This window comes from Procambarus clarkii, chromosome 51 (genome assembly GCF_040958095.1).
Source record: "Procambarus clarkii isolate CNS0578487 chromosome 51, FALCON_Pclarkii_2.0, whole genome shotgun sequence".
NCBI lineage: Eukaryota > Metazoa > Arthropoda > Malacostraca > Decapoda > Cambaridae > Procambarus > Procambarus clarkii.
In genome coordinates, this window is record NC_091200.1 from 22,002,098 (window position 1) to 22,074,186 (window position 72,089).

Sequence of the window (72,089 nt, forward strand, 5' to 3'; positions counted from 1 at the left end):
TCCTCCCATTACCGGTTCCCACGTCCTCCTACTCGAATTCCTTCCTTTCTGTCTCTCTTGTTCCTACTGACCCGGACAACTTTTGCTCACATTTTTTTCCATCTTTCTCTTTCTTTCGTAACCCTTGCCTGTTGTTAGGTCTTTCATTTTCCTTCTGCTACTAGTCTTTCACAGCGCCACTCCAGCTGCCAGTCTGCCCTCTCGGCTCGCTCATCCTGTGGCCACCTAGCATAGTATAACATTATTTGACCAAGACCAACCAAGCATAACCAAGTGATCCAGTCTGTTAGCGTATCCTACTACACTCTTCCGCTTGTCTTTTTCCCCTACTTTTTTCTTCCGATGCAAATCTCTCCCGCCTCTACTTCCCTCTCCTACCAGTCTTTCCTCTCCTGCTCGCCTTTCTCGTTTCTTATTCCTGCTGCCACTCATTTCCTCTCCTCCCTCCTCCCACAACCAGTCTCTCCCGCAGCGCTTCCTGGCCGCGGGAGGGGCCTGGGGCCGGACCAACTGCGCCTCCCACCGAGAATATTTCTAGGCCAGCGAGGGAGCCACCGTCTGGCAGCCTGTTGACAAGTGGTCACCTCAAAGTTTCACCGTGTTGGATAACCTGTAGGTCTGACGGTCACTTTTATCTCCGGGTATTTTTATCGTGCAGACGCAAATGCGTTGCTTAGATATAGCTGTTAACAAAATAGAATTTAAGTATCTGACAAATGTGAAAAAAATGATGATATATGTGTGTCGGTTTCAAATTTAGCAATGAAAATGTAAGATTTATTAATTAGGGTTGCAATTAAATAAGGTTAATGCAGTCGATGGTTTTGTGGCGAGACATTATGTTGAGTTAATATAATGGGGAGAGTGGGGGGGGGGGGGGGGGGGGGGGGGGGAGGATGGTGGGTATACGAGGCTCCCGTCCCGCGTCCTGGCACAGTGTTGTAACCGCTCACAACACAACTCAACACCTCATTGGGGCGCATCCGATCCCACGATCGTCGTGACCCCTAAATCAACACAACAACACCTCATTGACAGGTGTTGTTATATAGTCAATAACAATAACGCCTGTTCAAGCGAAGCGATTGAACCTCGCTTGAGGGTTCAATCGCTTAATTGTTCAAGCGAACAATTTGGTTCAAGCGAGGCGCTTGAACCAAATTGTAAACTGCAATATTTTACTGTTATGGTCGAAAGATCAGACCATACTTAGAACATCTATACTCAATTATCCATGCACATAATACATAGTCTCAAATTTAGTCTCTGATCTCAACGTACAGTGAGATCCGAGACTAAAATTTGTTACCATTCCATTAACAAGGGATACTTGTACTTCAGAAAAGACTTTGTTGAATAGCTTTCCAAGTAAATTTATTGGTCGAGGGAAACATCTGTGTAAACTTGCTGAAGTATCCAAGCAATTGGCAGGAATTTAACAAAAATTGAACCATGTATATAGTTAACAATAACGTTGTAATATTAAAAGTACATTACACCAGTTAAGAGAACACGCTCGCCACACCTGGCAAAATGATTTCAGACAGGTTTGAGCCCTGGGCAGGGAGGGTCTGTTGGCCATCGATCGGAAATTGTTCGCCCAGCAGTAATTCGGGACCTGATTGTAAAACGAGTGTCGGGTCGTGTTCCAGGGAAATTTAGTTGAGTAACAATGGTAGGCCTGCGTCCATCCCTCTGTTTGTCTGCTTGCTCTACAGGTCTTAGGTTCTTTGTTCTCGATTCCCAGTAAACCAGTCAGCGCTGCTTAGAGCTCAGTCTGCTGAGAGAGAGAGAGAGAGAGAGAGAGAGAGAGAGAGAGAGAGAGAGAGAGAGAGAGAGAGAGAGAGAGAGAGAGAGAGAGAGAGAGAGAGAGAGAGAGAGAGAGAAAGAGTGAGAGAGAGAGAGAGAGAGAGGTGGGGGTGGGGGGAATGAGGAACTGAGGATATACACACAGTTGTACCCCGCTCATCGGTAAACTCATACTTGTGAGTTTACTTTAGTCTTGGGCTATGTTCAGGACCCAACTATTCTTGGTTGTTGGTCAGTAAGCTATTGTGGGGGCCTTAATAACCCTCCAGAGATTTTGGAGGGTTATTCAGGCCTTATTGGGTTTGATAGGCCTTAAACCCAATACCGAACAAAGAGAAGCTATGATGACCAAACCACACGTCAGAAAATGGTGAAACGACGACGTTTCGGTCCGTCCTGGACCACTATCAAGTCGTGCGATGGTCGACATGATAATGGTCCCAGGACGGACCGAAACAACGTTGTTTCTTTTCTGTGTGGTTTGGTCATCCCATCTTCAGCCAGGTTACTGTGACTCACCATTACTGCGACACACCGTTACTCCATAGTTACCTAATCTCTCTCTCTCTCTCTCTCTCTCTATATATATATATATATATATATATATATATATATATATATATATATATATATATATATATATATATATATATATATAGAGAGAGAGTGCCATATATATATATATATATATATATATATATATATATATATATATATATATATATATATATATATATGGCACAACTCTCCTAAACACGAGAGTTAAGTATACAACTTTAGAACACTTTCCCACCAGGAGACTCGAACCCTAGCCAGCACAGAAGCCTTCCAGCAACTGGCATAACAGTTAGGAGAGTTGTGCCTTAAGCAGAGACACTGTGTCTTCCCATATTAACAGGGACTTGATGAAATTAACGTATAAATGACCCCTCACTTGCTCTGGTGCTCTTGGGAGGTGTTGATCTTTGGGGTATTTAAATACTCCGAAATTACCATCTCTTTTAAGGGTCTGAGCGGGTGGTGGAGCGGGTTAAGGCGTACCTGTTATGCCAGTTGCTGGAAGGCTTCTGTGCTGGCTAGGGTTCGAGTCTCCTGGTGGGAAAGTGTTCTAAAGTTGTATACTTAACTCTCGTGTTTAGGAGAGTTGTGCCTTAAGCAGAGACACTGTGTCTTCCCATATTAACAGGGACTTGATGAAATTAACGTATAAATGACCCCTCACTTGCTCTGGTGCTCTTGGGAGGTGTTGATCTTTGGGGTATTTAAATACTCCGAAATTACCATCTCTTTTAAGGGTCTGAGCGGGTGGTGGAGCGGGTTAAGGCGTACCTGTTATGCCAGTTGCTGGAAGGCTTCTGTGCTGGCTAGGGTTCGAGTCTCCTGGTGGGAAAGTGTTCTAAAGTTGTATACTTAACTCTCGTGTTTAGGAGAGTTGTGCCTTAAGCAGAGACACTGTGTCTTCTCATATTAACAGGGACTTGATGAAATTAACGTATAAATGACCCCCCTGGAAACACAAACCGAAACTGTCTCTATTTTCCGCTTGTTACAACTTGTAATAAAGTTGTTACATCTTGGCTTAACGTGTTTATGACGTATTAGAACGTTGTTACAACTTGCTATATTGGTTGTTATAACTTGTTAGGAGGTGGTAAACCTTGTTCGAACGTTGTACCAACGTCGTAGTTTCGGTGTGTGTTTGGCGGGCCCTCACTTGCTCTGGTGCTCTTGGGAGGTGTTGATCTTTGGGGTATTTAAATACTCCGAAATTACCATCTCTTTTAAGGGTCTGAGCGGGTGGTGGAGCGGGTTAAGGCGTACCTTTTATGCCAGTTGCTGGAAGGCTTCTGTGCTGGCTAGGGTTCGAGTCTCCTGGTGGGAAAGTGTTCTAAAGTTGTATATATATATATATTATATATATATATATATATATAATATATATATCCAGGCGAAAGACGCGTATTTCTAAAAGGGTAATGAGTCCTTTAACTGTTAAGAAACAGCTGAAAGTCGCTCAGTGCGGGCTTGAGGCTACAAGACTGAGTGATGCCTAATGTTGTCCTCTGGTCTGAAAAAGACACACAATGTGTAATATTGTCACACTGTTGAGGAAGCTGGTTCCCTGTTTACGAGCTGGATCCTATTGTTTACGTATGTATTTCCGGCCTGGTGAAATTATACAATATATATATATTTTTTAGTTATGTATTGTTGCCTGTGTGTGTTGATGTGGTTAAGGCCATGAAAGAGGTGGTTGACTTGATGAAAGGTGGAGAACAAGTCTCTCTCATGTTCAGAACTTTGATTATACCTGTTAAATATCACAATCTTTTAAGTAAAGACTGGTCACATTTAAGCAATTTCAATTTCTCAATTTCTGTATGTATTATGCACCCCATACCCATCCCGTGGGCGGTGGTGTAAAGGATTACAGAGGCACATAATCGGTTCAGGAACTGAACTCTCTAGTTCGTTTAGCTAAACAAATAACAATCTTTTGACGCTAGTTACAAAATTATTTGGGCTCATTTGGATTTTAATTTTTTTCCCCATGTCCCGTGTCTCTCATTGTATCACTCTCACTGTCTTACTCTCACTCTCGTGCGCAGGTCGTTGGAAGAGGTGCGGAGTGCAAGAGTCGTGATCTGCAGCTGTGGGAATAATTTATGGTAAGTGCACTTGGGAATAGCGCTAATTTAGGCCGGGTTGTGGGGAGTAAATGTCTGTTGAGCACTGGCCGTGTCGGTTGTTTGAAAGGCTGTCAGCTGTACAACGGCCGTGCCCATTGTGTGGAAAGTTTCCAGCTGTACACCGGTCGTGCCCATTGTGTGGAAAGTTTCCAGCTGTACACCGGCCGTGCCCGCTGTATAATGGGCGTGCCTACTGTCTGGATTCCAGCTTAACTCTGTAATATGTACTGGGGTATGGGATGAACATAGGGTGGCCACTTCCCTCCTTGGTCCTTCCCTTCGTCATCCCCTCCCCCTGGTCGCCCCTTCCCCCACTCCCCCCTTTCATCAGACAATATATTAAGAAGCACTGAAACTTAGTGCTTATGGGCCTCTTACCCCTCCCTTCTTTCGTGCTCCACCTCTCCACCATCCCCTTGGTCCTCCCTAATTCTCCTTTCCCCAATTCACCTCCGCCGTTCCCTTGTACCCATTCCCTAATCCCCCTCTCCACTTCGCCTCTCTTCCCCTTTCTCGCAGAAAATATATTTTTAGAAATTAATGAAACTACTGTATGGGTCTCAGAATTTTTGAGTAATGATGATAAACTCTTGGGCAATCATAACCAATATTTCACACTTGACTGCACTTGACTCCATGAAAATCTGATGACCGGGTGTCAATAATTACTAATATTTCTTAAATCTTTTAACTTAGGCCTACCCCGACTAGCCTCTGTCCGTCCTGTATCCAAGACCATTTATCTTACAAATTTGGGTGAGGCTAGCCCCTAGCGTTTGGCCTCCAGCTTTGGACGCACACAAACACAGAGCAATAGACATTCTCTTAGAGTAGAGATCGATGACTAAGAGCCAATAATTACTAGCTCGGTAGGGATGCAAGTATTAAATGTGTCGATCCTTGGCTCATTTGGTCTATATATGGACCAGTTGCAAGGTTCTACCCATTGTTTTCCTCAATGGCCTCTAATGTTATTTTGTATGTACTCAACTAGCTGGTCTTACTGGGGGCTGGGCATCTGCTCTTTAATCCCGCCACTTGACCTTCAATTGACTTGTGTATAGGTTTACGAGCAAGCCTATTGGGCTCGGTATATCTACATTCGTGTGATTTAGGTTCATACAGTTTTTCCTCGTAACTCAGACCTCTCAGCTCTGGGAGTGGGTGGGGGGTATATGCCTCGGGTCTTGGAACAGGAAATGACATTTTTTCTGGATTTTCTCTGGTTTCGTTTTATGTTTAATGAAAGAAGGACTGGACGTTGGCGTGGGATGTTCTAAATTTCATCTGATGTGTTCGACCGGGTTCCGAACTAATGCCTGTTCAAGTTTCTGAGAGCAGCCAGTATGTTCCGATCTTCTTGTGTACTCGCCTACTTGTACTCATCTAGTTGTCCTTGCAAGGGTTGAGCATTTGATCTTAAGCCACATGTTTGGACTATCAGATCAGTGCTGCGACTATTCACTCGTTTTATACTTATACAATTGTGTATCGAATTGGTTTTGGTAACTACTTCATTTGGTTCCTTCCACTCATTTATGCCTCTGAAAAAATCTTTGATATCTGTGAGCCATCTGTGTTCGCAGTTTCCACTTATTGCCTCTCGTTCGTTCTTTGAGCATTGCTTCCATATTAACTTTGTCTCTCCCCTTAGTATCTTGTGTTCATGTCTGCCCTGTTCCTTCATTCCTCCAGTGTAATAAGGTTCAGTTCCCTCGGTCTTTCTTCATAGCTCAAGGACGAGCCTTGTCCCATATATTTGGACTTTTCCTAGTCTTGTTTTGTTTCTTTAGGTAGGGGTTCCATGCCTCAGCATGGACCCTTTACCTAAACATCACCTTAGGATAGTCTGCAAATAGTTAAATTGAAAATAATTCACTGGTGTAGGTCGTTTATACTAGTCTGGAACACAGGTGGTCCTTGCGGGACCCCGCTCGTCATCTCTCGCCATTCTGATTGTGCATCATTCATCATATTTTGCTTTCGTCCCGCCATGTAGTTTCATATGCAGCTTAATGCTTTTCCTGTCACGTCTGCCTCTTTCCCATCTTCTTTACCAACATTATGTAGGTGACGAAACAATCCACTCGTCACCATTTTTTTTTTTAATTTTGGTAACGTACATAAAAATCGAACCTTATTAGGCACGATTTTCCTTTCCGAAGTCCGTAGGTACTCGCCTAGTTCTGGTTGCGTGGGTTGAACTTCAGTTCTCGGGCCGCGCGCGCCTGTGTGTGGAAGGGGGGGGGGAGCAGGGATGATCAGAAGAGCCACTGAGAGAGTTGGGTAAAGCCTTACAAAATACGGAAGGTGAAAGCAGCCAGCCAGCCAGCCTGTGCGGAAGAAGCTGTCAGAGAAATTAGGTGTTACACACTCGCTTCGTACGTGCGGCTGTCAGCCAGATAAATGCCTGCCGAAAATGATGATGTTTATGGCGGCTGGGGGTTCAAGACGAGCATGTGTATGATGCTGGGGGTTCAAGACTAGCTTATGTATGATGCTGGGGGTTCAAGACTAGCTTATGTATGATGCTGGGGGTTCAAGACTAGCTTATGTATGATGCTGGGGGTTCAAGACTAGCTTATGTATGATGGGTTTGACCTGGCTGGTCAAAATTTGTGTATATGGCAGTTAGTCAAACAGTATTTTACATCGGAGGCCGGGTGGATTTAAATGGATGGGTAGATAGATGGATGGGTTTGAATGGGTGAGTTGGGTGGGTAGAGTTATAAGGATGGGTGAGCCCCTAGAGGAAACAAAGAACAAACTAGAGGGTAAGGATTTATCAGTCTCATAAATACAATGACTTAGCAGGGTTCATATATCTCCAGGACTGTTATTTATAGCATAGTAAACCTTATTCTTTTAAGCGCAGGTATGGAAGCCTAGCCGGTCGGCATAGGCTTTTAAGACCCAAAAAGCCTAGCCAATCATAGTCTGCGTTACTTGATGTCGAGAGCTTGACAGCCAATCATCCGCCGGATTTCTCAACGTTTCCAAACTGCTTCTGTTGCTCAAGCGCTTTTAAATGTTGCATGCAAATAGCACTTCTAAATGATGCATGCAAATAACCTGCATTTCGGCGAGTTGCTGGAGCGTTTCCGACGGCCTGGGTTGGCCTAATTATAGGTAGCCTAGTCGTAGCTGTGACCTGAGCTCACTTTCCGTAGCTTCTCTGTTCCGCTATACGTAACACATTACCAACATCGAGCCCTCGATGGCGGGAAACACCTTCCGGAGAGAGATTTTCACTGGTTTCGTTGAATACCGAAGCCGCCTCCCTTTCTCGCAATTCATGCCGCTTTCCTCGCAATTTGCGACGATTCTCTCGATGCCAAAGAAGTTAAATGCGACCAAAGAAACGTATAGCATGTAGAATTAAAGTTTTGGTATATTGCAGCGGCGTTATTACCATTGAGTCCTCGTGCCTTATGAAGTCAGTTTGACATTTCTTCAAAACTTTGAATAAATATAGTGCCAAAATAATTTAATTTAAGAAGGTGATAATTTAACCACAATTTGTGTTTCTTCGTCTAAAATGAGTGTGAAATAACAAAAGATGTTGCATAAAGGGGTTCAGTGGTGTGCTGGTTTTTGCTGACAATGAACAAAGAAGATTCCTGCAGGTATTGTTAATTATAATGAGATTTGTTGTTGTTCGCGCCAAGAGCAAAGAGCGTAAACTTTGTCTTAGTGTAGAGGAAATGGCATAAAAAAGCGCAGCTCATTATATGATACTGTCTGGATCGCGCTTCGGGATTTAACAGCTTTTGCCTTGTAGTTTCGTTAAGACCACCGGCACCATTCCTCACCATACCCAGACTTAGTCTGATATAAAGACATGGAGAGAGTCAGATATCACGGGAGACATCTCCCGTCGCAGGGTGCAGTCGCACCTCCACAGATCTCCAGTATCATCTATTGACACTGGTGATGGCTCAAAAGGGCCACCACTTACGGGCTATTCATGCCCGTGCCACCTTTTGGGTGGCTTCATCTTCATCTTAACACATTCACAAGGGAGACATCTCCCGTCACGCAGGGTGCAATCGCACCTCCACAGATCTCCAGTATCAGCTCTTGATACTGGTAATGGCTCAAAAGGGCCACCACTTACGGGCTATTCATGCCCGTGCCACCTTTTGGGTGGCTTAATCTTCATCAATCAATCAATCAGTCAGATATCAGTTACAGCCCCGCTCCTGTGCCAGGTAAGTCCACTACGGGTTCACCATAGCCCGTGCTACTTTGGAACTTTTGTTCCCAGTAGCTGAATCTAAAACAACAACAACAACAAGTCAGACACACAACATTTCAAGCGCTCATTGAAGCGTATCATTCACCAGACCCATTCATGGGAAAAGCGTGAATGGTGAAGATAATCCACACTCGTCCCAGAATGCTTTTATTTTTTTATTTACCAGGAAGCGAAGATGTGTTATATAAAGAACATGTCTCCGCCCCAGAACATGAACAGCACTGAGAACTATCACCTCACACGCCACCCGAGCCGCGTCTCGGATCATCCAGGTTGTAGCATTTCCCCAGAGCATAAGTTCTAGAGAACATTTTGCTCATCAAAATTTCTTCCGAAACATCTCTATAGAACACGATCCTAGAGGATCTAGGGAAGGAAACTATGAGGAGAGAGCACTAAGCCAGGATAACTGTATATACCTTGGAAGGTATGTGAGGACAGGAAGATGGGATAGGGGAACGGAATGAAGGAACGGTGTCTGTAACCACTTGGACCATTGGGGATCGAACGCCGACCCAACAGAAAGCGAGGCCTTCGCTCTACTGACCATTCCAAGTAGATAGACTACAGATGTTTGAAAACTTTTATCTCAATAATTCGCCACAATAGACTAATTAGAGCGCGCGCCCACGCTCATCACCTTGGCTACAGTTCACGGCCCAAATAATCATAAAATTTTTAGCGAATCAGTTTTGTTCCGTTCATATTTACTATTATAGAAGCTGAGCAGCCCAGGTGGTCCTTAGCGCTCCTTAGCTGCTCCCACGCCATGTCACATCTATCTATCTATCCATTGTGTCTGTCAGAAGCCTGCCCCTACCCGGAGCCTGCGCCTACCCGAAGCCTGCACCTACCCGAAGCCTGCCCCTACCCGAAGCCTGCGCCTACCCGAAGCCTGCGCCTACCCGAAGCCTCGCCTACCCGAAGCCTGCCCCTACCCAAAACCTGCGCCTACCCGAAGCCTGCCCCTACCCGAAGGCTCTGCCTGTATGTAGAGAGCATTTGCTTATCGTAAATTACCAAGGCTGTGTATGTTGATAGACTGATATGTTACATACAATCCAATATCGCATCGTGAGAATCGCTGGTGCCATCTAGTTTCGATTTCTTAATTGCCAGTTCGTACACAATACCGGAAAGGTCGCTTGCCGCAGGGCTGTGAAACTTGCCTGGATATCGTCTCACGCTGGTGTTGCTCGCACGTCCCATGGCTTGAAATTCCCTTCACGAGTTCGTTATACAATCACTTACCTTCCTACCACGCTCACTGGCGCTGAATGGCGGTAATACCTTTAACCTTCCGCGTGCAGGGAGTTAAACGACCGCTTGCGGCAAGTGAGGGGGCAATTATCCCAAGCTCACAACTATCATCCGAGGCTTGCAACATAGTGCTAAAGGGGTTGAGCATCTATCAATATGCGGTTTATACGGTTTTCTCTCACACTAATTTGTCGTTATGTTGACCAGACCACACACTAGAAGTTGAAGGGACGACGACGTTTCGGTCCGTCCTGGACCATTCTCAAGTCGATTGAGAATGACCATTCTCAATCGAAGAATGAGGACGGAGAATGACCATTCGCCGTCCTGGACCATTCTCAAGTTTGTCGTTATGTTTGCAAATAAAAAACAAACCTTCTGTTTGATATTTTAGTTTCTTAATATAATTTAAAGAAAATTACGATTTCTGTGGTGCCCTACAAGGCTTTATTTTGGGATCTATCTTCTTTGTAATATATAAAACGACGCTGATGAAAAGTCTCTACCACCATTCTTAATCTGAGGATGATACAAAGAATGTGTGTCCTATGTGTGAATGTGTGTCATCAACTAAAAGACAGCACGCTAACAGTAGCCTCTCTACAAACGGTGAAAGGACTGGTAACACTAATTTTTTTTTCCTTCCTGGGAAGTGTTGTTTTCTGATTGCTTTTGCTGTCAACGTATAGAACATTGATATTATGTCCTTAAATAGAACATGGTTATTATTTCGCTTTGGGCTATGCCTGAGACAAGCTTAGGGAAGACTTTTTGATGATACCTGAAGGGTGTCGACTTATGGAACACTGTACCATAGGTTCAGATTAGGAGTCGGCAGCCATATATACTTTATATAGTATAAAGTATATTATACTTTAACGTTTACTACCCAGGAAAAATATACATTGTTTAATTACTTCTCGACATAGACAAATGCAAGACTTTCCACGCGAGGCCCAACAATCCACCACCCAGGTATTCACCTGAAAATTCGGCTCTAGAGAAAAAAAAACACTGCTCAGAATTACACCAGCGCCACCTATGTCAACACGACATAGGACACGCCACGCTTCGCACAAGTCACGGACACTACAGTATAATAGAACAACCCAGTATCATCAAAGACTTCAGTGACATCTTCAAGATATCGAGTGATATCCAAACGAGAGACTGCAGCATCAGCCTTGCTGATTCATCTAGGCAGCAGGATGTAAGTCTTATTCAGAATAATGAACCTGTGTGTGTGTGCTCGCTCAAGCCGTTCAACAACGAACTTACTCGACTCTCAAGTTCAACTGACGTAACTCATCAGACAAAACGGGACGACCTTTCAACGTCGTGGGATCCATTAGCTATTCAAGCCAGTAACATCTTGTTCGACTCATCACTGACGACTCTCCATATTTAAGACTTTATGACTGCTCGAGGTCATCCTTGCCAGCGACTGGTCGTTCCTCTGGATACAGCTCTCAACACTTGATTAGCTTCCTGAGGATGTGTGTGTGCGTGTGTTAGAGAAATATATGTAGTTGACATAATAAGAGGACAAATAAACTGAGCTAATAGCTCGATTCTGCAGATACAAATAGTAAATACACACACACACACACACACACACACACACACACACACACACACACACACACACACACACACACACACACACACACACACACACACACACACACACGGGTTAACGAGATGTTCGTCAAGGAACTGCGGTCAGTCAAACATGTTTGCAAACTGAAGCGGCAGGATTGGTGTCAGAGATGCACCGCCGGTGTCGTGTCGGGCGCTCCCTACCGTAGGGAGCGCCCTACACGACACTGTCGGTGCACCTCTCCGTAGGGACCCTTCGGTGGGGACGAGATGACTCGCTCCGGGCGACCCTGCCAGGGTAAAAACAAGCGTGGCGCCGGCTGAGTGCCGCGCCGTTCAGCGTGTTGGTCTCGTCGACGCCGCAAGAACTGGCTTCACTTCTTCTCTTGTAAGGCCACACTTCACGCTCTCGCCCACCTAGAGCTTATGGTTGCCCCACCTAATGGTAGCCTTCCTCGTTCACTCGGCTACTGGTGACCTTCAGCCACCTACAGCTACTCAGAGTGGCCACCTACCTACGTGGCTCCCACTTTCACCCACCTACAGTGGCTCATGGTGGGCGCCCACCTCAGCTGCGACACACCCATCATGTTGGGTCATCTAGGCCGCGTGTCACAGCCTTGCATCACCTGCCTGGAGGGAAGCGTGAGGCTGGCATCCCGCGCCCCCTAACACGGACACGCTCCCACAGCTGTGCGTGCGCGCGTGTGCCTCATTTCCATCACATTCTCCACGAGATTTCCCCTCCCATGATCTAGTGGCTCCGTCCTCCACCTTGCTCGCTATTACATCTTAGTATTATACCATCGGCTACATTTACCAGTCACCATCTTTGGTGGCTTCGATGAGACATGAAGCCGTCGGCTAGTCAGTGGTGCCTTGTTTTTTAATAATTACTTGTCAAATACGCTTCAATGACCTATGCTCACAGCAAGAGAAAAGTTGCCTACTATTAGTGCTGGAACCGGAAGAGTTCCAGAGGAGTAATCCATAAGAGTAATCCATTCATAGGTGAGATTTAAAGATGCAGCTTCCTGCTCTGACTTTATGCAAGTGATGGAGGTGGGTTTTGAGGATTTGCAGCACCCCTCTCCAAATGAAGCAGAAGCGACCACAATATGAAGCTGATATCTACTTTCTCGGCCACGAACTAACATAGGAATACTAGACCGCCGGCTCGAGACTGTAACGTCAAATAATAATTTGAATGTAATATGGGTAACCAATTTATTGTAGCCGATTTGTTTAGTTCGCTAAAATTCCATTTATTATAATTTAATCAGAAAAGGCAGAAGAAAAATATTAACGGAAAAGCACTACAAATAACAGACGAGTATAAAGAACTGGGAATATTGCCTCTCCTCAAGTACCAATATAGCATAATAGTTGACTCTCGGTTTGCTTATTTAGCTTGTTTTGACTGCTGTGTTTGCTGTGTGAAACTGAGTTTGCCTTTCCAGCATCTGCAACAGTCCACACACACACACACACACACACACACACACACACACACACACACACACACACACACACACACAGGGCCGGTGGCTGACTGGACAGCACGCTGGACGCGTGATCCTGTGGTCCCGGGTTCGATTCCCGGCGCCGGCGAGAAACAATGGGCAGAGTTTCTTTCACCCTGAATGCCCCTGTTACCTAGCAGTAAATAGGTACCTGGGAGTTAGTCAGCTGTCACGGGCTGCTTCCTGGGGTATGTGTGTGTGGTATGGAAAAAAAATAGTAGTAACAGTTGATTGACAGCTGAGAGGCGGACCAAAAGAGCAGAGCTCAACCCCCACAAGCACAACTAGGTGAATACACACATACAGCTGCAACAACCCACACACAATACACACACACACACACACATACACACACCTGCAACAGCCCATACACACCACACACACACCTGCAACAGCCCACACACAACACACACACACCTGCAACAGTCCACACACGAAAGTTGGTTCAGTGGCCGCTGTGGTATTACGCAGGTTATCAGAGTAGAACTGCAGTAAGTGAAGACGCAAATTTCCCTGACCTTGAGCGGGAAAGAGTGCGAGACTGGATCGCATCGCGCAGGAACCGTGAGGAAGTTACTGGACTTCGCGTGATCTTCGGTGTCATGCTTCGCCTGTTCTTGACCACCGTGCCTCAAGTGGCTCTACTTAATCTTACCAGAGTGATCAAATACACGTATAGCAGTATGGAAGACCCCGACGGCGGAGGCTGACAATAACTGGCTATATAACACCTCACAGAACATTAATTTATTTTGAAACAAAGATCAAGTGGTCATGGTAGTGTGTATAAGCCTTTACGGATTTCCATGACATATGCCAGCGCTTGAAAGTGAGAAGAGCGATGACATCCGCTGCCCAGCGAGCAGTCAACTGAGCGTCCGTGTTCTATAGATAGTCACCAGCCAAAACAAGCGAGAGTAGAAAATTTCCTTCCATGGGAAAATCAGGGAGAAGGTGCTTGGAACCCGAGGTGTGATGAGTTGAGACTTCCGGACGTACACAACGATACGGTGGACTGTTGGAGGAGGGAGGTGGAGGGGGGATTACAGGTGAAAACTAGCTACAGAGGCGTAAGTATGTGGCAGTAACAAGCGGGTACAGGTTGGGGTGTTGGAGACAAGGTCATTGCAGCACACCGGCCAGACAATGATGAATATATTAAGAAGATAAGGATTTGTGTCAATCTTTGAGCAGGATGGAGAAAAAGATTGTCGGTAAAAAGAAAAATAGAAGCTGTACTTGAAACAATAGACTTTAAAGAATTAATTTTTCATGGCCGTGATAATATTTTTTCCATTTACCAGTGGTGGCTCAGTACAGGTATGATCTTCAGCCGTCTAAGTTCTAAATTTGCTTTTGATGTTCAAACTATATCTGAGAGAATTTCTTTAATGCCACATTAAATATTGCGGTCATGTCATCCACACCTGACCACAGTGTTGATCAAATTGGCGGATCAATTATTAAAGACTTTGGTACGCAACATTTATTTAATATATTTGTATAATTTTGCAACTAGCAAGATGCGACACCTTTCCCTGGCGAGTGGTTTCTTGAGCAACAACGGACTCGAGGACAACATTCCGCCGTGGAAGAGCGAAAATGTCAAGTGAAGCGCAGTTTTGCGACACCTCTGGTGACGACGTTTGTGAAACCCCTTACCTCACCGGGTGATGGTTCGACGCCTCGTAACTACATTACATCATCTCCAGTGGTCATTTCCGAACTGAGACTTACGAAGTTGAACACCTGCGCGTTGAACCTTAACATATCTGGGCGTGGAATATGCTTTATGCTATTTAGAGCGAGTCTTGTTGTCTCGGGAGTGCTGATGGACTAGGTTTTGGCGGAGCAGCTGCCATTCTAGGGAGGCTAGACCGCAGGAGGAGGATTTCACTTTGGAATTAGGTGCTAAATGTTGATGCGGATAGAGTTAGCAGCGAAAAAACTCTTCAGCAATAGGATACATGATATGGACTAAGACAAACCTGAACTGATAAAGGGTGAAGTCATAGTAAACTAACTCTAAAGCAATAGCGGAAACAGTATTAACAACACAGTTGTTCAATGGAACTCCCACAACAAAAATACGACGAAGCGCACAAACTGGCCCACATCAAAAGGTTATCATCAGCTGCATATGCTAGGTTAGCCAACTTAAGAACCGTCTTTAGAAACTTGTGTAAGGAATCGTTCAGGACCCTGTATACCACTTATGTCAGACCAATCCTGGAATATGCAGCTCATGCCTGGAGTCCATATCTAGTTAAACACAAGACAAAGTTAGAGAAGATTCAGCGGTATGCCACCAGACTTGTCCCGGAACTGAGAGGCATGAGCTTCGAGGAAAGGCTGAAGGAGCTGAACCTCACGTCCCTGGAAAACAGAAGAGAAAGGGGAGACATGATAATCACCTACAAAATTCTCAGGGGAATTGACAGAGTGGACAAAGACAAACTCTTCAGCACGGGAGGAACACGAACAAGGGGACACAGATGGAAACTTAGTACCCCAAATGAACCACAGAGACATTAGAAAGAATTTTTTCAGTGTCAGAGTAGTTAATAAATGGAATGCACTAGGAAGTGATGTGGTGGAGGCTGACTCCATACACAGTTTCAAATGTAGATACGATAGAGCCCAGTAGGCTCGGGAATCTGTGCACCAGTTGATTGACAGTTGAGAGGCGGGACCAAAGAGACAAGGCTCAACCCCCGCAAGCACAAATAGGTGAGTACACACACACCAACAAAGCACCAGGCGGGACCTCGGGTAATATCGAAGTCGAAGTTACACCACATTTGGTGTACTTGACTAATATTGATTATATAATTTATTAAGTACTTGAAGACGTACCTGGGTCTGAATGTCACCCCATCCCCCCCCCTCTCTCTCTTTCTCTCTTTCTCTCTTTCTCTCTTTCTCTCTCTCTCTCTCTCTCTCCTTTTATACAAAGAATAGGGTTCAATATGACTGTCAATTGAGGAACCTGGTGAAACTGTAAGCAAGAGCTGTTATCCTACCTCAGAAGATCTGAGATAGGATAACTGTGCACCATTAGGAAAAAAGCTTTATTTAAATCTAAGTAATAATCATATAAAGAGCAGGATGAGGCAGTAGCTAAGTGATCTCAGTAGCTCAGTGGTTGGTGCAATCGGCTCACAACCTGTTGATACCGAGTTCGATTCTCAGGCAGGGGCGAAACGTTCAGGCAAATTTTCCCACACTCGATACGTATGTTCAGATAACAGTAAAATAGATATCTGGGAGTTAGGCGATTATTGAGGGTTAAAAATAGCTGAAAGGCGGAACCCAGGAACTGAAACTCTTTCCTCTCTCTGTGTATTTACTATTTGGGTCTGGAAGCTCGAACTGTTAGCTCTTGGACCTCACTCTTCTAACAGTCGGCTGTCTAATGTACTGACTCCTGACCTATTTCCCTCTATCATATCTACTACTACTACTACACTATTGACCTCATTGCTGAATGATTCGGACAGCGCTCAGGGGTCTTTGTGCTAAGGGTCTGGTTTCGATTCCCGGCCGAGGCAGAAACATAGGGATATAGTTTAGTTCACCCTGATCCTCCTGTTCATCTAATAGCAAATAGCCGAATAAATTATTCCAACGGTATTTTCCTGTACCCTGCCAGAGACTACTTTTTTCCAATTTTAATCTCTCTATTTCCATCCAAGAGATCTTGTAAATCTGAGACAAAGTGAAATGTACATTAGTAATTCCATCTGCCATTGTACTATCAGGCAAGAAGATGCACACATCCGTCGATCATTAATTGCAATCAGCAGACTCCTAGATGCTGCAACTATTCGGCTTAGATTGTCATAAGTATCTCTAGAATCGTGGCATTACCTGCTGATGTAGACTTGACCAAATGTAAACTGCGTCAGCAAAAATTATTCGCACACTCTCCGTCACCATGTGATGGAGTGCGAAAAGATACGTGAATTAAGAGAGACAGTATAACGAATGTTCAAGAAATATGTAAATATTTCGTTCCAAATTACCTACTACCAGAAATTTTACCGAAATATTCCCAATTTGCTAACTGTAGGTAGTAAATGTAGGTGACTGTAGTAAATGTAGGTGACTGTAGTAAATGTGGGAAACTATAGTAAATATGGGAAACTGTAGTAAATATGGGTAACTGCTGTAAATATGGGTAACTGTAGTAAATATGGGTAACTGTAGTAAATGTGGGTGACTGTAACCTTTCCACAGCTGCCCAGTGGATGGGGCAGCCTAACTAATTGTGGGTGACTGTATAATATAATTATTGTCGTTATTGTTATAACAATATATATTAAATTTTGTAGCTAACTTATGAAGACTAAAGCTTGCTTAGGTAGACGACTTTTGGGGTTCAGTCCCTGAGCCCAATATATGCCTCTGTAACCCTTTCCACCACCGCCCACAGGATGGGTATGGGGTGCATAATAAATGACCTAAACTAGACTGACGGCAGTATGACCTGGCGACCTTGAGATTGAAATTGAATTGAAATTAAAATAAGTTTATTGAGGTAAAATACACACAAAGGGATGAGGTAGCTCAAGCTATTCTCACCCCGTTCAGTACATCGTGTTAATACATACATAGACACACATCACAAGCAATAAACGTATTACCAAACATTCTGAGAGATAAACATATACATTTCCTCCTTTACACAATTATTCCTTAAGATGTTTCCTTGTGTGGCGTAAGCCACGTCCCGCTTACGAAGCTGTCATTCCTGTATCACTCAGTATGTTTGGTACGCGAGTTTGTTTAGTTCTGGGATGGTTTTTCTCGTCAACGAATACGCGAACGAATGAATAATTGAAAATATTAAGTAAGAATTAAGTAAGACCACGGAATTGATAGCCTATCCGCCGCAGCTGTGCAAAAGCAGTGCTGTTTAAAATTCAATGGAAAAAATTCTCAGGAATAATGGAGAGGACATTTGAGAAGCCGCCGGCTCTCTGTCCCCATCGAGATCACTAAAGATGATGCATGGTCCTCAGGTAAATTGAGGTAAAGTAATAAGTTTTAAACTAGAGACAAAAAAAAAAAGCGTCGGTGAACTGTATACTATAGTCTACCAAATTACATCAACTCCTGGTAACGTTTTCTGTGAACTTGGATACGGACGTAGTTAATTTTCTTCAATACTTGGGTAACTAATATATAAGTTCATTGAGAGGTTTAACATAAAACATAAACATTTTATTTAGGCAAAAGTACATACATATAAAGGATGTAAGTAGATTGTTGGATTCGTGGGTAGGCAGGTACCTCGCCTTAATCGTTTCAGGCATAATGTGGGGGAAAACTTCAAACTAATTGAGATAAAAAATGACTTCAACTAAATGAGATCCAAATAAAAATGAAATAGAGATAAATAATATAACAATTATTACAATTTTGCTGTTCCATCAATAATGTAACAGCAACAGATAGTAATTTGACAATAAACAGAAGACATTGTATTTTTTTTACACGGCAGATAGCTGCAGCAGCAAAAACAAGTTCAAATTAATGTTCAATAACAGCAAAACATAGTTTGCCATTTAGGAAGTAAGGTAGGTTACATACACACAGAAATCACAATTGCGTGGTGCATCAAATGATGCAACGATTAAGGCAGCGTCTGGGATGCTCTCAGACGCAGGTTCGAATCCTCGTCACGGCCCTTGTGGATTTGTTCGTAGGTTACGTAGTCTATTAGGTATCTCTTAGTTTCTCTTTTAAACTGGTTGAGAGAAGGACAGTCATTGATGTGATTAGGGAGGCCATTTCTTATTTTGGGGCCCTTGGATTTGAAGAGCATTTCTGCTTTGGTTAAGTCGCACTCTTGAAATATGAATAATTCATTATTAGATATTTGATATACTAGATATACTAGATAATTCATTTTAAATAGATATTTGTTTCTAGTAAGGTGCTCATGGGTTCTTCGACAGCCTTCTCGGAAGGATTTAAGGTCAGGATTAGCATTGTAGTTCAGTGAACAAATCCACCAGGGCCGTGACGAAGATTCGAACCTACGTCCGAGATCATCCCAGACGCTGCCTTAGTCGACTGAAATACGACATGGTCAAAAACCATGTCGAAAGTTGAAACCAGAAGTTGGATCTAACTTTCTTGGATCCTGCAGCCTCTCCGAGACACAAACCAGGGTTTTACACAACTCCCCCATGCACTCGAGCTATGTCTATAGACCGTTCTACCTCTTCGCCCTTACTTCATTACACACAGAAATCACAATAGCGTGATGCATCAAATGAACAAATTTGGTCATTTGATGCATCACGCTATTGCGATTTTTGGGTGTAATTGTAGTTCATTGTTGTATATAGAGTACACTTGAGAGGATATGTAGTGACTTAATATCTAACATATTCAAAGATTTAAGTAAGCTGGCCGAGTGCTTGTTATTCTTCTAATTGCTGGTTTGTGCTGAGCAATTGGAGGTTGTAGATAATATTGGGTAGTAGAACATCAGCCACAGGTGCCACAGGTGCGATAAGGATAGATGAGCGAGCAATAAAGCCTTACAAGGGGGAAGGGGAACTATCAGGGGGAAGTGCCAAGCCATTACGACTATATAGCACTTGGAAGGGGTCAGGATAAGGATTTGGGATGGGACGGGGGGAAAGGAATGGTGTTCAACCACTTGGACGGGCTGGGGATTTAGTTTTTTTTGCTATATTTAATATGCTCAGTATATAGCACTGGAAATTCAACTTATAAATGAGAACAACTTGGAATTCACCATCTACTGTTACTAATGTGGATATTGTAAATTCTCAGGTTAATTTGATCAGTGGATTTAATAATTAACAGAATATAGAAGGTTTTATCAATGTTGTGTGTGAGTTTGTTAGCATTTAGCTAAAGATGGATTTTATTTTTAGTTCAGTATTCACCGTTTCTCATAATAAGAGGTAAGGACTGGAGAAGATGAATAATTATAATAATAACAGTTATTTAATTATGCAATATAATTGAATTAATTGTGTTGGGGGACAGGCAGCCAGAGTGTATTTATACACATTAGGATTTTATCGAGACCCCAACCCCTCCTTGATGTCAAATTACTGACCCCGCCCAGGATGCAACCCCACAACATGCTGACTAACTCCTGGGTACCCACTTACTGCTAGGTGAACAGGTACATTAGGTGATGCGCCCAACCATTTCTGTCCCGCCCGGGATTCGAACCAGAGATTCCCAACTGAGAGTCGAGAACGAAACTGTACGACCGAGACCCAATAACATGTTGCTATGCAATGCCAAAGACAAACTTGAGATCTAGGAAGGTGGTACATGATTTTTTAGTGTGCAGGGTGAGAAATGTGGTCATGCAACGATGCACACCAGCATGAAGTCATGTGTCTGGGGGAAGTCATGTGTCTGGGGGAAGTCATGTGTCTGGGGGAAGTCATGTGTCTGGGGGAAGGGGGGGGAGAACATGGTTCTTATTCTGTGGAGGAGACGATTTATGACAATTCTTTCGAATGGTTTACGAAGGCAGATAGTAAGGGAAACTGGGCGGAAAGCATTCACTTGGTTAGACTTGGAAATCGTAATTAGTTTTAATAGCTAAAAGCAATGGACAATTCAATGGTAACACTACAGCATTCAGTACCTTTCAATGGCAGGGGCAGGAATGTCTGACCAAGGGCTTAGCTATGGTACACTATGGTACACTAAGCGAGATAAGGGAGTGCCTTGATTAAGCGGGGTTAGAGCATCGTTGGTGCTCCTTCGGGGTCTGAGGCAAAAATTGCTAATAACAGAACCATGAGTTATGGGATGGGAAAGTTCTCCGCCTGCTAAGAGGAGTCAGCTGTCGTGTGTTCCTGTACTACGCACCTCTGTAAACAAAACCCCCGCATGTCAGGGGCCTCCTCGGCGTGTGGAGGATGGTTACTGGTCTCTACTTGTTTTGTTACTCACAACATGATCTACTTTTTTAGTAGTACCGTTACCCCTCGGAGGTCTTCCATGGTGTTGGCTCCCGCTCACACACACACCAGTACTTTCCTAAATTAGGAATAACTGAGATTAGTTTTCTGCTTTGAGGACAAGATATAGAACTGGTATAGTTGCCTGCAACATTTACATTGGCTTGTATTTAACACATTCTACGTGGAGTTGTTCCTATTGTCGAAGAAATTACTAAATTCAGGGATTGTTCATGTGAGTGATAGTATGGATATATGGTCTTCAGGAAGTTCTATTGCTTCATTAGTAAAGTTTATCATTTTTGGAGAATTAAATGTAGTGTGTTTAGTATAAAAAATCAATACAAATCCATAGGTAATAGTTTGGTTAGCCTGGGACAGTGTGTGTTACAGAGGCTGTGTCTTCCCTCAGGAATGTATATATATCTACATAGACGTTTTAAACGCTACGTAGTTCATTGTCACAGATTGTTTCTGATGAAAGCTCTTTACTTTCACCTACCTCCCAGCAGGTGAAGGTGACACCCACAGTACTCAACCACTTCCCCCTCAGCAGGTGAAGGTGGCACCAGCAGCACTCAACCCCTCTCCCCCCAGCAGGTGAAGGTGGCACCAGCAGCGCCCCCTCTCCCCCCAGCAGGTGAAGGTGGCACCAGCAGCGCCCCCTCTCCCCCCAGCAGGTGAAGGTGGCACCAGCAGCGCCCCTTCTCCCCCCAGCAGGTGAAGGTGGCATTACCTGCCCTTGACCCAATAACTGGCTGCCTGCCCCAGTATCATCTTCGTCAACACGTTGCGCTCACAAGACTAACTCCTCTTTTACCAGATGTCCCAATATTGTCTTATTCCCTTTTACTGTAGACACTTCCTTATTTTTAGCACGATTAAGCTCCTTGAAGTTAATGGCAGAGGGGCTGGCGTTTCAATGTTACCTACTTGATCGCGTTGTTAATATTTGTTCCTGCAAGCCAGGGCTCGGGAGGCAGTGAAGCATGCGTGGAGGTCTCAGCATGCCATAAAGACTCCTCTTGAAGGGGTTTATGCTCGAAATGTAACTTTTGCGACGGAAGGAAAAAAAATATGTAAATATTATTTTAGAACGAGAAAGCCGCTGCATCTGTTTGATATTTGTGGCCCGGGGTGTGGAGTGGCCTGGGGTGTGGAGTGGCCTGGGGTGTGGAGTGGCCCGGGGTGTGGAGTGGCCCGGGGTGTGGAGTGGCCCGGGATGTGGAGTGGCCTGGGGTGTGGAGTGGCCCGGGGTGTGGAGTGGCCTGGGGTGTGGAGTGGCCCGGGGTGTGGAGTGGCCCGGGATGTGGAGTGGCCCGGGATGTGGAGTGGCCTGGGGTGTGGAGTGGCCCGGGGTGTGGAGTGGCCCGGGGTGTGGAGTGGCCCGGGGTGTGGAGTGGCCCGGGGTGTGGAGTGGCCCGGGGTGTGGAGTGGCCCGGGGTGTGGAGTGGCCCGGGGTGTGGAGTGGCCCGGGGTGTGGAGTGGCCCGGGGTGTGGAGTGGCCCGGGGTGTGGAGTGGCCCGGGGTGTGGAGTGGCCCGGGGTGTGGAGTGGCCCGGGGTGTGGAGTGGCCCTCTCACCACCACACTGGTCCAGCTCTCCACAGGAAGTCCAACCACAACACTCCGCTTTCCCTCTGATAATTCCCTCCCTCCTTCCACCCACACAGTTCCCCGCTACGGTCAAAATAACTCATCCCAGTTATCATGAGCGGCTAAAAAGTTATTTGGGAAGGCGACTAGAGCGACAGATGGCTAGGGAGAGCGCGCGTGCCAGAGAATGAGCAACAGCGCGTGCGCAGTAACCCGGGGAAACTTCTAAAGGATTAGTGGAACGTTGCACGAATTTTATGGCAGCGGTTGTGATGTCAACCCTCACTTACAACTTACTGTATTTGTTCCGTCTAACACTGTCAAGAAAGCAGTGCTGGAGTAACTGGCGATGGCTGGGATAGTGTACGACGGCCCGTAGGCTTGGCGCGCCTCCCGCCTCGCTATACTTCAGTATCCCCCTTCAAGGTGGCTTTTGTTTGGGTACGGGTGAGCCCTCTTCCGCCACTCGGCTCCTTCAGTACTTTCTGGCTGCGTAACTATGCCAAGAAAAGGTAGTTACATGTTATGCTTTTCCAGCTGCTTGACAACTGTCCAGAGGGAGGGAGAGTCATCCGGATTTGAACATGGTATGTGGATTAGAAAAGTGTTTAACATTCCACGAGTAAAGATCTACTAGCAATCTCCCACCATACCACGCCCACTCCCCACCATGCCACGCCCACTCCCCACCCTGCCACGCCCACTCCCCACCATGCCACGCCCACTCCCCACCATGCCACGCCCACTCCCACCATGCCACGCCCACTCCCCACAATGCCACGCCTACTCCCCACCATGCCACGCCCACTCCCTACCATGCTACGCCCACTGCCCACCATGCCACGCCCACTCCCCACCATACCACACCCACTCCCCACCATACCACGCCCACTGCCCACCATGCCACGCCCACTACCCACCATGCCACGCCCAAGACTCGTGAACCAAATAAATTAATTTCTAATGTGCCTTATTTTCTCTCTTGTTGCAGAGTCCGAGACATTGCACCAACTCTCAAGGCAACTTCCAGACTCCAGCGGTGGGCAGGGCGTTTACTGCACTCCAGACTTTTGCTTTATCTTGAATACAAGATCCTGTTCCAGTTTGTGACTCTCGTGGAACAATTATCCATTAAAATTATCAGTCTAAGGTCACTTGTTTAGACATTTGGATAAGAAATAATTGTTCTTCCCGGCATTCTCTAAAATTTGTCCGAAAATCTTCCTTCCCTGACACTTGGTCTTGGCACTGTAAGGCCTTCCCTTTCTGCCTCTGCTGAAGCCAGTTCAACCAGCCTTAGTGAAAGATTTGGTACATCCAAAATATTAACACAAATAGTGAATGAAATGAGCCTAGGAGTTTGACCGTCCCTTGATCGGTGTTAAAGATAATGCCAACAATATATTATTATAAAACAGTTTGATGTACACAGCACTTGCGTCAAAATGTCGCATGTGACTGTGGTAGAGGTGAATGAATCTCTTATTAAGAACTTTGTTGAGGAGGCTGCCTTAAGATTAGGCGTCGAAGATCTGAAGACAACAACCAAGCATAAACAAGAATGCATATTTTGCCAGCGGAGATTCTCACGGGGTAACGTCACCCAAGACAGACTATGCCAGTGCACAGTGTCTAAGACGAACCCAAAGTCCGAAGATTTATATGCGAACTTCAATGAATTACAACAACGTGTCTATGGAATGACAACAGACACACCTTCAACCTTTCCGGCTGAAAGACGTGATCTGCCAAACATTCATACATCGAGGGGACTAGTTAGAAAATGTAGCATTATCGACCAGAATGTTGGGGTGACTGGGGCGGTGTTCATGGTGTCTGACCCTGGCTGCCAACAGCAGCTGGATACTTCCGACGATGAGTCAGATTCTTCACTCACCTCTTCTGTCTCGTCATTATCAGAATCTGATTCGGGCTTGAGCAACATAATTGAGGTAGAAGGGAGGCCTGTGTCTCACCATGCCACCACCATCGCTATCGGTGAGAACAAACTACACAACCGGCTCCTGCTACACATCCCTGGGGCGACTGAGGACGATAAGAGTAGTGAGTCTCGGGAGCATGGCACCGAGGGAGTCCTCCGGGAAGTTTCCTCATTACAGACTAACGAGGTAAAAGTCACTGATGACTCTACAGACACAACGATGACTCTTGAGTGGCGAGTCATTCCTCCCTCGTCACCCATACTCCAACAACCTGCGCACCTTGAGCTAGAGGGCGATCGAGGCTCCACACCTACTTCCTTCTCCAGCGCCTACACGGTGACGGAGCTGGAGAACGAGAGCACCAGCGAGGACTCTGAAGCTCCACGCCACAACTGGTTAGGCCAAGATTCAGACGAAGAGCTGCAAGGGAATCCAAGAATTCCAAACCGTCACAACCTTGAAGGTGCCTTGCTGTCCATCAGCGAAGATAATTCACTGCCCTGGGGAGACGACAATCAGCACTTGTCGGATACTAATGAGAGTGACTCTGTCGGCAGAATTACTTCCGCCCGTCACATTGTCCTAGATATTACAGGAAATACAATCAAATCTGTGTTGTCTAGAGCGGAAGGCGCTTCCCTAGGGTGCAAGCTCCGCGAGGAGCTATATCGGCTGCGTCATACCTCAGACAGCAGCAGTTGCGGTGGTGATAGTATCGTTTATAGCTACATTCCCTGCCGTGATCAACGGGAAAAGGAGGACGAAGAACTGTGGGTAGCCAACGAAGCTGCAGACCCCGAAGGTAGCCAGATCTTCCATGGAGTAGCACCTCCCCTCTTGCTTCCCCCGTGGGGCTGGGGCGACTCACTCGGAGGTGGGTCTGGCAAGCCAGAGCCAACAAAGCGCGGACCAGTCTGGGCTGAGCAGCTGCGGGCGCCGCACGTTTGTGTGACTGCTCCTTCGTGTGTGTCATCGCTCATGTGTACCCTGGCGCCTTCCCTCGCCGCCCCCGTTCCGGTGGGCACAGAAACCACTCAGCGCAAACACTACTCCACAAGACAGAGAGTAGTCGAACCTCAGATAATTACAGTCGTGGACGAGGAACCAAAGTACAAACAAAACTGGAACAAGCTCAACAATGGTGACACAGAAACCCAGAGTGAAAACCTCCAAACGTCCGGCACGACCAACATGCCCACCAAAAGATTTTCCTTCCTCATCAGGAGCAACAGCGTGAAAAAAGAGAGCGTCACCGATCCCAACTCGGTGCCCGCAGTCCGACAGCCAGTGACCCCTAGTGACCAAGCCATCCTCGACAAGCTGGCCACCCTCAACATAGAGGCGCCAGATATTGTGTTCAAACCCAGGACACGGTGCTCACTCTTCGAACCTCCCTGTGTTCGATGCGGAGAGCCCGTCTACCTTCAGGAGCGCACAGAGCCCACCCTTAGGCTCGTCTACCACAGTTCCTGCTTCAAGTGCCATAGATGTGGGGTTAGGCTCACGCTGAAGACGTTCTTTAGGAGCCCACTAGACTCTAAGGACAGCCGGGTGTTCTGTAAGAGTCACGTACCCTCGTTAGACCCAGGCCGGCTGGACCCAGGCCGACTGGACCCAGGCCGCCCCGACACATCTTCAGGCAAGAGCTCCCCTGACGGCACCAGACCAGACACTCACAGCGACACCTGCAGGGTAAGCCCAACAGCGCCATTTGTAATTATAATAATTCTTTGTTTAAGTGCTATTGGATGCTAGAACTAAAAGATAATGTTTACACTTTCAGTTCACAAGTACAGCACATTGTTGTAAATGTTACGCGGATAATTGGCGGTAAGGTTTCCAGAGTGCGCATGGCCTCGACCCCTGGTAATGCACATTAAAGAATAATAATAGATTTATTAAAAATGGGAACGGTACATTGTATGACTTTTCGTATTTATATTTCTTAAAAAGCCAGTAATTAGTTGTAGAAACAATCGTCATATTCACTCAAGTTTTATATATAGGCCAACTACTGGAAATCTAATTGCTTAGCCCAATTGACCTAACCTAATACCGCGCATTAAACCGGAAATAAGATACCTGCAAGGCTGGCATTGACCGCTACGATCACCGACGGAAGAATACCTGCAGGCAGATGAAACTGCACCTTATTTTCATATCTTAAAAGCATGACTTGCTTCACACACTGTGTGTATATATATCAAGAAGATTGTGCCAAGAGCTGGAACTGTAAACAGGTGGTGCACGGGTGAGTGTAGGTGTTGTGAAGATGGGTTCCGTGTCTCGCTGACTCATCCAGTTCATCAGGCCGTTAAAGCAGTCACAACAATGACACCAGCAGCCAGCAGCGAGCTTCCCGGTTACCTCCTCCCCCGTGACTGACCTTCCTTGGTATTCGTGCCGGACAGACCAACCCCCACACAAACAAAATTGATACATTTTTATAAATAGTGCTGTTCGATGTCACACTAACCTATTCGATGTAAAAACGTGGGCTTGCCTCTGGAACCTTTGGGCGTGTTGTGCAGCAAGTAAAAACAGCAAAATGATGTGAACTTTGAGAGTTCCTCGCGTATTTTTTTTTCGGAGGTGCATTATTTGTCGAACCTGTTTCCTTAGGTAACATTGACCGCCTTTTATTCCCTATCCTCCTCCTTCACTCAACCTTCCTCAGAGAGCCTAATAACAGATGCACTTCGTTTTATGCGACGGAAATAGCTTGCCTTCACCAGAAAACTTTCATATCGACGCAGAGCTTTTTATTATTTTTCTCAACGTCCGAATCTTAGGCCGTTCACATATGCGACCATTCGAACACGGTGAGGTGGGGGGAAGGGGGGGTTACAGGAACAGCGTTGCCAAGGTCACCGGATCATACGTGTGGTGTGTAGGTTAATAACTCACTTATGTATGAGATATTAAGAGGCTTGTTTAGGCAGTTAAGTGTTTCGGTACACGGAGACAATTCCTTTAATGAGAGTTTCTTAGTCACACATTTTCTTGGAAGGTTTTGGTATTCGATAAGTCGATAGAAAATTAATTATATATATATAATTTCAGGATAAAAAACTTACTTCAAAACGTGGAAGTAATCTGGTCATTAATTTAGTTCAGTTCCTGCAGTGACATCACTCGGAATATTATTAACGCAATATATATGCGGAAGAATGTACGGAGTGTGTAAACTCGGTCATTACAGTGTTGAACACGGCCAAGAGGCTTGGTGCTCTGGTCTATTGTTCCCAGTCTGGATGGTTACTATTGTGGCGTGCTCCCCCTCCGCACGCACGCACGCACGCACGCACGCACGCACGCATATGGAGGGAGGGAATTATCAGGGGAAAACATCTTGTTGTTGTTGTTTTAGATTCAGCTACTCGGAACATAAGTTCCAAGTAACACTGGCTATGGTGAGCCCGTAGTGGACTTACCTGGCACAGGAGCGGGGCAGGTAGCACGGGCTATGGTGAGCCTCGTCTCTGGCGGGGAAAACATTGATTGATGATTGATGAAGATTAAGCCACCCAAGAGGTGGCACGGGCATGAATAGCCCGTAAGTGGTGGCCCTTTCGAGCCATTACCAGTATCAAAAGATGATACTGGAGATCTGTGGAGGCGCAACTGCACCCTGCGTGACGGGAGATGTCTCCCGGACCAAGCGGTGACCAAATGGTGGGGAAAACATCAAGCCATTGCGACTATATAGCACTGGTCAGGATAAGGATTTGGGATGGGACGGGGGAATGGAATGGTGCCCATCCATTTGAATGGTCGGGGATTGAACGCCGACCTGCATGAAGCGAGACCGTCGCTCTACCGTCTGGCTCAAGTGGTTGGGCGTCACGCATATGGAATGTGTTGGAGGTATGACCAAGTCAGTGGCCCTGCCTCTACCATGGCATCATCTGGTCAGTGGTGGTGATACAGTGGTAGAGTAATAAGTTGGTAATACCTTGGCGGAGGGTTCGAGTCGCCTCACAGCCCCAGTGGACCTTCTCATTGATGTATTTCACATTAGTGTGATTTTCTGTGTGTACGTGGTGGAGGAAGTTGAAACTAATACCATAATAGGTTTAAATGCAACGTAAATATGATAACAATGTAGATGTGCAGATATCATTGGATTAGATGACCAACCAGCCCGTCTTCAAATGTTGTCACAAAGATGAATAATTACTCGAACCGAACCAAACAGGTTCAGACAAATTAATAACACCGTCCACGAATGAAAACATGACAGTTGAGTTATTTATTGTGGACCCCACAATAAATAACTATATATATAGTTACTCGCTATATTGTGAGTAACTAACTCACAATATGGTGAGGCCGCTCCAGACCGACAACCAGAGCGCAACTCCATAGTCTCCCGAGACTGATGGATGCCTACTACTACTACATACTCACCCCGTGGGCGGTGGTGAATTGATGCAGAAAGCGTGATTATGGGAGACTTCAGCTCCAGGGTTACGACTTGGGCAGTGAGGGAGGCAGGAGGCTGATGCATAAACAGCCGGGACAACAGACTCGTTGTTCATGTGTCAACATGTGAAGTAGATACCAGAGGCCAGATTCACGAAGCAGTTACGCAAGCACTTACGAACCTGTACATCTTTTCTCAATCTTTGGCGGCTTTGTTTACAATTATTAAACAGCTAATGAGCTCCGAAGCGCCGGGAGGCTGTTTATAACAATAACAACAGTTGATTAAGAAGTTTTCCTGCTTGTAAACTATTTAACACATGTAACCAAAGCCGTCAAAGATTGAGGAAAGATGTACACGTTCGTAAGTGCTTGCGTAACTGCTTCGTGAATCTGGCCCCAGATCGTGAAAAAAAAAATCGTCGATTACACTATGTAACACAATGCCTTGGTGGCATTTATTGCCTTTGCCTCCTTCCTCTCATCACAATCGACTTGAGAATGGTCCAGGACGGACCGAAACGTCGTCGTCTCTTCACTTTCTAGTGTGTGGTCTGGCCAACATTTTTCAGCCACGTTATTGTGACTCCTCGTCAGCATATAACACAATGTTTGCCCCTTGGTAGAGGGAGTTGTGACACTCACAGCTCTGGATAAGGGGTCGGAAACCTTCAAGCACCTTTAAGACATCTTCCCTTAACTGTCTAAGACAAAGGTCAAAGCAAAAGTGTGAGGCGAGCAATAGCCATTGTCTATACTTTGGAGCCATAAGCAATTAGAAAATAACACTACCCAGGGATCCCAAAAGTTGCATAGTGTTATGATCATAAGAGAAAACTTTGATATGTTATCAGTCCAGTAGGCAAGAGTAACCATGTAGTTATGAAAAGTAGGTAAGTTTTTAATTAAGCATGATATAGCGCTCAATAGCTCTTACGTTCCAGCGCCGGCCCACAGGCTCAAATGCTATCGTAATGATTAAGTATGTGAATAAAAATTACACAAGATTGAGGTTACCTCCTCGCATGCATTACAAATTAGATATATGAAGATTGCTTTGCGGATCACTGCATCACAACTGCTAGAAAAGTGAGACCCAGGAGCTGAAGCTCGTCTCTGCAGACTGATAGACATACACACACACACACACACTTCAGAAACAAAGCGCGAAGCAAGATAAAGTATCAGTTTGTTACAGAAGTGGTCCGTGAACTGAGATGAGAGAGCTGAGAGAGAAGGTCGAGGGTGCTGAGCCTCACTGTGCTGGGAACGACACGGGGGCAGAGGTGATATCTTAATTCGCACTCATTTTAGAGAGAGCAAAGTGGGTCAAAACGAGAACATGATGGGGAAACCTTGCACCTTAGATGAATCATTGGGATGTGAGCAAGAACTTCTTCACCGCAAGAGGACTCAGCTAGAAGGGCAAGTTGTAGTTTAGGTGTAATAAGGAGCGAGAGGGATTTTGTCATCGGTAACCCGCCAAATAAAAGCAGGGGCCCCTGAAGATGATGTATGTCAGTATATACATATAAATCAGTGTGTATAGGTGAGTGAACACACGGGGTATGATGATTACATATATAAGAAACTCGAGAAAGGGATACAATTGAGTGATAGACTGGCGTAAGAGAGAGAGAATCAAACGAGGGGGGAAGGGACACTAAAGGCACTGGAAGCTCAACCAAGCACAAGATTTGTGTTTATAGTACACGCATATACGCTCACACCTCCTCAGTATCTCGAGATTGTCTTCACTTAAGTTATCCTTAAAAGGGTTAAGCTCACGGGGCTCACATCTCGGGAGTATTATCTCATCTGGTGGCTGGATGTGATTATGACGCTTAGCACGTTCCTGGAACCCCAACGCTGGAGAATGTTGTCAGACGGGTAGACTGGCCTGAGGGGACGTGTCGAGTTGGGGAAGGGGTGGGACGGGTAGTCTGGCCAGGGGGTTGGCAGGGGACGTGGGGGGAAGGGGGGAGGGACGGGTAGGCTGGCCTGGGGGGTTGGCAGGGGACGTGGGGGGAAGGGGTGGGACGGGTAGTCTGGCCTGGGGGGTTGGCAGGGGACGTGGGGGGAAGGGGGAGGGACGGGTAGTCTGGCCTGGGGGTTGGCAGGGGACGTGGGGGGAAGGGGGAGGGACGGGTAGTCTGGCCTGGGGGGTTGGCAGGGGACGTGGGGGGAAGGGGGAGGGACGGGTAGTCTGGCCTGGGGGGTTGGCAGGGGACGTGGGGGGAAGGGGGAGGGACGGGTAGTCTGGCCTGGGGGGTTGGCAGGGGACGTGGGGGGGAAGGGGTGGGTTGGGGAGTTAGTTGGTTTAGTTATTATGAACCCAATACCCATCCCGTGGGTGGTGGGAGAAAGTACTAGGGGCACGTAATGGGTTCAAGAACTGAACCCCATGTGAGGCGAGTTTTCCTTCTACCACTTCTACTCCCCCCATTCATTTGGACCGCTACGAGTCTCTCTAGACATGGCGTTGTGAAAAGGCTGTCCATCATTCAGTAATAATAACTATTTTGTCAAACGTACAAAAATGTACTGTTGGACCCCATAAATTTACTTTTGTATTGAATTAAAAGAAATAGCATGCTAAAAATATGGAAAACTAAAGAACCTAACTTAATCTTCCAGAGGCGTAAATACCAGCCCTAGACCTAATATAGTACATATGTCATATACTTGGACATATGTACTAGGCTCGGGCGTCCACTTCCTGGGGCTCGTACGGCCCAGGTTCTGCTTCAGAAGGCTGGGGTCGTTCTTGCCCTTGCTTGGGGTGGTTCTTCTCCGGCCCCGACCACGACGGTCTCCGGGTTTGGAGTCCCTGTGCCTTCTTTTACCAACTTCGAGGTCAACTCCGGAGCTGGAGCCCCTAGAGCAGTTCGATATAACCTTCAACCTCGTTCTGACAGTTCTTGCGACGGCGCTGGAACCAATCGTATTGGCATTTGCCTTTCCACTGGAGACTTTCGGCGTCGGGGAGAGGAGGGACCTACTGCATGGGTGACAGCTTCGCCTCCGTATCAACCTACCCTGGCTTTGTGCCCTGGAGAGGTCACTCCAGACCGACAACCAGAGCACAACTCCATAGTCGTCTGAGACTGATGGATGCCTGATACTAGGTCTAGGAATGTTTAAAGTTTTTTCGTGGCCTCTATAATTTGAATAGAAAACGTGAACATTGTTGCTTGCAACATTTCATTTTTGTCCGTTCGACAAAACAGTTGCTATAAGTACTATAATTTTAGGAGGACGGGTCGGCGGTGCTGCTGGCGAGTAGTTGTGACCTTCAGTTAGAGCCTCGCGCCATACCTGGTGGTTATCGTCCTCGAGGAGCGCACAACTGCTGCTGGAATTCGTAAATATCTGACATTTGGTATTTGTAGAAAGCACAACATGCTACAAATAAGATTTGAGATATAAAACAAAAATTATGCAGTTTGAATTATCCGGCCTCGTTCCTGAAGCACCTAGCTTAGAGTATTTATATATATAAATAGTAAAACGGAAGGAAAAAATTGAATAAATTGTTCTCATGAAGAAAGAAAAGACTTCCTTTCTTCAGGGGTCGCCTTACGGTGTACTTAACGTAACATAGACGAGTGGTTGTGTAACCCAGACGGGAGAAAGGATGTATTACAAGTCAATTGACTTGTAATACATCCTTTCTCACACACACACACCGAAACTACGACGTTGCTACAACGTTCGAACAAGTTTTAACACTTCCTAACCAGTTATAACAACCAATCTAGCAAGTTGTAACAACGTTCTAATACATCATAAACACGTTAAGCCAAGATGTAACAACTTTATTACAAGTTGTAACAAGCGGAAAATAGAGACAGTTTCGGTTTGTGTTTCCAGGGAAGCCTGGCCTCGGGTCGGGCTTGGGGAGTAGAAGAACTCCCAGGACTCCATCAAGCAGATATGTAGCCTGTGCCAGGGTCAGTTTGGAACACGTGAATTTACGAGTCTTCCATTATGCCACTTTTCATCTGTGTGAAGATAAATCTATGGTAAATATTGGTCGTTACGCATATTGTTGGCATGGCGGTGGACGGGGTGGACCTCCATAAAGATGCAATGGGTACCTGCATGAGCTCATCCCACGCATGCGTGTGTGAGCTCATGTACCTCTCACCTCAATCTCAAGGTCTAACTCCAGTCTATCTGCAAACTTAATGAGAAATACAATTGCCATGATACTACGTGTCTGAATATCTGTATCTATCTTGACTCTGTGTGCATCGGGGGAGGGGGAAGTGGGCCAGGTGGCTTGAGGGAGGTGTTTATGGATGTAAACAAACAGCCATGTTCCATTCCCTGCGTGTTACGCCCAGTGTGGACTTTTAACATAATCCTCATTCACTGGATTGCTGATGATGCAAATTTTGTAAGTAGTCATCACCTTGTAAGTAAAGTCGTATATACACAATGAAGTCCCGCTGTCCTGTCTAATGGCCGCCCCAAGTTTTTGCATTTGCTAACAAGCGAGATGCCTGGAACTCAACACCGCCTTACTGTCAGAACTGCTTAGTAGAAGGTTATGTCGTGGGTGCTCTGACGCACAGACCGGGTCACATAGCGGGTGTGTGAAAAGTTTCCTTGTTGCGTGAAGCGGGTTCTGGTGCGTAGTGGTCCCTGGTGAGTAGTGGCTCCTGGTGAGTAGTGGCCCCTGGTGAGTAGTGGCTCCTGGTGAGTAGTGGCTCCTGGTGAGTAGTGCCCCGTGGTGAGTAGTGGCCCCTGGTAAATAGCGGTCCTTCAGTATGCCGGGGAGCGTTAGGAGACTCGATAGGAAGTGCTCATTAGGAAAAGGCTTTTGAGCCCGTCTTGCACCACCATGTAAGTCAGGTCTGGTCGCCCCACTGTGCTGTGGATCAAGACGAGGTGCTGGAGTGCGTGTATCTATGAGAACCTTGCAGGATCAAGCCTCTGCTTCTAAGCCCCGATTCTCAGCCATCAGTAGTTTAATACAATATCGAGTGAGACAGACATTGAAATAAGTTTATTGATGTAAAATACGCACAAAGGGATGAGCTATCTCATCTCTTTGTGTCTATTTTACCTCAATAAACTTATTTCAATGTCTGTCTCACTCGTTTTGCTTATGTTAACACTGAAAGCTGTGTATTGAATTGGTCTAGACAGCTTCATCTAATCTGTTCTACTGTTCGTTGCGTTGAACATTACTTTTATACCTAATTCGTTAATTCCCCTTAGTCTTGTATGTTGTTGTTGTGTCTGCTGTGTTCCTTCTTCCCTCCAGTTCAAGTCTGGAACTGGAACTGTGATCCAGTTCCCTCTGTACACAACGGTATCGTATGAGCATTAAATCATAAATCTAAAACAGAAAGCACAAGAGCTCTACGCAAATACGTTAATTTAAAAAGCTTAGTTAAGTCTCACTTAAAACAAAAATAATTTACTTTGCGTGTTTACAATTTAACCTAGTGTTGGTCATGCTGCTACACAACTGATGTTGATGTTGTCAAAGATGGCATCCACTATTGGGTATGTAGGAAGTTCAAACTGGGCGCCGTTGTGCCCGGTGGCGCCAGTTAGTGCTGCCCCCCTGGTCGTAACGGCCGCTGCCCCTCCTGGTCGTAACGGCCGCTGCCCCCCTGGTCGTAACGGACCGCCCAGCCGCCAAAAGTTCCATGAACTAACAACGGTCTTGCAGGAATCTCTTCAATTCTCGCGCTGACCAATTTGTTCAAAATTGAACGGAAAAACGCACATTACTGGACAAGTAATAATCCTGACCACTCCATAGGAGTGATATGGGTTCTCATACACCTCTCTCCCTCCAGACAAATCCATTATCACTCACACTACGGGATTTCTAACGTCGGCCAGCAGGTCTTCGTTGGCATGCTCTTATTGGCTGCCTGATCTAGGCAAGCATAGGTTGTTTGCTTGAGACAAATTACCAGCTTACATAATAGACGTGAGATTGTTCGAGTGTTTGAAGTGTAGGTTATACACACACACACACACACACACACACACACAGTTTGGGTGGATGTAAATAGGGGCCTTGCCTTGTATAGACAAATAGGTATTCAGGCGTTCCCACTATTCTCATGTTCTTATTGAAAACGGATATAAACCTAATTGGTCTGTTGACCAGACCACACACTAGAAATTGAAGGGACGACGACGTTTCGACTTGAGAATGGTCCAGGACGGACCGAAACGTCGTCGTCCCTTCAATTTTCTAGTGTGTGGTCTGGTCAACATACTTCAGCCACGTTATTGTGACTCATCGCCTAATTGGTCTGTTTCCTAATTTCAACAATGGAAAACAAAGTGACAAATGCAAGATTAGCTGTAGCTGTGAAAGTAATCAATAATGCATACAAGTACGTCACCTTAACTACAATATCTGACGAATGCTGGCCAGTATATGTACATAAATACAAGGGCGGATAGTGTACTGTATGACTTATTTTAGGATAGTAAAATCGGTCGAGGGTCTTCGAAGTCACGCAAGTACCGTAGCGATTGAAAGCAAGAGTTACAAAGAACTGAAGTCTTCAGGGAGGCGAAGTCTTCAGGGAGGCGAAGTCTTCAGGGAGACGAAGTCTTCAGGGAGGCGTGACCTTAAAAGCAAGGTCCCACAGGTCTCGGTTTCAGAACTCCTTCCATTTCTTGATTTATATAAATGATCTCAGATGGAATAAACGCCTCCTAATGTCTGTTGTCTAGATTCGTAAATTACCAGATAAACAGGCAAGTTGTAGAAGCTGCGGGAAGACCTGGACAAATAGTAAGGATGGTCTGACAACTGGCTGCTAGAACTGTAACTCTCCTCTCCCAGGCGGGACCTCAGCGCTCTCCTCTCTCATCGCCCAATTCTCTTCCTTCCCTTCTCCTTGCCTTTCTCTCTAACTCCTCGATTTCTTCTTCACATCCGTTATCTCTTCACGCCCCCCCCCACCCCTCACTTTCTCTCACTCCCCCCTCCCCACTCCCCCAAGAGCATCTGTGCTTGTTGCCAGCAGGTAGGGACCACATCTGTCACAAAGGCCCCCAAGGGTTATTTTCACCACCCACAACAGGTCTACTGTATGAAGACTACTGTAGTGGTCTACTGTATGAAGACTACTGTAGTGGTCTACTGTATGAAGACTACTGTAGTGGTCTACTGTATGAAGACTACTGTAGTGGTCTACTGTATGAAGACTACTGTAGTGGTCTACTGTATGAAGACTACTGTAGTGGTCTACTGTATGAAGACTACTGTAGTGGTCTACTGTATGAAGACTACTGTAGTGGTCTACTGTATGAAGACTACTGTAGTGGTCTACTGTAGGTTGCAGCTGTATAATACAAGTGTCCTTCGACCGCTGGGTCTGTTAGTCCCCAGCTCTATGTAGGTCTGCTGCCTATAGGTTAGTTCCCAGCTCTATGTAGGTCTGCTGCCTATAGGTTAGTCCCCAGCTCTATGTAGGTCTGCTGCCTATAGGTTAGTCCCCAGCTCTATGTAGGTCTGCTGCCTATAGGTTAGTTCCCAGCTCTATGTAGGTCTGCTGCCTATAGGTTAGTCCCCAGCTCTATGTATGTCTGCTGTCTCCTTGTAGTACAACTGTCTACGTTCTCGGCTGCCAATTAGATATCCCGGGTTCGATTCCCGGACGGGACAGATGGTTGGGCATGTTTCGTTTCATGCGTTTTAAGGTCTCTGTTCACCTAGTAGTAAATAGGTACTCGGGAGCAAGGCAACTGTTGTGGCTTATATCCTGGGGAAGGTCACTAGTTCGACCTTGGAGAGACCTCATTATATAGAATCCTAAGTATACAGATCCTATTTGTATCACACCTTGTATGTATGTACTTTACCTAAATAAACATTTGAATTTAAACATTTGAATTTTGAATTTGAAGTACTGGCTTCAACGCTCTCCACGTCAACAGAGATTATTATTTTATAAGAAACTACTAGTATTTGTTTACTGCTGCTAAGTATCTTAAGATACTTTTTCGATTTTTTTTTAAATTTGTTTTTTAAAACAGTGATTTTTGAAGTATCATGGACATAGAGTTGTACAGATTTTAACCCCACACTCTTCATATATTGTCTAGTATATTGGCAGTATATTGCCGTATTACATAAGAACAACAACAAAGGTAACTGCAGAAGGCCTATTGACCCATACGAGGCATTATACACATACTCTTTATATAGTGTCTAGTATATATACAGTATTATGTATTGACAGTATATTGTCAGCTGTTGGTAAATTCCTCCATAGATCTAATGGTATATTGATCCTTGTATCTGAAACAATTATCTTGTATCTGCTGCTAGGCTATAGTTCGTATATCTGAAATTCACGTATTTACTTATATACCTATCCTTATATCTAAACTCATACGCGTATTTACTACCAAGCTCAAGTTTATCATTTATATCTGGTGTTTTGCCTCGACACCTTCAACCTCCAACCTTTCAAGGGTTGATTGTGTAGTTCTATCGTGATCTATTGATGGCCTTCCTTCCCCCTTCCCAAGGTTAGGCTGATTTACTGATCTTTTTTTACATTTACACGGGTATGTGTGTGTATTTACTATTTGTATCTGCAGAATCGAGCTATTAGCTCTTAGACCCCGTCTTTCTAACCAATCTATTTTTCCTCTATTATGTTCTACTACATATTTCTTTCTAACGCCGCGTACACACACATCCCCAGGAAGCAGCCCATAGCAGCTGTTTAACTCCCAGGTACCTATTTACTGCTAGGTGTACAAAAGCATCAGGGTGAAAGAAACTTTGTCTATTTGTTTCCGTCATCGCAGGGGAGCGATCCCTGGACCATAGGATTACGACCCCCGTCCACTCAGCCGCGAGGCCCCCGATTATTATTATATTATAATAATGTGTGTGTGTGTGTGTGTGTGTTTAAAAGTAATAATACTATGGGATTACCGATTTTCACACATCTATTATTATTTTTTATTTACTCAAAAATTTGTTCGTTGGTTTTATTCTTAATGGAAAACATGGAGCCTAAGGAGACAGTGAAGCCTTTGTCAGTGAAGTCTGCGATGACAGTGAAGGTTAGGATATCAGTGAGGCTTGAGAAGGCAGTGTGGTCTAGATGTGTGTGATGATAGTGAAACCTCGTGAAACGGTGAAGCCTTTCATATTAATACATTTAAGTTTGAGTCTTAAGTGTTTTTCCCACACTTGTCCGAAACGCTGTGCGTATTAGTGGCTTTAGGCATAGTGTGCACTAGCTCTATCTAGAAATCCAGTATTATGTTTGTAACTCATTTTGAGTGTATGTATTTTTACCTGAATAAACATTATCTTATCTGTTAATCAGTGATGTGAAATCTACTATGTCAGTGAAATACACAATTTCTATATGCCAATAGTGAAACCCGAGGCTGCAGTGACGACTTTGATGTCAGTGAAGCCTATACATTCGTGCCAAATATGGTGAGAACCGCTGGAAGCAAGTGGGGGGCCTCCTCACCCCCGCGGCCCAACACAGTTTGGCAACTCGGGGTGGCGGAGGTCCTTGAGAGTGAAGGGGGGGGGGACCTCCCACTCAAAGGGGGGAGGGGTGGACCTCACACTCAAGGGGGGGGGGCTCACTTTCAAGGGTGGGGGGACCTTGAGAGTGAGAGACGCGCGCATTGAAAGTGGAATTCACGTTTCGTCCACGGGCACCGCTCCTGTGCTAGGTAAGTCCACCACAGGCTCACCATAGCCCGTGCTACTTGCCCCGCTCCTGTGCTAGGTAAGTTACGGGCTCACCATAGCCCGTGCTACTTGGAACTTGTTCCGAGTAGCTGAATCTATAACAACAACAACAACAACATGTTTCGTCCAGTCCGTCCTCTCGGTCGAGTTAGGCTCCTGCACGCACGCAAACATGTCTGGTTCTCTGCGTAAAATGCTGGCTAAATGTTTGGCGTATATTTTGGAAGACTGGAGAAAGCGGAGGAAGGCGGCAAAAGACATGCAAAATGTCTGAGGGGCTGTGCTGATGATAATTAAAACAAACAATAATAATTATAATAAACATCTGGATAATTTTCCCTAATTCACGGCTGGAGTAAAGTTTTGAAGCTAAAAATGCATCGTATATATACACTAATCGTACAAAATATCTTTATGCTTTAAAAATTTTGTTTTATATGCTTCACATGATACGAATTCCAGGACTGTACTGCATGTTCCAATATTGGTTTTACAAAGGCTGTGTAGATTGCTTTACGAGAGCTGTGGATTAGGTTTCTTAACAACGTTCCAATGTTTGGCAGTGTACCATCTGTTGCCGATCTTACTCTGTATGCCTCTGGAAATAGTGTTGGAATTATTTCCACTTCCAGATACTTTTTTTCCGATTCCAGTAGTTGCCTTCCCCTTATGGTGTAGATATCTCCCTGTCTCCTATTTTCATTACCTTACACTTGTTGGGATTGAATTCCAACAACCATTTGTTTGACCACTCCTGGAGTTGGCCAAGGTCCTTCTGTAGCCTTCCTACAGTCCTCTGTTTTTACCCTTCCCATCAGATGTGCGTCATCTGCAAACATTGACATGTACGAGCTAACTCCCTCAGGTAGGTCGTTCACATCAGGATGAGCAGCGGTCCCAGAACTGAGCCTTATGGGACCCCACGTGTTACAGTCCTCCAGCTGTTTTCTCTTACTCCGTACGCCCTTGTCCAGTTATCTCATCCTGCCTCACCATCTTGTACACCAGAGGTGATGGTGATGGTGATGATGATGGAGGCGGCGGCGAATATGGTGGAGGAGATAAAGGAGACTGTCACGACCCTTGAGACTAAATAATGTTCTTCTCCCCACAGTGTAAAGAACCAATAAAAATCTGCCATGCCAATAGGTGTCTAGGGGTATAATTAATCAATGTATAAAAACGGGAGAACAATATATTTTGCTAAGGGTGACAACTTAACAATTAAATAAATAGTAGCCAGAAATATTTATCAGCATGTAATACTATAGAATGCAAGTAATTATTTGAGACCTGAGCACTATCACCAGAATATGGAGTAAGCCATAAATACACTAAAATCGTCTATCCAGATAAATTAATATTTATATGGGCTTAAAATAACAAAAACCAAGAACTTAGCTTAAACACAACTGCACTCGACCGCAGCTGCCACTCTACTGCCCAGGACGTGGTCCGCAGGCCCAACGTCGACTAACCGTCTACCCAAACACCAATTAATGTTCGCATGAACATTGTGAACATTCTATTTACAAAGGTCAGCCCTAAACTCCAACATTATTAACTAAGAGTTGTCATTACCGGTCTCACATTCCTTGAAATATTACGGCTACCAAATATGGGAATAAATAAATATAAAACTATAGGCAATTGATTTGCCAACAATCGCCCTGGCCATTCCCAAATATTGTCAACCGCCCACACGGCTAATTTCACGTGACATCCACCACCAAAACAAACCTTACACACACTACCCAGCTATCTATGTTATATATATATAATGTATATATATCTATATACACAAATCTTATACAACTGACAGCAATATTTACGTAGAGAAAACAAAAACATAATACGAGGTTCAGGAGAATTGGCAGAATCGTAATAAGATTCGTGACAGAGACAGAGGAGCAAGTGGAGAATGAAGAGAAGAAACGAAATGGAAACATAGAAGTGAAAGGCTGAGAAAGCCAGATTGTATTTCAATCATGAATTTCTTATAATGAAACTGGGCAGAAATATCACAGGCGGAAATGCCTTTGTTCATGTTTCTCTGTTGCAGAGTTGTTGACAGCCCAGAGCTGTGAGCCAGACCCAGGCGTCAAGCATGGGGGCCGAAGCTAACATGGAACACCAGGAATATACTGGCGTGTTCCTCCCTCGTGTCCACGTCGTCTGCTTTTTGGCGACACTGAAAGATCTTGATTGATTTTTCCTGCTATCACTGAGTGAGAGTTGGGAGTCATTATCGAATGAAGGTGATAGTGAGTGAGTGAGAGTGAGAGTGAGTGTGTTTGTGTTAAATTTAAAGTGAATGGCTATCAGTAGTCCGAAGTGCCAGTTGGTTTCTTTTCAAGGGTGCTTCTGAGGACGAATGTCTATTCTTGTATTGTTTTGCGTCACATCTAATAGTAAAAGAAGAGAAGCGTTGTTTGTGCGGCTTGAGACTGTCTGCTTGACCTTTAACTCCACCTATTTTTATACGAGCCAGCTGGAGCGAATTCGTAGTTAACGGAACAATAAATAACCTTGTTATTTTTTGCATTAATTTTATCATATTGGTATTGAAAGCATGTTTGTTTTGCCTTCTTCACTCTACCTGCGCGCCTGCTCCGTTGATTACCTATCCACAAAGCTACAACTCTCTACCAAGGATCAGATTTCTTATCCACAATCATTTGCCCTTGTTTAACACCTCAAGCAGCTCTCTCACATTACAAGGTTGTTTCCTCGGTCGGCGTGACATTGGAGACTTAAGACCCTTGATGTCTTTATTACAGTTTTGTGTAATTAAGGTTCGACGCGGACATATTCCCCCCTCACAATGTTAGCTTTCCAACTTAGCGTCATGTATATACGTGCATGACGGCCAGCTTCGTATCTCCACACTGCGCGAGCGAGATGTAAACGAGTGGCTTATGAACACACTGGATATGACTATAGTTTTTGCGAAAGTGATCACAAAGGCTGACGTATAGAGGCCGCGATGATTACGGTAAATAATTACTGTATGAAGTCAGGAGTTTTAGCCCTGATCGCTCGTTGCGTCCGACCTGAAGCAGCCCAGTCAGGTTTTCCTGTCTGATGTGCTGTGATCTTTGTCCACACTGTGTTCGCCTCGGCAGATATCCGGAGATATACTGCGCTCATACGCAGTGATAAGGTGGGGGAAGGTAATCGAATTTGTTTGATAGCCATAATAGTTGCAAATTTGCCATTGATGTTGGGGGATATAATTCAATAAAAGATGAAGGGTGCTGTGAAAATCTTTTACAATTTAAGGAATGAGTTTCTGGGTAATATATAGGGTGCTCTAAGAGACGAAGTGTTCACCAAGACGAAGGATGCTGTAAAAGTTGAGTGTTGCACTGAATTTGCAGTGTTATGGCGGGAGTGGGTATTGTCGTACTGTGGTAGACAATTATGCCATAGTGTACAGTGGCAGGAGATAAATCCTGTGTTAAGCATTGGATGTTGCGGAAGACGTGGCAATCTGAGGTAGACCTTGAATACTGTAAAGGTGAATTGCAGGGCATGCAGTAGGCGCTGGTGCAGCGCTAGATGCTGGGTGCCGTGAGAAAGGCAGTGTGGAGGCAGATGATGAGTGCTGGCATGCTAGTGCTGCATAATATGATGTAATAATATGATGTATGAGTGCTGCATTTGGAAGATGCAGCCGAGGCTTTACGTGGTTCAAGTTCAAGTACGTTTATTTGAGGCAATAAAATACATCTCAAAGGGATAGAGTAGCGTACGCTATTTCTACCCCCCCTATCCTCACGTGGTTACGGTTCCCTGCAGGTTATAGCCACAAAGGTAAAGAGAGCGTCTTATCAGCTCAGACCGTTGGCATCGCCTCGCACGCTGAGAGATATAAACACGGCAGTATAAAGTGATCCACAATTTGCTTTGAAACTAAACTGAACTGATTCAGATAGCTGCGTAACATTAGCGAAGGTTGGCGGCATCCATCCTCCTGGTTTGATGGTACTTTTTGTAACCATGTGCCCGATCGTACCAATAAGTAATAATGGAGCCCCAGTAAGGCACTTTTTGTACTTTTTTATATAGTCCAGAAAAAATAAAGCCAAAAACAAAATAAATTGTCCTAGGCCTAGTATAGTACACATATGTACTACATTAGGCCACAGAGAGCGTGTATTAGGCCTAGGATGGTTAGGTTAAGTCATATTAACAACATAAAAAAATATAAGCTTTTCCGGTTTGTCCAAAATTCAGTACTATAAAGTCTACTTTTTGCTGGTCCATCAAGATATATTTGCACTTTCGACCACAGTGTTACTGTAAGTACTTTCATTTTAGAAGAATGTGCTGATCCATCCATATATTAATATATAAATATAATGTATATGCAAACAAAATAATTCCAGGATTAAAGTCGTCACAAATCGGGTCCCGGCAACACCACAAGATGAGAGCGAGTAGCTTATAACGGCAGCCGCTGTCAGCCAGGCGCTGGTGTTGTGTGGACGTGTAGCAGAGTGTGTTGTGGGCGCCGGGTGGCAGTGTGGGGTGTGGGTGGGTGCTGGGTGGCAGTGTGGGGTGTGGGTGGGCGCCGGGTGGCAGTGTGGGGTGTGGGTGGGTGCTGGGTGGCAGTGTGGGGTGTGGGTGGGCGCCGGGTGGCAGTGTGGGGTGTGGGTGGGCGCTGGGTGGCAGTGTGGGGTGTGGGTGGGTGCTGGGTGGCAGTGTGGGGTGTGGGTGGGCGCCGGGTGGCAGTGTGGGGTGTGGGTGGGTGCTGGGTGGCAGTGTGGGGTGTGGGTGGGCGCCGGGTGGCAGTGTGGGGTGTGGGTGGGCGCCGGGTGGCAGTGTGGGGTGTGGGTGGGCGCCGGGTGGCAGTGTGGGAGGTGGGTGGGCGCCGGGTGGCAGTGTGGGGTGTGGGTGGACGCTGGGTGGCAGTGTGGGGTGTGGGGTGTGGGTGGGCGCCGGGTGGCAGTGTGGGAGGTGGGTGGGCGCCGGGTGGCAGTGTGGGAGGTGGGTGGGCGCCGGGTGTGAGTGTGGGGTGTGGGTGGGAGCCGGGTGGCAGTGTGGGAGGTGGGTGGGCGCCGGGTGGCAGTGTGGGAGGTGGGTGGGCGCTGGGTGACAGTGTGGGAGGTGGGTGGGCGCCGGGTAGCAGTGTGGGAGGTGGGTGGGCGCCGGGTGACAGTGTGGGAGGTGGGTGGACGCTGGGTGGCAGTGTGGGGTGTGGGTGGGCGCCGGGTGGCAGTGTGGGAGATGGGTGCTGGGTGTGAGTGTGGGAGGTGGGTGGTGGGTATGAGTGTGGGGTGTGGGTGGGCGCCGGGTGGCAGTGTGGGAGATGGGTGCTGGGTGTGAGTGTGGGAGGTGGGTGGTGGGTATGAGTGTGGGAGGTGGGTGGGCGCCGGGAGGCAGTGTGGGAGCGGCGAGCTGATGGTGGTTTAGGAGGAGGGGGTCGGAATGGCTCTGAGACATGAGCCTGAGTGACAGGATACACATTCTTGTGAGGGTGTAAACACTTCACAGGGATAAGAGCCTGTTCTAGGGTACCATCGGGCCTCTTAGAAAAACAAAACTCACTTTCATTGGTTGAACTCCAGTATCCCTATAAGCGTGACAAACACGCGGAAGTGAAAATCTAAATCCACTTGTGTAATATGCAGTGGATGCATCAACGCTGTATAATACAGCCGTACTCGGGCTAGTCACGAATGAACGAATGATCAACACCTTAACTGCCAATCAGTTGTTACGGGCAAGAACACATGAAACAACTGAGCGCGCGTGAGGAACGTAGCTTTTCTCTGGGAGGCGCATCGGAAAACTGGGTCAACTGAGAACACATCTTTACGACCGGTGGCTTGTGTAGTGATTGATGATTGATGAAGATTAAGTCACCGAAAAAGGTGGCACGGGCATGAATAGCCCGTAAGTGTTGGCACTTTTGAGCCATTACCAGTATCAAGAGCTGATACTGGAGATCTGTGGAGGTGCGACTGCACCCTGCGTGACGGGAGATGTCTCTCGTGTTGCTTGTGTAGTGATAATCCCGGTGGCTGGTGTATCACCCCCGGGGAGGACCAGGATGTACGTAGACAATGGGGTCAAGGTAGTGCGGGCGGGCTTGCTCCCCCGGGCCGGTTCCCTGAGCTGGTTTCTCCCGCACGACAACAGTCCTCCGAGTTAACAATCCAACTTCCGTTCCATCCTCGGGCTTTTAGTAGCCTCCTCTTGACTATTTTTGTTATATATAGATTGATTTTTACTCTTGAATTGATAGGATGTTAGATCGCATATACTGTAAGTGCTTTTGACGGGAACTTACATTTAAATTTAGTCTACAATTTATATAATTCCTGTCGTGGTGGAGAGGACGCCTGTACTCTGGTATGGAGGTTCCCAAGGTCGAACTACCGACCTTCCCCAGGATGCAGTCCCACACCGGTTGCCTAACTCCGGCTACCTATTTACTGCTAGGTGGAGAGATGCACCAGGTGAAAGGAAACGTTACCAACCATGTCTATCCCGCCCGGGAATCGGGATCCACGATTATGAGACGAGAACGTAGCCTACAGTACTACAGACTCATGTAACATTGTATCTCATTACAGTTAAGATACTGTATAAACACAGCTTCAGATACGGTAGGATTATTGTTATGAAACATGTACCCACCTAGTGGCGCTTGCGGGGGTTGAGCTTCAGCTCTTTGGCCCGCCTTTCATCTGTCAATCTACTGGTGTACAGGTACACTAGTGTATAAGAGCACGACTATAAAACAAACGAGAGTATAATGATTTTTTTTTTTGTTTACATTGTAGATAATATTTCAGTTCTACAACACCGTCCTTAGAGAGCTCCTTATCTGACACAAACAGTGAGAACAATGTTCAGAGAGGACGCTACTTTCTGAGCATTTCTCAGTCCCTTCGTTGCAGCGTTGTCTTGAGGATTCGTTATATATTCTCTTCACCATAATAGTTGGCACGACAGTTTATGTGCTGGTCTGTCCAGTTTGCCAAGTTGCGTTGGCTTCCTTGTAGTCTCCTCCGTGTGGCTGTCTTCCTCGTGTGTGTTGCATCACCGTCCTCTTCCTCCTCCTTCTCCTTACCGTGTGGTCTTCCTGCTCTTATTTTACCTTCAACACATTTGTCTAGATTTTTTGTCTGCGTTGATTTGTATCAACACAGACACAGACTGTGTTGATTTGTATCAACACAGACACAGACTGTGTTGATTTGTATCAACACAGACACAGACTGTGTTGATTTGTATCAACACAGACACAGACTGTGTTGATTTGTATCAACACAGACACAGACTGTGTTGATTTGTATAAACACAAATTTGTCTGTGTTGCTCTTTTGTTTTCCTGGATCTCTTCTTACAATACATGTACATGAGGCTCCGTCATGGGCAATTATTAACATTGTATGAAATGATTTAATTTACCTAAACGCAATTTATTCATGACTTGTATGTTTGTTTCAGGTAATAATTCCCGTTGTTGGGGGCAGGAAACCAGTACGTACTTACACTTATCTTGGCTAACTTTTGACTTTGCTGAACATACAGCTAACTGTAGTTAACTTCCCAGTACCTATTTTACTACTAGGTGAACAGTGGGACGAAGTGAAACGAAACGTGTGCAATCATTTGTTCCGCCCGGAGACTGAACACAGGCCCTTCGATTGTGATCCGGGGACGTAGACTACTGTGCTACAGCGCAGCCTTGCGGCAAAGAAACGCCGATGTGAGAGTAGACTTTATTTGCACGTAACCTTTAACCCGTAAGAGCTTTATCCAATCTGAGATACACGAGGCTATGCCGTATACAGGGAGAAAGGGGTTATATACTGCTTAGAATACACTACAGTGTATGTCTGTGTTCGGAGGTGCGTGTGAGTCCTTCCGGCTGTATCGTGTGGCACATTCAGCTCAATAGCCTGGTGACCAAAAGGTCTCGGGTTCGATTTCCGTGCATGATTATACTTTTGGACACGTTTCTTACACCTGATGCCTCGGTTCATCTGTCAATAAATGTGCCTGGGGAGATAGGAGACTGGTGTGGAGTGCGTCCTGGGTGAGGTCAGTCGTTGAAGTCAAGCTGTGGGATAGTTTGTACCGGCTCAACCACAGCCTGTACGTCCTCGCCATGACAGAAAATGATCCTGCCAGTTATCATCACGTGCAGCCTCAATGTTGCTCTAACTTCGTTAAGATCATTCTGTAAATCTCGAAATGGATAATTTGTTTATAGGGCTGAACATGGGATTCGATCCCCCGGCAGGCCACTATAGCAGGGAGTGTCCCCTCCCCAAGCCCCCCCGGGCAGGAAACAAGAAGGGCGGAACCACCCTCCAACTCCCCTCTCCCCCCCACCAGACCACAGCACACGCCCAACACTGTCCTGACATTTGTCTAAGTGTCTACGAGGAAAAACCTGTGGTGTCGGTGGTGAGTGTACACACCTCGGTACCGTTAAGCGAGACGTTCGAGGGAGAGCTCGAAGCAGCGACCCTCGTCTCCTTCCCTCTCGAGGGATAACAAGGAGGTGGGAAGAGTTCAAAATAGTTGGAACAAAAACAAACTCAGGAACAAGGGAGGGGGGGGGAGACCTTTGACAATCTGTCGACTTCCTGCCCCCGTCGGGGCCACTAAATAGATGATGGCTCTAGGGAAAATTCAGGATAGTACAATTTATTCTATTTGGTAGTATACCTTTGACCGGTGGAGCGTTGTGGTTGGCAATGCTAATTGGAGGCAAGTTACCTTGGTCCACAGCGGCTCACACAGACTGGTATTGTTAGGCTTCACAGCTAAAACACCACTTTTTCTTCACCATGGCTGTGTAAGGCTTGCACTGTTTTACATAAGTGCCTTATAAAAAGTAAACAGGATTTTGCTTTGTGTTAGGACTATGCGCGTGGGTGTACTTTTATTTTGTTCTTGTAGGGTTTGCTGCAAATGATTCATGCTTCATGCAAGTCGGCGGTCAATCCCCGACCGTCCAAGTGGTTGGTGCACCATTCCTTCCATTCAGTCTCATCCCAAATCCTTATCCTGACCACTTCACAGTGCTATATAGTCGTAATGATTTAGCACTTCCTCCTGATAGTTCCCTTCCCTTCCTGGGCCCCACATTTTTAAGCATTTGATCAGCATATGGTTTGTATATAGGGGTCCTGGTAGTACAGTCGGGCTCGTTCTCGACTTTCAATAGAGAAATACAGTCGGGCTCGTTCTCGACTTTCAATAGAGAAATACAGTCGGGCTCGTTCTCGACTTTCAATAGAGAATTCCGAGTTCGAATCCTGGGCGGGATAGAAATGGAAGGGCGCATTTCCTATCACCTAGCAGTACATAGGTAGCCAGGATTTAGTCAACGTGTTGTGGAGGTTGCATCCTGGGCGGGGTCAGTGGCTCGACGTTGGAGGGCACCTCGATATAAGCCTAACGTGTATATATACACTGACTGCCTGTCCCCCAACACAGTGAATTACATGAACCCGTATTAGGAGTTAAGACTCCGCCACCTTTTATATTACATTTCATTTGAGTGCTGTCTTTTCTCCAGCAATTCAAGATTTGGCTAACTTGTGAATTTTCCCGCGCATCTGTGCATGCTAGTGAACTCGCTCGCTTGTCGCGAGAGTTGAACTTAAGCTCTGTTCTTCCCTTAAACCATCTGTCGACTGTAAGTAGTGGTTCCCGCGCTTTCTGGCCTGTTACGGGCTCACCATAGCCCATGTTACTTGGAACTTGTTCCGAGTAGCTGAATCTATATCAACAACAACAGCTTTCTGGCCAGTCATGAGTCTCGGTGGTAGGTTTCGTTCTCGACTCGGCAGGGGATCTTGGGTTCGACTACCGGGCGGGACAGAAATGGTTGGCTACATTACCTTTCACCTAGCAGTAAATAGGCACCAATGAGTTAGTCTTCTGTGATTCGTTAGCCGTGCGTCCGTTATCTTTCGCGTTTCGTCAGCCGTGCGCCCGTTACCTTTCGCGATTCGTCAGCCGTGCGTCCGTTACCTTTCGCGATTCGTCAGCCGTGGGCTCGTTACCTTTCGTGATTCGTCAGCCGTGCGTCCGTTACCTTTCGCGATTCGTCAGCCGTGCGTCCGTTACCTTTCGCGATTCGTCAGCCGTGGGCTCGTTACCTTTCGTGATTCGTCAGCCGTGCGCCCGTTACCATTCGCGATTCGTCAGCCGTGCGTCCGTTATCTTTCGCGATTCGTTAGCGCGTGCGGCTGCCACCCGCCCTGTATTGTATGAGTGGTGTGAAGGTCAACGTGAGGAAATTACCACATCACCTCTTAACTTCCTTCTCCCGCCACCCACTTTCACGGCCACCAGCATCTTGGCTACGTGTCACACTGTAGTTTTGTTATGCTGACATCACTGTTATACTGAACTTTGTGTGGCTCTTATACTGAACTGATATACTGTGGGTGTATATGATGAACGTTATTTGTGAACTCCAGCTATTACACTGCACTGTGGCACTGTTATGCTGCAGTGTGGGGAGGGGCACTGTTATGCTGCAGTGGGGAGGGGCACTGTTATGCTGCAGCGTGGGGAGAGGCACTGTTATGCTGCAGCGTGGGGAGAGGCACTGTTATGCTGCAGCGTGGGGGAGGGGCACTGTTATGCTGCAGCGTGGGGGAGGGGCACTGTTATCCTGCAGCGTGAGGAGGGGCACTGTTATGCTGCAGCGTGGGGGAGGGGCACTGTTATGCTGCAGCGTGGGGGAGGGGCACTGTTATGCTGCAGCGTGGGGGAGGGGCACTGTTATGCTGCAGCGTGAGGAGGGGCACTGTTATGCTGCAGCGTGGGGGAGGAGCACTGTTATGCTGCAGCGTGGGGGAGGAGCACTGTTATGCTGCAGTGTGGGGAGGGGCACTGTTATGCTGCAGCGTGGGGAGAGGCACTGTTATGCTGCAGTGTGTGTGTGGGGGGGGGGGAGGCTGTGTTATATGCAGGAGTCTTTGCTATGCTGCAGCATGTGTGTACCTACCTAGTTGTGCTTGCGAGGGTTGAACTCTGGCTCTTTGGTCACGCCTCTCAACCGTCAATCAACTGATGTACTGTGTGTGGGGGGTGGGGGCTTCGTTATCATACACCCAATTTATTGGTATACATTGGTATCTTGTAGAGTTCTATTAATACCTGATATGGAATGCATATCAAGTAAGGCTGAAAGTCTATCTACATTACTTTAAGTATTGGTTGACAAGAGGTCTCTGTACTTGTTTTTTTTTTTATTTCATAATCCATTGTTTTTGTTTCAATGTTTTGCCGAATGTTACTAAGTTGACTGTGGATGTATATCAGTCATATGTTTCTTGCCTGTGGTTATACTTTGTTAATTTTTGTTTTATGGTCGTGTTAGCCTTCCATACAATCGCAAAATGTATGGAAGAAGCAAATTTTGTGTTTTAATTTCATTCCAATAACCGAATTATTTGATGATAAATTGAAAAAAAACTGTGGTATAAACATTTAGAGGTGGATGAACCAATGCTTGCTTTGGTTATAACCCACTTATTTGCATTTTGATGTCATTCATTCATTGGGCCAACACCCAAGACACCATTCTCAATAATTTTTTTGTTTAATTATCTGGGGAAAGCACCAAACCATTACGACTTTATAACACTTGGAAGAGGTCAGGAAAAAAAAAAAGAATTGGGATGGGACGGGGGGAAGGAATGGTGCCCAACTACTTGGATTCAATCCCTGACTACAATGGTCGGGGATTGAATGCCGACCTGCATGAAGCAAGACCGTCGCTTTACCGTCCAGGTCAAAGTGGCTGGGTACCGTTCTCAGTAGTACAACAATATATTTGTAATTTTAAATTAAATACACAAGAAGAATATAGAAAGACACTGACAAATCCATACAAATGTAAGTATGTAAGTAATTATCAAAGAAGGCACCAAGCTGGGAAGGCTATGTAGCACCAGCAAATGTATGGAATAATCAGAGGGTGCTAAATATCACTCAGGATGCCAATATGAGAACAGAAACGCACAAGGCGAACAATATCAAAAGTATCCGATTCACCAAGAATTCGATCGAGGGACAAGTGACCACGGCCATACTAACGTAAAGTAAAGTTGACTTTGAGGAAAGGGAGGAAGAAGATTGTACAAGGTCACAATTTTTGTTAATACGTGTCACTGTGGACAACTGTGAACAGTCTACCAACTAGACGCTACCTTGTATACCCACACACACGAGCCCCTTGCCATGTACTATACCCCCTTTGGTACATAATACTGTACTGTAGATTGTGGTCTAATGCTTGACCTGCTACACCCCACCAGATCATATGGAAGTGGAAACCTTAGCCTTCACAATACAATTTTAATCCAGTCCAAAAACAAGTCAAAGCTGCTTTTGCCGCTGCACTTGCCGAAACTGTAGCAGTTGCTGCCACATCCATCTACTGCTCATGTTAGGCTCTATTCCTTTCATTTATTTATTTGAAATTTAAGAATTCTGTACCAGTATTTGTATAATATTTTTCATACGATGTTATATCATAAATAATACTTATCATTGTTTTTTTTTTCTATTTATATATACAGTTAACTTATTTGAGCCATCTATTCGCAAAATGGTAATACTCAACAACCTGACTATTCTATGCAGTCTGCCACACAGTAAAATGTAATATTACATATGCTGCAGACCGTACATACCATTGAAAAAAATGTAATGTATTATGAATTTAAGTGAAGTATGAGCAGAGATTTTCAAATTTTGAATTGAAATATTAACGCTTACTTAAAACTCCCGTATCAACCTACCCTGGCTTTGCGCCCTGGAGAGGCCACTCCAGACCAACAACCAGAGTGCAACTTCATAGTCTCCCGAGACTGATGATGCCTACTACTACTACACTGGTTATCAACAAATTATTTTACTTCAAAGCTTTCATAATAATCTGTGCCTTGGGTAATGAAATATAAAATTCTGTGCGAGTGAACTGGGAAAATGGAGAGGGTGGTGATCATAAAGTCAAGTTTTAACCAAGATGGCTAGTTGATCTCTGCCCTAAGTTGTTGTACAATCCACAATAATGGAAATAAAAATTCTTGATGTGTTATGCAGGTTTTAGATAGTAGACAGCACTATTTTTCATTTACATTATATGATGCGAGAAATCTGTAGGCATCTGCGAGCAACTTTTTTTTACCTTACAGCATCAACCCATCCTCGACTCAAGTCCATTACATCCAGAGGCCAACCCCACAGACACATTCATAAATTTTTACATGCTGTTCATTCAAAATGGGAATTTTCTCAAATATAAATTAACATTATAATATATTAGCATATTGTGCATATACAGTATAGGCATAGGTTTGGTTAGGTTAGGTGTTTAGGTTATGTTGGCAACTATTTGTATTTGTAGTACTTGGGTGTAGCAGTTACAGTGTTGTAGTTCGAACAGAATTTGTCAGTGAACCACTTGTTCCGGAAGGGTTCGAACGAAATCAGTTGCGAGTTGCGTGTAAACCGTTTTTCATTCATAAACAGGGGGTTTGGTGGGTGCATGGAATCACTTTTGGGTCTTTGTTTGGAGGATGGGCTGCACAGCATATAAACACTTTCAGGCATCATATTGCTCTTGGGCACGGAACCGTCAAATTTGAAACAAAATGACATAATTTGATACTCGTACACTGATGAGTTTGGCCACATTTTAATTCATTAATGAGCAGGTAATCGAAAGGTTTAGCTCAATTGCAATTTAATTAAGCAAGAAATTGTGATCACATGATGATTTTCTGTTTTTTTTTTTTATACTGTACATGCACTAGGGAATGAAGTATTAATGTTTGGGTGGGTTTATTAGTATATCCGAGTTGCATCGACGAGCCTACTAGGTAACATGTCTTGATGGATTTATTATATTTTTATTGTCTTTGGTTTCTATGAATGTCACGTTGAGTTTACTGAAGATTTATTTCTTATTTAATTTGCAGATCAGCAGCAATAGTAGTCACACAAGAAAAATGTCACTGCAAGATAAGCTTGACATTGTTAAGTGTGACACTATCGGTCTTCGTTACTTCTGATGTCTTCTGCCACTGGGGCCTCGTACACTGCAGCTCCAGATTAAAAAGTTTGTAGTCTAAAAGCATATTTCACTGCCTTGTATGTACACACAGACCAATATGATAGATGACTATTTGAAGATAAAAGATTTGCCTGCGAGATTTATAAAATCTGTCTGATACACACTGCCTTCCTTACAAGAATAACTGAGGTTTTAGAGTTAGTATGCTGAAAGCTAGAGAAGCTAGAATTCTTGTTTAAATTATAATAGAGTACTATAATGCTCAGAGACAGGAGAGGGAGAGGAAAGAATGCTTTTAAAGAACTACTGTACATTTTTTTGAGCAGATGGTATATTAGATGTGCATATTGTGTGGGGGATTAAGTTGGTTATCTAAGGAGGTTACCTTAATTCACTACCTTGCTCACTAAACTCTTACTGCTCTTGATGAACAGCAAAGAGAGACCAGGGGTACAAACTGAATTGCTGTTGATCATGTGAGCTTCAGACATCCTCGTCTCCACTAGTCCCTCCCTCAGCAGTGAATGATAAAAAGAAAACAAAAAGCAGTACACCCCCCTCCTCTTTTGGCACCTCTCTGATGCCTACAACACCTCAAGAAGTCATCTGGCAGTGCCTCGTGTCTTACGAGAAATGCCCACAATGAATATTAAAACTCCACATCAGACAGAACCTGTTGTCATGTGCTACATCCACTGTTGAACCTATGGGAAGTCATCTCTCGGTTATACACTCTCGGGTGTCCTTCCTCCAACTCTCTCTATTTTCCCATTCAACTTGTACAGACAAGTTACAATAACCTGGCTGAAAATATGATAACCAAACCATACACCAGAAGATGAAGAAATGCCAATGTTTTGGTACCCAGGAGTTAGTCAGCTTGCTGTGGGGTTGCATCCTGGACAGGGTCAGTAATTCAACTCTGGGGAGGGGAGACCTCGATACAAATCTAACGTGTATGAATACACTTTGGCTGCCTGTCTCCTGACAATGAATTATTAGTCAGTGCTTCACTGACACTGACTGCCCGAAACGCTTTGCATAATAGTGGTTTTAGGCATTGTATGTACTAGCTTTATCTATGAATCCATTAACTTTTGTATTTCACCTTGTATGTATGTACTTTACCTGAATAAATATTTGTATTTGTAATCATTTTTACTTTCAGATGAAAGGCTGAAGACACCAACAGTGATGAAGACAAGTGAAAGAAGAGTCCTAGAAGGAAACTTTGCTCTACCTTTTGTATTTTGTGCTGTAATTATACATAAATACATTCTATTTATCTTTAATTGAATTTTTTGCAAAAATATGGTTAGCTTTAAAGTTGTTATACAAGTCCTAATGCATGATTTATTAACATTCTATTAAGTGCACAATTTAATTTTCTATGGTAGGTAAATGCTATCCCAACATGAAACAAGTGTGGCTTAGGTTTTGTTTTTAACATGTTCACAATTTCTATAATATACATAATATATATTTGAGTAAACCAATATACCGAATAATAAATGGAGGAAATTATGCAAAAAGAAGAATGGTAATTGTTAGCATATTATAACAATTATGGTGCTGTGGTATATAAAATAGTTAAATTCTTTGCCAAAAGCTGCCACCAGGTTTTCCACTTATAACTAACTTCATTAAAATATTAACTTATTTATACTCTACCACTTTTAAACATCAAACACACTATCAAGCTAAATCGACATAACATTTTGGGCCCCATGCAAATTCCAAATTTTAGAGTAAATTTAAGGAAAAAACAATTCTTCATTGTAATCTTAAGGAACCAATTGAGGCTAACATAATAAATTTCTCCAATATTTTCAGCTTTCCTATCAGACTTACTAGATGTATTAAAAGACTAATAATACCTTAATAAGGTATCTATTTTGACTACAAAGTATTATTCGTTTTATAGTACTCCTCAATTCATCATTAGTTCTGTATTTGCCTATACAAGCGAGGCTCAGATCTGACTTTGCAATCATTGGTTGCCATTAACAAATTACTCTATGACCACACCTAAAAAATCCCTGTGCAATACATTTTAATACTATTTAAGGTGAATAAAGTTTCCGATTTCTATTGCTCCAAGCTGGTTTTAAATTTTATATATTTGTTAATGTTTAAGAGTTTTTATATTATACTTGTGAATTGCATATGATAACACAAATAAAATGTATCTTATATTTTGTTTCAGTAACCAAAAGAAAAGTGTATGTTGTACTCGCACGTTTACTGTTATTTTGTTCGGACTGCAAGAGATAATCCACAGAACTGGAGTGGAATAGTAGTTCCTTAGTAAGCAATTACCAGAAGTGGTTAATCCAGTATGACTATACAGTACTATTTAAGTCAATAATGTGTAAGAGCCTTGCTTTTACCCAAGATACTGACACAAGAGCAGAAAGACACGAGCTTAGATGCATTAGAGAGATCAGATTCACTAAACAGCTCCACAATAGCATTAAAGAAAATTGATGACTAACCAAATTTGTCATCTAGAAAATTAATGAAATATAATTGAGAGGAGACAAGACAATTTAGGCAAGTTGAGTCAGGTTTCCTTTCCTTCATCTGACCAAGAGACAAATTAGTACAACGTGAGAATAATATGCAAGCAGATTAAGCTTATTATTGGATAAAGCAATCCATTTATCTTTCCATGTAAATAAGGTTGAATGTATTATTGTGTAATAATGTGAAAAGAATGCGCTTTGAGAGCTGGGAGCTCATTTGAATGACAGATTTTATTTTGCCAGCCAGTTCATTGGAGTTTATATGAATATGACTAGTTATCAGAGAAAACTACCCCTTGTTTTACTAGACACTAAATATCATGTATGCCCCTCTTGACATGTGGACTCCCACAAATCTAGTGGAAATGTGGATACAAAATATGAATTCTCTTTGGGCATAAAGATTATTGTTGTTGGTTGCAATGTAAAATAATGGGAGAACTTCTAGCTCATGTATTCAATGTACAGGAATTTGGTGCAGCAGAATACATTGATTTAAAAATTTACCTTTTCTCAAAGTGATTAAGGTACCAAAATGCACACAAATGCGAGTTTGATTATTTTCACTAATAAAGGTAATAGCAAGACAGTTCTGTCTGCTGCAGAACGGGTCGATACAAATCCTGAGTACAGCTCCCTTGACAATTGTGCATCCAACCATGCACCCCTTCCTCAGCACCAATGCACCTGACCATGCAAACTTCTAAAAATTTATTTCTCTACCCACTGATGTGTGTGTGTATCATCTCTGCCACATTGTATTTCCACAACAGTCTGTGGAGATTAATCTTGAACTTCAAATAACTTGCTTTTTTTCAAGGTCATACACTTTCAGTGGGAAGTTTTACAATTCAATTTTCTGTTTTAAGAACAAAGCAATACTGTATTAAAATATTGTATGTTTCAATTATTCTCGTAAAATGCAAATTTTAAAATTAAAGGCATAAAATATAAATACAAAAGATTATTATTAATTTCAGCCTATCTTTAATAATGATTAACATGGAACTTTAGGTCACATAATTCTTCATGTTCATGCTATCAGCATTTATGCAACAATTTTTATTTATATACAAGAGTTAATACATTCTTGTAAAACCACCAGCACGCATAGTGTTTCAGGCAGGTTTTTAATCCTAATTTTCCCCGGAATACGACCCGCCAAATTGTTCAACAACCAGGTACCCATTCATTGCTGGGGGAACATAGGCTACAGTTAAGGATTGGTGCCCGGTCAATCCTTCCCAGCCAGGATACGAACCCAGGCCAAAGTGCTTGCAAAGCGCCGAGCAAGTGTCTTACCGTTGTGTCATGGGGACTGCCGTGCCACAGAATTGCTTACTCAAGATAGTTTTCTTTTAACATTTTCCTTCAGTTTCCACTGTATCACGAGCAGCATGTTTCCACAACTAGTATGTTCCCTGACAACACCAACAAAGTCTCACTGAAGTAATAATGCTACTAATGTACTGACTACACTTTATTTATATATAGATTTTCTTTTTTGTACAAAAGATCTTATTAGATAACAACATTTAATATTGATAATATAACAAAATTAAGTGGTTTTAGTTTTGCCCTCATGATTCTTTGGTGTACTGACAAAGCTCCTCAGACAAAAGTACCATACAAGTGCATCACATTTTGAAATATTGCAAATATTAAAACAGACATTTGTAATCATGCATCTTTTGAAGCAGTCAATTACTGATGCACTGTAGATAAATTTAACACCTTACCGAGTTACGTTTATGCAACATGCTTTCTGAAAAATAGATGAATGTAAATCTGCACGATAAGCAAAACTTCCAATCATTCTACCGTTAATAAAAAAAAATCCAATAGTTTTGAGTTAATTAAGGCTTTTAAATATATTTAAATAGTAGAAAATAGATTCTGGTGACAAAGATGACTAGTACAGTACAGTACCGTACTTAAGTTTTAATCTCGAACAATTGTACTCTTCTATCATCTGCACAAGAAGCAAGAACAACATTACCACTGAATTCTACTGATGGCTTGAACTGCAGACGTCTTACCATACTCTGGTGTTTGTGGAATATTTGCAGCACTTCGACAAATACCATCTTATCTAGATTGTATCGTCTAATATGAATTTCTCCATTTACAAGGCCTGGAATAGCAAAGAAATTGCACAGTAAAATATCTATTACTTGTTACACAGATGGAATTGCTATATAATCATTGTTTGAGGCATGTTAAGCCAAGTGTGTTATAACTGATAAAATAAATTTTTTGTCAGGACAGTACCTAGATGCTATGATTTAAAAGGAACATGCATACAAGTACACAGAAAGAACAGGTGATGAGTGACCTAACATTTTATAGCAATTTTATCTACTTGGTAGATAATTTTATCTACAATTTTTATACTATTGCTGCTGAACAGGTCGGGATAGAAAAGCATTTTATCGCCCACCTCCTCGTCTTCATTATATCTGGCCTGCTAATTATATTTCTTATAAGGAGTTTTATCTTATTTTTTCTTGAAGTTATGGATGAAAGTGACTGATAACTTTTTTCAGGAAATAGGGTACAAGAATTTACTTAATCTTTACAACTCAACTGTTATATCTAGCTTTCACCCATGTTCAATTGCCCTATTGCCCCTCTTATTTAAATAGACCATCCTAGTTCATCTTGTTTATTCTTCTCATTTTCTTTTATGTAATAATAATAATATCCTCTCTCTCTCTCTCCTCTCCTCATGTTGCAGCGTATTTCCATAGCCGAGCCCTCTTAATTCTGGTACTAATCTAGGTCTGTAAGAGTTGGATATACATAGTATGTACTTATGCCAGACATGTTTTTGCAATGGCATGTTAAGCCTGCAAATGATGGGAAAAATCTGTGAAATGTGATGTGATTCACTGTGCCGGATCCCGATTTAAACCTATTTTTCTGCACCAACGCAGGCATTAATTACTTTGTATTTTCATAGTCCACCTTGTACAAAGTTTCCTTCATGCAAGCTTTGAACTGTAAATGCAAACAGAACTAAAATATTTCAAATATTTAATAAGAATATCCAGTGCCTAATATTTTTCTTCATTAGCTTTACCCCCTTCTCAATTTAGTAGACTGCAAGACATCAACACGGAAGGAATAGAATAGCTATGAGTACACAAAATGGCTATGAGAAGATGGTTAAAAGGATGCCCCTACCATTCATCATATATTCCACACTGCAAGTCACACAATCCATACAATTATGTTCCTGCTAAACATCCATAGCAACAATCTATTGCTTCTTACTAATGAGTGAAAAGTCCATCCCATGGATTTTCATTCAAAGATTTTTTCTCACTCGCCATGACTTATTTTAACCTTCATCTCCTAATTTTACCCTTAAATACACACACACACACACACACATTCTTCCCTACTATCATCCAATCATTCAACATGACCAAACCATCTTAAACTCTCAACTTTACAACTGGCTAACCTTTGCACTCAACATCTTTGAAAGACTTTAAAAATAAAGAATAGATATGTGAATACAGTATTTATTTTCTATGCATTGTTAACATTCACCTATATGTTATTCAACTCATAACGTATAATAAATGAGAGTTAAAATACTCTTGCTTACCAGTAGCCACAAGCACAGAGCCATTTGCTTCCTTGTCAATGTTTCTGGACACTGCCACTGCTGTCACTTCATCAGATTCATTTAGAAGAGTTTGTCTCAACCAGCCGGTCTCGGTGTGTCTCCACACTGCAACAGTCTTGTCTCTTGAAGCAGTAACAAAGTGACGTGAATCTGGCAGCCAGGCACATGACCAAATTACACGGCTATGCAGAGTTTCTTTTTTACTTGAAAAATCGCATACTTTGTAAGTAAAACCTGAAAAAAAAGTGTCAGTGTTTTGAAGGTTATTGAAATAATATATATTATGTAACAATATAATTGCAACACATGACTATAATTAGCAATGCAATAAACTCTTGTACAACATTAAATTCTTTTCTTTCAATGACCGTTCTAATGAATAGCCTATGCTACATCTTTTAAATCCTCCCTCTTACCACTATGCTTTTCATCCATTTTTAATCTCAACCTTTTCATCAGTTCCAGAGAACATAATATGAAGAATTTCTAAATTCTACACAAAAGCACATGCAAATACTGTATGCACATATGTGCAGATTTTGACAGTTCACTAATGTTTTGATGTTAACGGAACAGATAATGTGACCTATACTGAAACTTTTGCAAGACAATATAACGAAGCAACTGACCATCTGCCATAAATGTACATTTCATGGCGGCTTGCTAAAGAACAAAATCCCACAGCAAGTTTGTAGAAAAGTCCATAACATTTGTGAGGGGGTTACCACTACACCTAATACACAAAGAAATCACACTAATGTGATATATATATATATATATATATATATATATACAGTATATATATATCAATGAGAAAATCAGCTGGAGCACCAAGGTGACTCAAACCAGCAATCAAGGAAATCCCAGTCACACACCTTATACCAAGTTGTGGTGGTACAGTGATAAGTTATTCAACCTGGGATTCCATTGAATCCATAGGAAGTCTGGAGGCTTCTACTGAAGCCAGTCCAAGTTTTACAAAGAACTGTTTATCACATCATGTTTTATAAGGAGCAAATACCATAAACTATTACTATATTTATGGTTTCAGTATAAAATTGAATTATAGATTTGAAACGTTTTACTTCCAATGTCTTTAATAACACTAGAATATGCAGCATAGAATCTGAATTCTAGTAAAGCACAACAAGAAGTTCATAACTTTGCAGCAAGGCAACGAAGAGGTTTATGCTATAATGACATTATAGATTTAACAACTTAAGAGGAGAGAGAGACCAGAATGAATATGATCACAACATGCAAAATACTAAGGGGAATGAACAAGGGCACACAAGGATAGCCTTTTCAAATTGAGGGGAAAATAGGACAAGAGGATATCAGTGAAAGTTGGAAATACAAATGAGCCAGAAGTACAAAAACACCTAGAGGTATTGAAGTAGAAGTTACCCCCCATCCAGAGGAGCTTCAAGGGCAAATATAACAATATGAATGACAAGTTTAAATGCACAGGTACAAATAGCTAAGTTGTTGGGCTTGTACAACTAAATATCATTCCCTGTAGATACTGATAGGTAAGAACTGGCTGGTAAAAGGATGGTTAGAGGGTATTGTAACTTTGAGGAGAAAGAAAGAGAAGGAAAAGGTTGAGAGTACTGTAGATAGATGAGGTGGGAGATAAAATAATCAGAAGTGTAACCTCCTGGTGGGTTGGAAGTAATGTCAGGTATTTATTTATGACCATTTAAAACATATCAGAGACTGGTCAAAAATGCTGCAAATGAAATGATTTAATTACAAAGCACAAAGTAAATTCAATAAATTGTTTCAAGAAATTCTGTAAATTTGGCCAAGATTAAGACCAGATTTTAGCACTTGCGATTATGAAGAATTTCCAATAATAAAACTATTAAAGCTATGGTAATACAAATTTACACATCACACAATATGGTTGTATGACATGCAGATTCGAAACTTTGCCTAACAAATTTTAGTCAAAATAGAGTTAAATCATTTTTGCAAAATAACAAAGAAAATCATATAATTGGCCCCATTACAAAAGTTGCAAATATATAATTTCAAATAAGACCAGTGAATATACCCTGGGACCAGCACAAGTATGACATAGGTTAGTGCAGCTAAGCAGCATATAATAATGTACTATTTTTTAAGAAATGGCTGAAAGCTTAAAACCCCGTTCCCACTAACCAATTATGTAAGTTATTATGAATTCATTCACCAGGGGAATAACAAGGATCTTCCTTGCATCACCAAACATAACATGCTAGAGCATTCTCCAGACATCATAGTGACACCAATTTTGGAGCAAAAGTAAGACAAATTATAGACTTCTAACAATACCAAAAGTTATCCCTATTAGGGATATATACCATATAAAATAATGAGACAATTATAACCAAAAATTTAAACTCCTGCTAATGTTAAAATACTTGAAGTTTGGCAAGGAAACAACAAGGATAATATGAGCAATGCTGATTAAATGCTGATTAAATGCTGAACGCAGAGGATGTGACACTGGACACCAAGGCGATCAATGAACTCAGGCTCCACAATGCGGAAATAATGTTAAAAACAATAATACTATTACCTGCACTATTTTCAGCTGTCTCTTTCCTAAAAACTGTCCAACTACGATCTCGTGATACAGACAGAAGATATTCATCATCTGGAGAGAAGGCCATCTGTGTCACAGTAAGACGATGCTTGGCTAACGTATCAATTTTATGCCATGTTGTTGTATCCCTGCAACGATGTGAAGCACAATATTATTCTCAAAACTATTTATTGCTAAAGTGATTTCTGGTTACAGAGTTTACTGTAAGCCCAGTGGGTGTACCACTGGTACTCAGTTTCCAAGGGGGACACAGGTGGAAACTGAGCACCCAAATGAGCCACAGGGACTTTAGAAAGAACTTTTTCAGTGTCAGAGTAGTTAACAGATAAAATGCATTAGGCAGTGATGTGGTGGAGGCGGACTCCATACACAGTTACAAATGTAGATATGATAGAGCCCAGTAGGCTCAGGAATATATACACCAGTTCAGTGAAAGATGAGAAGCGGGACCAAAGAGCCAAAGCTCAACCCCCGCAATCACAACTAGGTGAGTACTTACATTGCAGTTATCTCAATGCCAATATCATAGCTGGAGATGCCTTTAAAGACAAAATTGGGTAGGTATAAAATCAAGTTTTAAAGTTTATTCTGAGCAAAAAGTAGCCATTTTCACATTTCAGATATTTAATTTAATAAGTTGCCTTTGCACATTTAGCACCATTTTATGGTGCAATAAGAACAAAGCACACACAAGGAAATACAAAAAAGAAATTCTTCTCATTCCCAAGAATAAATAAAATCTTAAATTGTGAAAACATTATGGGGCTCATCAAAGATACTCTTATGCTATGGCTTTGGGTAATTATAATAAGCAATATTGAAGAGATAACCTACCAAATAATAATATTGGCATCCAAATTTTTAGCTGCTCGACACGAAGATGCAAGAACTGCCCCATCGGACGAAGCGGCCAAGGCAATAATATCATTACCATGACCATACAGCTTGGTGGCTTCAGGCCATAAAGTGTTCTGCATTAGCTGGTCTTCTGTTGGTGGTTCTGAAGAGTTTAAAGACAATTTTTTGTATTAGTAACATGAAAAAAGTAATATCCCTTTATATACAAAATCCATTAGCTAGGTCAAGCACAGTCTATGGGAAAGATTTTGACGTGTCCCCATCTCTCAGTATTGGTGGATCTGCTCCAAGACGTATATTTAGTGCACTTGCTCATCTCACTCAACTGGTCTTAGTCATTTCTCCCATGGCACTTTAGCATCTTTCATAGTCAATTAATTACTAGTATTTATTTTAGCAGAGTGAGGGACGTATTCCCAATCCCTGTATAAGGCATGTCTCTCAAGCAATATTTTCAACGTTCAAAAAAATAATTATAGCTTCCAAACATATTCATGTAAATAAAAATATATTCCTACAGAGAAGGGAAAAGAATGAGCATTAGGGGGGGGTGGGGTGGGCAGGTAGGCGTGGATGGATTGGGTGGGCAGGTAGGCGTGGATGGATTGGGTGTGCAGGTAGGCGTGGATGGATAGGGTGTGCAGGTAGGCGTGGATGGATAGGGTGTGCAGGTAGGCGTGGATGGATAGGGTGTGCAGGTAGGCGTGGATGGATAGGGTGTGCAGGTAGGCGTGGATAGATGGATAGAGTTGGGGGGTATATGGTTTTTGGTGTTGTCGATGGGGTTGGGAAGAAGGAATACAAGTGATCACAGTATGTTTGTTGCCTTTCAATGCTTGCCCATCAGTGACTATGGAGAGTGAGGTCTTTTATGCCCCACCTCCTAGCTTTATGTACCCAATGTATTTTTAAATCTCTTGATGTTTAAGTTCAGTGTTGTATTTTTTTTGGAAGTTGTGAATTGAGGCATCTCCAACATCCTCTTTCAGTGCATTTCACTTGCTCCCCATCTGTAACGAGTTCAAGTAGCACCTTATGTTTCTACAGCTACTCTGTGTTCACTGATGTCGTCTTGTCCTAATCTTTCTCAGCATAAAGGCTATTCTTATCACCTTTTCTATTTACCTCAAAATCTTGTATAGTATAATTATATCACTCCTGTTCCTTCTAAGACTGTTAGGTTACATTATCTTGTCCGTCTCATTCCAGGACAACAAGGGAGAACATGATCCTACGCACTAGAATTTAGCCAGACAACAAACCAGCATTGAATATAATGAAACGCCAAATTTCTGAGCGAGTCTCAGTTCGATGGCAGACAAAGAATGCTCCCAACCACACGGGGGTTTCTACAGGCCATTACTCCTTGTGCCTCATCTGAGGGGGCCAGGTTCTGGCTAGTGATCCCCCAGTATGCCAAACTCTGTGCACTTTGATGCCAGAAAGCTAATAATATCCATATCAGCCTGGATAGCTCCGGGGAGCCGACGGGGCTCCCCCCAGAAAAAATAGTCTTAAAAGTGATGTCTTTGAGCAATGGCAATACCCAAAACCAATGACAACAAAAATATAAAATATTGAGAGATCTGGAGTGTTTCAATTGAGCATGGGAATGGTAGGGGATGAGAAATTAAAAAAAATTGCCCTACCAAATTTGAAAAAATGGGATGACAAATCTAAAACAAAACCAAGGAGGAGAGGCTATGCCAGTGGTGTCCATTATGACAACAGGCACGAGCTGCTACTTTGAGAAAATTGTCCATACTAGCCCGGGAAGCTCTCCTACTGTGCTCTCTTTAAAAGTTACAAATGAAGTACAGTATATTCTTTTCCTATAAATTTGTTTTTCCATGGCGTGAAGTAAACTGCTGCTTATCCTATATTAATATACATCCAGAACTCCTGTACAGATACTGACTTATTTTCATGTTACTGACCATAAAGAGAGAGAGGCTTAAAGTAAACCTGCACCTCGTCTGCTCCTTCCTCTTCAATCTGCTGCTCTTTCAGGTCGGCAATCATAACTGCCTTATTGGACAGACCAAGAGACGGTACCGACGCGCCCTCTCCAACTTCACACTTGGCTAATGAGAAAATTAAATATCAGGTCCATAACAAGACAATTAGCAAATGAATAGTTTCTTGTGATAATAATTATAAAATATACTGTTTAAAGACTGTTGCAAGAATAAACAAGATGAAATATATATTTGAAGTTACTGAATAGATCAATAATAGTACCAAAAGGAAAATCACCATAAAATGTGCTTAAACATACATTACTGTACTTTGTAGCTACAAACATTTTATGAGATTTTGTACAAAATTTTTTTGTATCTCTGCACAGAATAGTAGTAACATTGTCTTCTGGTAACTACCCTCCTCAACCACCTGGCAAGACTCCCTCTACTCTCTTTTTTCCCCTCAACCACCTGGCAAAACTATCTACTGTCTCCCCTCTTCAACTGGGTGGAGGCAGGTGGAGGCGCTCTGTGAGGCTGCATCCGACTTGTCAACACCTGGTGCTCAACTTCGCTGAAGCTTCCCGTTTTATCCTCCGATGTTTTGCCAATTGTTTCATCACATTTTTTCTTTATTTACATCCACAGAGAGCTATTACATTCATATTTGCATCATACATGTAAAACCCCAGACAATAAGTCTATAAATCATATGATGACGACTGCATTCCCTTAGTAACGTTCTTGACAATAACCACATCTGTACCATGAAATGGTGGTAGGATTTTTTTTATGGGGTCAAGGTAAACCCCATTACAGCCACATAGACCTATTATTATCCATATTTGAATCATACATGTAAAACCCAGACAATTTTTTAAATCTTCAAAAAGTATGATGATAACCACACCCTGTCAAACAATTGATGATAACCGCTGTCTTACGGTTAAAGATAAAAACTAAGAAATAGAAACAAACTTGTAAAATACAATGATTTCTATTTCAAAATATGTTGTACTGTAAAAGTATTTATTGGAGAATGGGAGACGATGTGGTGCAAACACGGCAATGCAAGCCATAGTGTCAACATTAAATTTTGGTTACAAAATGCATATCATGGAATCATTGGCGATTCTGAAAATTATTATCTTTTCAAAAATGAGAAAATAAAAAAATTGGTTTCAATATTGACTAGTGTCTTCTCACCTACATCTTCCTCAACGTCAATACCGCATATCTGGCCAAAATTGCGTATAAAGTTGGCCGGGGCAATAAAACCTCGTATAACCTTCTCCTCAGCGCCAGATGCAAACTTGTATTTGCCACAGCTAGAGATGCAAGCCATATCGTAGCCATGAACCTGTGGTCGGCCCACTTCGTGCCAAACAGCCTGTAGGAGAACGTATAGCAAATCACAAATACTCTCATCTGGCAATTCATTAAATTCTTCGTCGAGAAAAATGTAACATTAAAAGGAGATTAATTATGTTTGTATCTACAAAACGAATCTTAATTTCACCAGCTCGTATGATGATCATTTACCAAGCGATCCTGTCTTATTTCTCACAAGTCAGAAAAAGCATTTGCAATTTTATCGAATTTATTGATCTTTCCCAAATGACTATTGCAGAAAAAGCTATTTAAAAAGATTATCTCATCACGTGTACACTACTTCAGAAGGGCAAGTACTAACCTCATCTTCCGCTTTCTTCCAAGGTGCATGCAGACGAGTAGTTTGGTCCTTGCTGACTGACAATAGGTACCTTGAAAGTAAGTGTAGGATTTAGATGTGCTATATTACTCTGTACATGGGGGGGGGGGGTAGAAATAAAGAAATAACCTAAGCTACTCTATCCCTTTGAGATGTATTTCTTTCTTGTCTCAATAAACATACTTGAAGAACTCTATACATATTTATGCAAACCATTAGATGCGAGAAAAAATAATAAAAGTGGGTACCAGACAATATAAAAACTTTACTACACTTACAAATCAAACAAGGGAAATAGTATCACCAGGTTGCAAACACGTTCGATACAGCTAGCATCAATACTGTAATAATGAACAGTATCCCGTAGCTCTCCAACATAATCAATACCACAGGTATAAATCCAAAGTATAAATCCTCTCTTCTGCCAGGCAAACCCAGACCAAGATGAATCTCACCATACCCCACAGGGACACAACCTTTTCTTGGTAGAAATAAACAGTAAACAGGTAATGTGATATCCATGTATGTGACTGTTATAACTGTATGTGAGTGCTATAACAAACAAGCTAGAACTTCAGGTGGATGCTGGAAACACAGATGAACAAAAGGGATCCGAGAAAATACTTTTACGTAGTGATGGGAATAAGTTTATGCAGAAGTGGTCGAAGAAACTGCCATTCACAACGGCAAGGCATGTACGACAAGCATACTGCAACATCATGGGGTATGAGTGCGCCAAGTACAATAGGTATGAGGCAGGGTTTTAAAGCTCAGTAAGCAACTACCTCATACTGTATATATATTTGTACTCTTCTATATATTATTGCAAATACAATAATGAAATCTTTTTAATAATTCATTGTCAAGTGTTTATGTATGCTAACTGCTTCATCTATACAACTTTTAATCATACAGAAAAACTATTACAAAGCTTTGGATGCATATATGCATTAGCCACAATAATAATGTTGATAAAGATGTTTACGAGATCATTAGGGCTAAATTTTCATACTTTACAGTGGCAAATTAATAGAAAATTCTTTAGTGATTCGGCTAGGGTGTTCAATATTAAGTGGGGTATGACTTGTCGGTAAAATACCCACTACATAAAATGCTCCCATTTTAATTACATAAGAAGGTAAAACCATAGAAAATATGTGTGAATGCCATAGTTATGCATCTTCACATAAAACAAAACACAATGTTAATCCACTAACCTGCCATAAGGATCCCAAGCTATATCGGCTACTTCATCGTAGTGTCCGCCACCCACTACACAAGGCTGCCAAACACTGTCCTCGTGTTCCCAGAGATGGAGTCCACCCTGAAAATATAAGCTTGCTCTAGTCGTCTACTTTGTTACAGATTTCATTAGGCAGACACTTCAGCAAATAGGCATTACTTTTATTAATCTATCTATCCTTCATGGGGTGCATTATGATCAATTATAGATTCCAGTTATCTTCCACTTGTGGGAAAATACTCTAGTGCATACATCTTTCAATAAAAATAAACCCCAAAATATCAGAAACTCTTTAAATGTACTATTGTGAGATGGTGAAATATAAAAGAAATCGAAAGATAAAACTGGAATAAAAAGTATTTTACTTTTATTGTGTTCTTTTTTGGGCATTTCAGAGTCAAAGCTCCAAAAATAGTGCTATGGCTTCACACGTGTGGGGTCCGTGGTTCGAGACCCATACAGCCCAGGTGAATGGAATGTTTATTTCCACGGAAGTGTGGATGGCAATTTATATCAAGACGACCATTGAACAAGTCATTCCATATATAATGGGTGAAAAATATAAACAATAATTATACAATTGTAGAGCAGGATCATCTGTCACTCATTTAAAGAAAAATCTTGACCAAAAATATCCCAAGCCTACCTGATAACTGCAACCTAACACTTGTGTTCCATCAGGACTGAACTGGCAGCTATAATAGCCTTCCATATTGCCACCAACTTCTCCTAGTCGGGCCACCTCCAACCACAGTCCACTGCCACTACTGGACTCATACTCTGGTTCCCAGATAATAATGGAACGGTCCTGAGTCTTTGAGCATGTGAGAAGCTTGTAGGGTTGGCATCTCTTGCTCTCTAGTGAAGAGAATTAAGAACAAGGGACAGAATAAATTTTACAGCCTTATTACATATAATCAAACTAGAGTACAGCACAACTTGTGCCAAAATATCAAATATTGGAATAGTGGATAACAATTTGAAAACTGCTTGGAAAACATTTTGCAAATTACCCTTTCTTCCAGATCATGCTATGAAAAAATACTAGGTTTTGCAAAACTTAGGTCACTGCAAAGTTGCCTTTTGTGATAGAGCTGAAAACCAACAGCATGATGCAGGGCACATCTAGTCTCCCATAGGCATTAGGCACACCAATGGTCTATTGCTTGAGGTTGAGAGGAGCAGTTTGAGGAGTGCTAAAAAATTAAGATATTGTGAGAGAATGGTCCCTCAGGATTTTCCCACAGATGACTTGAGTGGCATATTGCAGTGCAGAGTGCACCAGGCAGTGTACAAGACTTATATACCTTATCACTGGATGGAAGTCTGACATGTTGGGTATCTCTGGAGAGCCAATATATCTAGGAACATAAGTTATCATATGGAGGTCACAGTGTGTTTAGAAAGAAATTAGACAGGGAGAATTAAGCAATTATGCCATAGCAACGAGTCAGGGAGTACACCACGTAGGAAGGTGAAGGGCATTGAAAGAGGAAAAGCCAGTCATGCAGGGACTGATAAGCATTCCCGTCACTGGGCTGTAGCAGTCTCGAACCATGGACCCCACGGTTCGAGGGGTCCATGTGAGGCCGAAGCTCTATCGACTGGGCTATGAGTAGTCTTAAGGAAAGTTTTCAGAAAGTAAGAAAATTTATTTTTGCAGTGGTAGACAGTTGGAACAAGTTAAATAAGGTGGTGGAGGACAAAACCATCAGCAGTTTCAAAGCATCATATGACAGTGTTGGGAAGATGGGACACCATGAGAATAGCTCTCATCCTATAACTACACTTTGGTAACTACATATCCACCCATCCACCAGAAAGCTTTCAACATCTTTGCACACTTTGAATGGCTTTCTGTAAAACAATTATATAATGATAATGGTACACAATATTGTGTAGTCTTACCTTTAACAATGGGTCGAGCCCAGCATACTTCAGATACCAAGCCTTCATGCCCTGCTAAAATGGCATCTAATAATACAGACATTATAACATCTGAAGAATTTGATGGCAACTGAAAAATTACAGCCTTTAATCTCAGCTCTTTATTCCCTGCATTCATTGCCTCTTGTAACTGTTCATCATTTTTTAGGGTTGAAAAACGCCATAGTCGAACCGAAGAATCCTTTGAGCCGCTAGCAAGCAGCAAGCCACCATCATCTGAAACATAGATATTAGATAATAATACTGATTATGCAGTTCTAAACGATTTGGGCAGTCACTGGTTATGATATATATGCGCAAGGTCACTCAGAAAATGGACAGTAACAACCTTAGCAGAGTTCACCATAGCCAGCTGAAAATTAATCCGAGTTTAAAGTCCAAATTAAAGTTTGGCCTTTGCCTGAAACGCTTTGTGTAATAGTGGCTTCATTAGTATGTGTAACTCCTGTCCCTACAAATGTACATTACTCTTATGTTCTTTGTATACACAGTCTTATGAATAAACACTAAATCGAATTCAATTCAATTGAACCTTAGTGGCCAGATAAATAACATTAATGGAAACTCCATTTATACTGGGCTTGAGAATAGACAGTAATATGCATTTGAAGCATCAGTGTTGTACGTGTTCCTGCCCGAGTGTGTCATGTTCATGGCAAGGGGGCAGAATATCATTATATAGCGCACATGAGAACAACAGCATAAAATAGTTTATTTGAATCCTATTACTACCATAGGCGAGGCAAAAAAATTGTCATGGCATTGCATTCTAATGTACAACATATTTTCATTGCTTCACAAAAGCTATGAGAATTTCTTCAACAGTTATGCAATTACAGTATTAATTAACTACATGCAGATTACATAAAGAAAATATCATCTTTGAAGTGCACTATAACACACGTTAAATTTATAAACATTTTCTACTTTCTTTTCTCATACATCAAATGCTTTAAAAATAATACCCAACTTGCCTTCTTTCATGAAATCTAGGGTCATGACCCAATCTTCATGACCATTTAACACAGCTGCGGGATAGTAGCATCCCAGCTCGTCGGCCATTAAGATATGAATTCTACAGTCATGTCCACCGCAGGCAAAGGCTGGATATTTTGCTCCTTCCACATAGAATAGTCGAAGGCTCATGATAAATGTCCTTGCAGGAGTTAAGAATTCGTGAAGCTGCTCAAACTCTCCTGAAATAATCATCGCCATTAATATTGAGAACATAGAACAGATAATTGCACCTCAACACTACATCCTAAGATTGATCCAAAGAACTGTTCAACCCATCACAAAGTCTCTTCCTTCAACTCTTGTCTTCCATCCAAAAGCATGTTAATACTCTACTGTATTCCCTTGATATTTACCTTGCTCAAAACCGTTTCCAGAATACAGACCACTTTGTGTACCAAGCCTCACTATCAATTCCTACTTAAATTTAAGTATTACACACTGTAAATGTTATTAAAAAAACTTAGTAGTACTGTACTGGATTTTTCTCTTATTTTATAAAATTCATAGTAGGCTAGCTTAATTTGATAAATAATAAAATGTTTTTCAACAATTTTAATATAGTTTATACATTGTTCTTATAAATACATAGCACAAAAAATTATGGCCATACTGTATTAGTGAGTTTATATTGCATATTCACATTTATATTGCATATTTACATTCACCACCATCACTGGGTAAGTGCTTCCATACTCCACTAAGGTAGGAGATACAGTAATGAGGTTGACAAACATTGATATTATCAATAATTATACTCATCAACATTAGCATCTTCCTTATTTTTTGAGTCTTGCCACTTCTCATACCTTAATCACGACAATTTTATTTTATTTTATTTTTTTTTTGAGATATCTACAAGAGTTGTTACATTCTTGTACAGCCACTAGTACGCGTAGCGTTTCGGGCAGGTCCCTGGAATACGATCCCCTGCCTCGAAGAATCGTTTTTTCATCCAAGTACACATTTTACTGTTGCGTTAAACAGAGGCTACAGTTAAGGAATTGCGCCCAGTAAATCCTCCCCGGCCAGGATACGAACCCATGACATAGCGCTCGAGGAACGCCAGGCGAGTGTCTTACCACTACACCACGGAGACTGTAGTCGTTTAAATGTAATTATTTTACTTTTCTGATAATGCTGTGGTCGTCAAACAAGGCTAAAAATGGCTTGAGGTTGCCTTGACAAAACAGCCCGCCCTACTAAGGTTTCCCAACGTCAAGAAAACGGTCAATTTCAAGTGATGTCTCCTAACATACCCGAGGACCCAAAATAGAAAACGGGACAGTACGTCACTTATCTATCAATATTCAATGGGATTACATAAAAAATTGTTTTCTACAAGGTCTATTGAATATTATCCTTGATAAATTACCAAAATATTAAAACTGAAGTGAAATTTATTGCAAGCATTTAGTATAGTGCAAATACAAAAAGTCTTGCAGAGCTAACAAACATAAAAGTACTGTATCATAAATTTACCTGATACAGGGCAAACAAGCCAACAAGTTATAATGTCTGTTGTCACAGTTACAACCAATATCTTCTCTTTCCCATCTTCCATAATAACTGTAGCATCAGCGAGGCTGACAGCATCTTCGTGATCTGGAGGGTTTGATTGCAGAGAACGGGAAAACAATCAATCATAAATCATAAAGAACGTGCACAAACTTATTCAGAACAATTAAACCTCATCACTCAAAGTTTTACTCTTTGAAGTTTGATTTATTTGTGATG

General features: G+C 43.1%; 2 protein-coding genes across 2 annotated transcripts in view; one reads left to right on the plus strand and one right to left on the minus strand.

The window, feature by feature from the left end:
• Nucleotides 1-24,042: 24,042 nt before the first annotated feature.
• LOC138351924 (uncharacterized) lies at nt 24,043-54,168 on the plus strand. Its single transcript, XM_069304093.1, has 3 exons — nt 24,043-26,338; nt 52,769-52,908; nt 54,032-54,168. Exons 1-2 carry the CDS (start codon nt 24,149-24,151, stop codon nt 52,859-52,861), a joined length of 2,283 nt encoding a protein of 760 aa, XP_069160194.1. The 5' UTR covers nt 24,043-24,148; the 3' UTR covers nt 52,862-52,908; nt 54,032-54,168.
• A 2,685-nt stretch (nt 54,169-56,853) lies between these two features.
• Nucleotides 56,854-72,089, minus strand: part of LOC123774569 (elongator complex protein 2) — a 17,124-nt gene continuing 1,888 nt past the window's right edge. The window contains exons 3-14 of the mRNA XM_045768933.2: nt 71,835-71,957; nt 70,313-70,534; nt 69,300-69,554; nt 68,038-68,249; nt 67,366-67,472; nt 66,131-66,200; nt 65,644-65,827; nt 64,414-64,560; nt 62,453-62,618; nt 61,592-61,746; nt 59,005-59,259; nt 56,854-57,522 (exon numbers count right to left, since the gene is read on the minus strand). Of these exons, the coding sequence (XP_045624889.2) occupies nt 57,323-57,522; nt 59,005-59,259; nt 61,592-61,746; nt 62,453-62,618; nt 64,414-64,560; nt 65,644-65,827; nt 66,131-66,200; nt 67,366-67,472; nt 68,038-68,249; nt 69,300-69,554; nt 70,313-70,534; nt 71,835-71,957 (2,096 nt within the window). The 3' untranslated portion in view covers nt 56,854-57,322. The remainder of the gene's footprint in view (nt 57,523-59,004; nt 59,260-61,591; nt 61,747-62,452; nt 62,619-64,413; nt 64,561-65,643; nt 65,828-66,130; nt 66,201-67,365; nt 67,473-68,037; nt 68,250-69,299; nt 69,555-70,312; nt 70,535-71,834; nt 71,958-72,089) is intronic.

Coding starts and splice junctions, on each gene's coding strand:
- LOC138351924 (XM_069304093.1), top strand. CDS start 24,149: ATGTCGCATGTGACTGTGGTAGAGGTGAATGAATCTCTTATTAAGAAC. Junction 26,339..52,768: donor CTCACAGCGACACCTGCAGG/GTAAGCCCAACA, acceptor TTTAATTTGCAG/ATCAGCAGCAATAGTAGTCA.